The sequence below is a fragment of the Thermobia domestica genome, unplaced genomic scaffold, assembly GCF_964235325.1.
Source record: "Thermobia domestica unplaced genomic scaffold, izTheDome1.hap1.1 HAP1_SCAFFOLD_1073, whole genome shotgun sequence".
In the NCBI taxonomy this organism is placed as follows: domain Eukaryota; kingdom Metazoa; phylum Arthropoda; class Insecta; order Zygentoma; family Lepismatidae; genus Thermobia; species Thermobia domestica.
In genome coordinates, this window is record NW_027656783.1 from 1 (window position 1) to 61,641 (window position 61,641).

A 61,641-nucleotide genomic window follows, 5' to 3' on the forward strand; every position below is an offset into this window, starting at 1 on the left:
GTGGATGATCAGGATGTTCAATTTGACGACCAAAAAAACGTTTATGATATAGATGGCAGTAACTATAAGCAAGAAGAATGGAAAAGTACATTCTGGAATATACCAGATATTTTTACATCAATTTTGAAATTAATACCCCCTGCAGAACTGATTCCAGACGAAAATATGAAAGTACAAGAATATTCTAGAGTGAAAACTCCTTTATGTGACACACTGCGAAGTTTGACATTTTCCAGATACACCTGCTTCTCCGAGAAAATATTGTTGGTATTGTTGGAATTATTGCCAAACTTAGAGTACTTAGGTACATTTTTGGGACCCATGCACATGAATTCGTTCCTTAATTTCATCACACCGTGGAGTCCTCCAGAGAGCTACAGTGGAAAAACATTACGATTGAAACATGTAAAGTTAGGTGTTCTGTCAGAAAATACAGTTAAATGGATAACGTCTTTGTGCCCATTACTTGAACATCTCGAATGTGAAAACATGTATGCTGATCTTACTAGTCTAGAAGTTTTGAATCCTCTTAAGTCATTGACAATTCGTTACAGTTCAAATGTAATAAATGATGATTCATTAAATTCATTGCATAATATTATTGTACAGTATATCATTAACAAAGGACAAAATCTTCAGAAACTATTGTTAAAATATAACAGACCAATTCCGAATTCTTTGATTGATTTAAGTTTATTTTTTAAATCTTGTAAAAATTTAGAAGAAATTGAAATTTTTATTGTTGGCATTGGATCTGTGTATTTGAATGAAATCCACTGTTTGACCAGTTTAAGAAAAGTTGTATTAGTAGTCATTACAGAAGAAACTATTCTTAATATTTTAAAAAGCGCACCATCTATCGTTGAAGTAATAATATATAAGGTTGTTAATCGATCGGAAACATGTATATCTAAATTGTGTGAGATAAGTCCTAGACCAAACAATTTGAAGATTTTTTGGGTGATAGAACCTGGTCTTATGGAAAGTGAAGAAGAATTAACTTGGTTTCTTGAATGCTTTGATCAAATTGAAAAAGTAGGTTCGTTGCCAGAAGAACTGATGTCCAAGTATAAAATTGATTTTGACCATAACTTTGAGGAACATTTTTTCTGACTTTCTTTCTATGTGATTCTTTGCTTTTTTATTACTGTTAAATTATCTGCCTGAAATTTGTATTCAAAAATTATTTCATGGTTTCAATAAAAATATAAATTATTTCATGGTATCAAGTAAAGTATTTTTAATAGGATTGGGGGTTACTATTAATTTATAACTGATAAAAAAATAGATACAGTTTACAAACGATTGCGGTTCTCCAATGTAGTCACCAGCATTGGGTATATAACCCACGTGGAAGTCGTTGGATATTTGTAGCAGCCTATGTTGTGTTGAAGGTTCCAAATGGAGCAATCTATTACCTGAAAATACCTTTTGAACAGCTCTGGAACGATTGTCAAATAGATATTGCTTCATTTTAGGAATCAAGTCAAAGTCACAAAGGCTTAAGTCCTAGGAGTAGACCCAGACAACACGTACGTGTACGACACATGTGCACTATCCATGTATAAGCCGTACATTTGCACATGTGCATTTGTGTGGATGATGAACACATACATAACCCGTGCATAAGCCGTACACGTGAATTTGCGTGGATGAAGCACATATACATAACCCGTGTATGTGCACATGTTGCATTTACGTGGGGTATGCACACGTACATAACCAGTGACTAAGTCGTGCATGTGCACATGTGCATTTGCATGGATAAAGTACACATTTACATAACCCGTGCCTAAGTTGTTACATACACATGTGCATTTCCGTGGATGAAGCACAAGTACAGAACCCGTGCTTAAAGCCGCTATGTGTACATGTACATTTGCATGGATGAAGTACACATTTATGTAACCCGTGCTGTAGCCGTTATATACACATGTGCATTTGCGTGGATGCAGCGCACGTACACAACCCGCACTTAAGCCGTTATGTGCACATGTGCATTTGCATGGATCAAGCACACATTTATATAACCCGCGCTGCAGCCGTTATGTACACATGTTCTTTTGTGTGGATGCAGCGCATGTACATAACCCATGCTTGAGCTGCATGTGCACATGTGCATTTGCGTGGATGAAGCACATTTAAATTACCGGTGCTTAAGCCCTTGTGTGCACAGGGATATTTGCACGGCTATTGCACGTGTGTATGAGACGTCCATATTACCGTGCAAGTGTATAATTTTACTTTCATTCTTTTACTCTCATTCTCATCAACAGAAAGTAACCTCCATTTTTGGTAGGTGTCGTGTTTCCTCCAGGCGGTGTTATAAAGATTTTTTGACGAATAACAGCTGAATGATTGTAAAAACTCCATAACGTCCACTGAGCTAGGATACAATTTCAACAGGTGGCAGCATTGTACTGATGTAACTACAGTCAGACAGTTCATAGGTTTACAAAATTAATTTTCGTGACCTATTACAACAAAATATGTTGCGTTATTTGTTATTTGGCAAACATGTCAAAGATACTACCTAAAGCTTTGGTTGTTGCAAATAATAAACTCCAAAACTAAAATTCTCACTGACAATTATTAGTTACTTGTTGTATACTTTGAAGGTGATGTCTTTGAAGTTATAGATGGTGTTACTGCGTAAGACACTAAATATATAAACTCCTTTTTTTCGTTGCATCTCGAATTTGCTTTTACATCACCTCTGCAATACGAGGAAATCACCTGTGCACTACATGTAAATCATCGAGGTACTGCTTCAAGTTACCTCTATCGTACATGTAAATCATCTGGGTACGGCGTGTAAATCACCTGTGTGTTACGTGTAAATCATCTCTGTCCTACATGTAAATCATCTGGGTACTGCGTGTAAATCACCTATGTGCTACGTGTAAATGACCTCTGTCCTACATGTAAATCACCTGAGTACTGCGTGTAAATCACCTGTGTGTTACGTGTAAATCACCTGTGTGTTACGTGTAAATCATCTCTGTCCTACATGTAAATCACCTGGGTACTGCGTGAAAATCACCTGTGTGTTACGTGTAAATCACCTGTGTGTTACGTGTAAATCACCAGTGTTCTACATGTAAATCACCTGTGAACTACATGTAAATCAAATACGTGCTACTTGTAAATCACCTGCGCGGTAGGTGTAAATTACTTGTGCAGGACGTGTATGTGTGCATTGCACATGTTCTGTGCACGTGAAGATGTTGAATAGGACCTGGCATGTATATGTGCATCACATGTACAGGCGTGCATTTATACAGATGATGCACATGTTGCATCCGTGCAATTGTACATGTACTATACGGATAATGTACGTGCATTGCTGTCTGGGGAGTGGATGGTACAGCACTTCCCATCCCAATCGATCTAACAAATCGGTTCACACACTGCACTGTATGTGCCTGAGCGTTGTCTAGCAAAATAATGGGTGAGTTCTGCCCAAAGTGTTCACACTTCCTTGTCAAGACTGGTCGCAAGTTGTTTACCAGAAAGGAACAAATATAGTGTATATTGACGGTCTGATGTGGGAAACGATATGTGTTATTATTACACAACCCCAATTGTAGACGAGAATCACTATAACTTTCTAATTGCTGGGGTTCTGACGAACTTCGGATACTCATGGTGACCCATAATGACGCCATTCGTTTGATTGCCCTTTTAATTGTGACTCGTGAGATTTTGCTCATGTTTTATCCAGTGTAATTATACGGAGTAAGAAAATCTCTACTTCCGCCTAGTAGCGCTTCAAGTGGAAAAAAGCAGCGTCATATAGCAGCCATTTCTGCAATAGCATCAACTTGTGCGGAACCCACCATGGTGGAATTTTTCTCATGCTAAAGCGTCCTTTCAGAATGTGCAGAAGGGTCATTTGAGCTAATCTTGTCTCTTAGGCCAGCTCATGAGTAATATGGCATCTATCATTGTCTAGTAACGCCGTAACAATATTAACGTTTTCTTCACTGACACGTGGTCGTCCACCAGACCGTTGCATGCCTTTCACTTTTTGGCCTTCCTCCTTGAAGGCTTGTACTCATCTTATCACTGTCCTGTACGACCATGCAGATTCCCGGCAAGCCTCTAGAAGACCTTGATGACACACTGCTGCTGCGAGATCTCTTGCATATAACATTTTTATCCAACCACGTTGATCTTGTTTCAAAAACATCGTAACAACGAAAGCATTGCCTTACACCGCCCGTGTATGTGTGCGTGTGTAAGATAGACCACCTACTGTACTAGGCTCTCTTCCTTTTAATTTACTGCTCTTGCGTGTCACGTGAAAAGTAAATGTCCATTTGTGCTGAACTTAAGGTATGTATAAGTAACTAATATGTGGTATGAGGGACATTAATTGATTCCGTTGCGTAGCGTCTCTAAAGCAGCGTTGTCACTATTAAGATTCCAACCCTCGTATACACATGTCATTTATCTAGTTTAGATTTATCGAACCCTAGGATTGACAATCAACCTTACAAAGCCTATGAATCTGTCAAGCTTAATATTTCGAAAAGTGTGGGAAACAGTGCTCAACTGAAGAGCTGAAGCACTCAAACTCTTTACAAATTTTAACTCAGCACGTTGACAAGTGCTGATGCAGGAACGTAGGCAAGGTGGGTCCGGACTCCTTCCCTTCGAGACCAGAAACGACAAAATTAACGAAGGATGAAACGAAATGAGTAAAAGAAGGATCAGCGTTAAAAATAAAAAAAAAAAAAAACTACAGGAAGGTTTTGGTTACTCTTTCTTATGAGGAGATTTGTATTACTTGCAATACATGGTGGCGAGGTGAGCAAGATAGCCTGGAAGAGTCAGGGAATTTGAAATTTCTACAAAAGTTACGGAATTCTCAGAATTTCTGCTACTAGTCAGGGAGATTTCAAGCTTCCTAAGCATAGTGCCGTTGTGTAACAGCGTGGACATCTTTTATCATAATTTTTCGTAATCGCATCCTTGCAGTATCAAACATGTTATTTCAGAAACAATTTTCTACTACTCCTTTAACCGTCATTTACAACAGTAGTTGACGGAATAATAAAAGCCAAATTTTATGTGGAAAAAAAGTTCTGTAAACATTTGATTCAACATAGAAAGGAATGTAGGTATTGTAAAATATTTTACAAAACATTATTGAGTATGTACTTCCGATAATAGTTGAGGTCACAATGAAAGGAAAATTGTTATATTTGAATGGACAGAAGAAGGACGTAAATATTGCAAAATGTTTTTCAATACGTTTTCTTATTATTTTACTTGAGATTTCTTCATAGTTTGTTATTAAAATACTTACCAACATATCCTCATTTTATTGTCCTAACAAACCAATATATGTTGATAGTAAAGTAGTTTAGATTGATCGAGCTCCTGGGCACTCAGAATTTCATGTCACGCCACCCTCTCCCCCGCCCCGTTACGAACCAATCCAGTAAAATAGTTTAGAATGATCGAGCCCCTGGTGTTATGGCCACAGTATTTCATGTCACGAAATCCTGGCTACGTGCCTGGTTGGTGTAATTAAAATATTAAAAGTGTAAATTTGTTTTCGAACAACCTCATTGACATGGGTACTTTGTAAAGATCACATAAACAAATTTAAGTACTTAGATTAGATTTATATTCCAATTTCAAATTTTAACTTCCTCTATAAATGTCATGATTTAGGTAATAAAGAGGAAAATTCTTGAACATTTACTCGAGGCAATGATGATTTCGATGTGAATGGTAACAGAATTTGCTACCGTTCATCTTAAGAAAAGTAGAAATAACATGTGTCAGGTAGATGTGTGCACTGGATGTGGTAAACTTATGTACCCAGTTTAACTTATTATAACGACATACTACAATTTAATATTCATTCCAGTGCAGCTTGTATTGATCACGGATCTGCTTGTATAACTAGTTTTGGGCGAATTGTTTATATAGAATTGTGGATAATTGTTCACGCGGTGGTACACTTGGTTGTGTCAGTGGACTGCATCTACTCCACTGCTCTAGATCTGACCATAAATGTTTAAAAATGTTCATTTCAGGAATAGACCGACCTAAGGAGAACTTCATCCTGATGGTTCTATTTTAATACGTTTTAATAAGTGTAGCTGTGTGTATCGGTATATTATCATCTTTAGAAAGTGCGTCATTGGTGGGGCACAATATTGTAACCATAGGATGCATCTGGTTTCTTAAAATGATCACATAATTACTGGCAATAATTTGTCTTTTGAGACTAGACCAACTGAACTTAACGAAACTGCAAATGTGACATTAATACAGTGGCAGCGTCATGTTTAACAATACAGAGGAGGCAGTCTGAACCATAAGACTGTTTGAACGTCCTCCATACATCAATACCGCGCCTCTACTCCAGATCTCTTCGTTTCTCATTCAATCTCTTACTTGAAAAGGTATTGCTTCATGTGTGTATATGTGTTCTCATTTCTCTCCAAGTCTAACTTTGCAATTTCTGTCTTTTGGACGTTTCAGTCTTAAGTGCGTAAATATAAACATCTTATGCAGTAGAAGTTTAGACAAAATAAATTATTTAGTTCAACGTCCGACGATTATGTTCTTTAGGCTAAAGGAGGCGGGTGACCATTGAAAGTGAAATTAAAATTTTATGTTCTCCAAACCTGGAATAAAATCCGGGACTACATACACCTAAAAGACATGCAGTAGCCACTAAGAAATTAAGGAGGGCTTATAAGTTCTAGACTGACAAGCAAATATTATTTCCATAGATCACAATGTTAGCTTTAGACCCTTTTAACTTCTATACCTTTTGATGCTCGCCGCTCAGAATCCGCTAATCCGATGCTCGCCGCTTCTTACTAATCTCGGTTAGAACTTTACTAATCATGTCTAGGTTATTTGGTGAAAATTTTTACTTATCAGGCAGGTTGCCTTTAACCCTTACCATACAGTTTCGTGGGATCAGCCCTGTTCTCATTTGACTCATTTAATTCCAAACTTTGCGAACAGCTCCTCTGTCACAGCCACTTGCTCCGGCGATTTGAGATGTAGCTTTGTAATAAAGGACCCACAATTTTACTGCGCTGAGCTACTGTCAACTCTTGATGACAACGTAGACGCAGCATGACTTAGCTTTTAATCATGAATGTTATGGACGATACGCTGTAAGTAATATGCATGACGTTACTGCATATGCTTCTCCTCAATAATTGTGTAGTAATTACTTTTATCCCCTAAATCATGGATGGGGAATCTTTCTTATTTTTAAGGCCAAATTGACAATGAGCATTTCTCCCATATGATAATTTTGAACATACTCAGTTTTTTGTAGTTACATAACAGTTATTAGAGTTCCAATAATTTACATGAAAATATATAACTCTAAATAACACATTAAAAGGATAAAGCAAGAAAAGTTATCATTTATTTACTTTTTCAGAATTATATTTCTATTTTTTTTTCGAAATTCGGTATAAAATTAACATTTTTACAATACGACCATAATGCAGCACTTTATGACAATAAGTTAGAAGGTCTCAGGAGAACTTAAGAACGCAGATTCCCCATTAGACTACAATATTAAAACATTAGGTCCTGTGAACTTGTCCCGTCACATATAGACTTATCTATTCTATATTTATACCATGAGCCAGTGTTAGCTTACGTTAAATTTGCTAAAATTATCGTCAGTTTCGCAAAAAATACATTTTTAATAGGAAAAAATAAATGGGCGGTCCAAACTCACGGTTCCCAATCCAGAAAACGAATTTTAACATTTCTACACGTCATTCCATTGATTTATCCTTAGTTTATGTTAATTCTCTAAGTGTACATACCATACCTAATTAATGTTATTGTTTCTTCCGCTATCATAACCTTGAGACTAAGAAAACCTTGCCTACCATCATCAAGAATAAGAGACTACGAAATAATTATCTTAAACTTTATGACATGGCGTTAGAAGAGAGTCAACATATCTGGCCAACTACTCTACACACATTACGTTGCCAGGGGTGAGGCCAAATATTTTCCTTGGCTCATTGTCAATTCATTGATCGTCTATGATAAACCAGTAGACATATCGTTATTTAGGTTGAGGAAACGGAGAATATCTAACAGAATGGACCGTCATTACCAGAATATCACAGTGTTATAGGCAGATTATTTTCGGAACAGCTAAGACTTTTGGCGCGAAGCTAGTCAGCGAGCCGGAACATGGAAGGGGAGTGATGAGATGCGCACAGTGAAAACTCTGTTGTCAGTATGTGCGAGCTGTTAGCCAATTGTTATCACGCTGTTGTTGAAACATGATGCTTTGCGACTCGATTCAGAGGTGCACGTACGAAAGCTCACAGCTGTTACGAAAATAATATACCTATAAGCAATTTTCTTTACTGACATCACACAGAGTACTTCCTCTACATGCATCAATAGTGCTAATAAAAACAACGTTAAAAACCATAGGCAGCTCGGTTCAAAATTTACTTCGTAAGTTTTCACGTGCCTTATTTTCGAGCGACAAGGAGAAAGAAAAGTTTCATCATTGTACTCAGAAAACGGAGCAAAGATATAAGGATATATGAGATCTTCTCATGTAGCTGGCTACAGCTGATTTTGTTAGATAAAGTGAAACACATTACAAGAAAGATTGAACGTTTTAAATGTCATTTTAAAACACTTTGCGTATATATAGCTGCATATCGTTTAGTACCAGCACGGACATTATAAGAACACTAATTCTGAATTTATTATAATCATAAAAGAAAACGAGGGTAATCAAAAAAAAATCTGCGTTTGCACATGTGCGAGAAATGATCAGGGAGAACGACGTCAGTCCTCTGGTGCTGTATGCAGTAGTTCAGTAGCAGTGGAGGCAGAACGTTACTCATCCGCTATAACAATTCAAAATGAACGCTCAAATAGAAAATCCCGCAAAGTGTGAAGTGCGTGCGGTAATACAATTTTTGATTATTACAAAAAATTCGACAGCTGATATTCATTGCGAACTGTGTGGTGAATGGTATCACATGTTTAGAGATGGATGAACTGAAGTTCACGATGGGGCCAAAAATGGGCGCCTATCTGTAGTCAGCAATGAACTCGTGCAGGAAATAAACAAAAGTGTCCGTGAAGTTTGTACGTTCACGATATCTGAACTTTCTGTTCGATTTCACCAAATTTCTCGGACTGTTTTGTACGTAGTGACAGAAAAATTGGGATACAACACGTGTTCTGTGCTCATTGAGTTCCAAAACTCATTTCTATTGAGCACAAAAAAAGAATGTGTTCTGCTTGAGTCTTTCGCGTTATGCCAAGGAAGAAGAACAATTTCTTAACAGAATTGTAACTGGCGATGATACCTGGGTGTTGTACGTGAACTCTGAAACCAAACAGCAATCAATGGAGTGGGGTCATAAGCAGTCACGAAAGAAACCCAAAAAAGCTCGGCGAATATTGTTTGCGAGAAAGTTATGGCAACAGTTTTCTGAGATGCAAAGTGAGTACAGCTAGTGAAACCCATGGAGTGTGAATGGACCATCTCAGAAGTCTACTGTGAAGAGTTATGACAACTCAGACGAGCTATCCAGAAAAAGTGTCGGGCATGCTGACTTCCGATGTGGTGTTGGTTTGCGATAATACTCGCTCGCACACTACTAAACGTACTCAAAAACTTTTGGAGCATTTCCACTGAGATGGTTTTGATCCTCCCAGTAGCACAGATTTGGAGCCGAGCGACTAACACCCATGCAGGCACATGAAATAATAGCTTGCGTTTCACCAGTTCGACAATGACAATGCGCTTCATAATGCTGTAAGCGGGTCGTTTGATTCGCAAACGGAATTTCCTTTTGCAGAAAGAGTTGCATACCTTATAAAACGTTATGACGAGTGCCTCAATTTGACTGCTGAACACGTTGAAAAGTAATGTAATATTGTATTTTTCTAATGTGTATAATAACAGTTTTGTATCTGCGAGTGTATGTCACAGATAACCAAACGGATTTTTTTAAAAAAATGTTCTCATATTACTAAAAAAACGGCTTAATTTGCTAAATAAAGGGCGCGAGCCACCACAACAAATCTTGCTGTAAGTTCTTAAATTGAGTCATACATATCATGCGGTAGTTATTACGAAAACATTTATTTACGTAATACGAACAAAGTTTTAACCAATATTTTTTTAATATAAAGTTTTGCAAAAACTAACTCCACTAGCAAACTAGCTTTAAATGAAAAACGTTTTATACTAAATTGTAGATCGTTAGTGTAACATATACTTACGGAATATGAGCAATATTTTCTGCGTAGTTTTCCAAAAAGTGTTGTGAGAACTCACCTTCAAATCTAAACTGTCCCTTGTAAATTTTTAAATGAAATGTTATCTTTGCCACATTGTAGGCTCTTTGCCACAAGAAAATTTACATTTACAAAATATGAACAAATAATACAGACCATTCAGGTATCTGTTTCAGATGGTACGTTTTTAACCAAGTTAAAACATGATATCTCCTTGTAATATTCCATCCTTGAATATTCTATCTGAAATTTAATTTCAATATTCCATTAACGTTTTGTGTTAAGGTTTAAGCTTTGCATGAATTAACTTTAAGTTATTTTGAGTTCTATCCTACAATATTATCGAGAATTTACTATTCTTAAAACCTAATTAAAATAATTGCATAATATGCAGAGCAGAGGATCATATGATAAAGTATATAGTTTATTTTTCTTCTTCAAGAAATGTTGGTTTTAGTATGTGAATTAGATTGTTTTGTTTCAAAACACGAGAAATTTAAAGTGCAATCGTATTTATGCTGAGTGATTAAGGTAATTTACTTGTCATTCGACCAATTTCATTTGTAGGGTAAGTTATATTTCATATTCTACTTAAAGTACGATGTATAAAGCCAATATAACAATGTGTTAGAGTTCCGGATCTCCCATTTTCCTCTGTTTCTCAGCACTAAATTAAATATTGAAAATGATGGGAATTATATAGCTGTTTACTTCCAGTTTAGTAATCCCCTACATTTTATGCTGAAACTGTATCATGATGCCATATTTCAGTTGCAATATATAATAAAATAGTCAGAATGGATAATGAAACAAGCTATTATGTTTCATGGGGACTATGACAATGTTGCTGTATTCTGCATTAGCCAAGATAATACGTAAAATATAGGTATACTGTTTGGTTGGGATATATTCATGATATCTGATGATGTTTTGTGCATGGAGGTTTACTTTTGGAGCACCACTAGAAATAATTGTCGAAAAATGTAAGTCTTTTACTAATTTCCTTCTTATTGTCCCCTAAAAGATTTGCAGTGGGCGAGATGAAAATATCTCATCTGGTATAGATAAAATTCAAGGGGGCCACCAGAAGTATTTTGTTTTTAAAAATTACAATTCTTTTACGATTTGCGTATAAATACGGGTTCCGAATGTGTGGCGTTAAAACAGGGCAAAACTACAAACCAACCTTTGCTAGGTGACCAATAGAAAGCACAAATACTATCTAACCGAGTCAGGGCAGGGCGAAGTTGGTGGGCCACGCAGCACGGGGAGCAGCCCAGTCAGTGATGTTGAGTATACGTATAAACGAGGGTAGGGTAAAGAAGTGGGTTTTGGCAATGATATGAGTTTCAAAAGAAATGTCATGGTTTAATACTAGAACGCTCCCCCCTGTAAACATAAAATACAGTTTCTGTACAATATGCAGAAATACCCTACCAGTGAATAATAGTATATAATAGAGTCATTGGATTAAGTTCCAATGTTAGTCATCCATTTCTAGCGAAATTTTGAAAATTTACGGAGAGGAAATGGATAATTTGCTCGTTTGTATGCTTGATAATGTGTGATTAGAGCGGAAGTTACGTTTATTATTTTCATAAGCGATTATAAACATGGAGCTATGTGGCAAGCAAAAGAATCTATTTCACGTGAGGTTACTGAATAGTTGTATTGTGGAAAAGTAACGAGCATTTGCATTCTAAACATGGCTGCAGGTGCACAGAGACACTCTATTTGGTATCCTTACGCGGAGATGAGAAATTACAGTCTATTAACTTTAACGAAATTAGTTTAAATTTTTTTTTTAGCACTAAGCTAACCCAAACCTATTCTATTCTATTTGACCCTACCTTATTCTACCCTACTTATCAATACCTTATTCTATCCTACCCTAGAGGGGGCACGGTGGCTATGTAGTATAGCGTCACCTCCGGTGCTTGGGGTTCCTGGTTCGATCGCAAACGGTAAGCTAGATGCGAAAACAGGAAAACACGCGTTTGATCATTTTAAAAGTACAACATATCAAAGCAAAAAGTGTTATCCCAGGGCCACCTGCAGAATCCTAGGCAGGATCCAACTCAAAATTTTCAAATAACAAGAGGGATCAAGTAGCATATCGTTGGAAAGTTGTTTGCAAACGAAAGAAGACCGAAAGAAGTCTCGACTCTCTAAAATTGAACTGTGCAACATGGCAGCCGGTCAAAATGTCAGTAAAAACGTCACTGTAAAGGCTGTGGCCCAGACGGGCTCCTACTATATATTTTCAAATAGGAAATGGGGTCAAGTAGCATATCGTTCGAAAGCTGTTAGGAAATGGAAGAACATGGATCTTATTTTCATGCTTTCTTTCTTGTTCACCAAATGGTCTACGTATGAACTTCTATTATGTTCGTTAGTGTGATGCTCAAACTAAATACATGGAAGTGCGTCGGGACCGTAATACGGCAAATTGTGGAGGCGTTAAAATATTAAATAATACTTTTGATAAAGTGGATACTTTCAAATATTTAGGATCAATATTAACAGACAAAAATCATATTCACGAAGAAATTAAATGTCGACTAAAAGCAGGGAATTCGTGTTACTATTCGGTTCAAAATCTCTTGTCGTCGCGAATTCTGTCGAGGAATTTGAAGCTTAAAATATATAAAACGATAATCATGCCTGTTGTTCTGTATGGTTTCGAAACATAGTCGCTTACTCTGAGCGAAGAACATAGACTGAAAGTATTTGAGAACAGGATCCTGAGAAGAATATTCGGACCCAAGAGGAACGAGAATGGGGAATGGCGGAAGCTTCATAACGAGGAACTACATAGTTTATACGGTTTACCCAACATTGTTAGGGTCGTCAAGTCTAGGAGGCTTAGGTGGGCGGGTCATGTAGCTAGAATGGAAGAAAGTAGAAACGCTTTCAAAGTCTTGACTGGTAGACCCATAGGAAAACGACCATTAGGAAGACCTAGGCGCAGATGGGAGGATAATATTAAGATGGATCTCGCAGAGATAGGAATACAAAGTAGAAACTGGATCCAATTAGCTAAGAATAGAAGTCAGTGGAGAGCTTTTGTGAATGCGGCACTGAACCTCCGGGTTCCATAGGCCATAGAGTGAGTGAGTGTGTGAGTGTGATGCTTAAATTTTGTCTAATTCAGTTAATTATCCAGCAACTTCTGGATACAGTAATTACCGTAAACTAGGTATACTTTGGCCCTTTAAAGGCAACTTTGGTCCAAAGGAAGAGAAAGAGTTGATTGCTTTCTACATGGTTATTATGATTTCTATCAGTAAGAAAAGTTGTAGATCGAAGTATTACAACATTGAGAATACACGGATATTGGCGCAAGTGATTTGTTTCCAGAACGTGGGAAGCAAAATGTTAACAATTGTTAGGAAGTAAACATTTATTTGTATTTATTTATTTATTTAATTATAATACAAACATTGATTTACATTCACTTTCTACGCGTTACAAATATATTATCCATAAATAATCTTTGTCGAAGTGAGATTTTAAAAAAGCAGTACACATGAAATTTATTACTGTCTATAATTTTAACATTTTTGTTTGATTATGTGTTAGTTGATAACACGGAAAATGATTACACTGCAGTTGCAAAGATCGCGTGGTTCGTAATGCACTATCTTGTTTTATTTTCAAATTTATATGCAAAACTTGGGTTCTGGCTACTTTACGGTGCTAATTGAGTAGTCGTGGCTTTGTTACATTTACCATAGAGGCACAAGAAAAATGTTCGGATTAACTTTACATTAGGCACTACAGTTTGTCTTTATGTGCATCAGAAAATAGGTCTGATGTAGAAGTGTTTTGCGACAAATAACATGTCTATATCTTTATAGATAAGCCAAGCTCGGTGCGATTGCGCGAGGAACGGCCACCAACTTGTGCAATATTGTCATTATTAGCTACCATTGCTCGTGTCCGTATATAGGACACCAATTGAAGAGATAATGAAAATTGCACTGCATTGCACTCGACTCCAGCACTCTTTCAACACCAAAGTTATATCGAGACCAGAGCCCTGCAAACCCAGGCCCGAAGACGGCTCGACCCGGTCCGGCCCGAATCTCGAGCCGGGCAGAGAACGGGCCGGACCCTAAACTGGCCGGGCACAAACGGGCTGGGTGTAACCGGCCTGAGAACAACCAAGCTGATAAGTCAAGTCAATCCTTCAATATGCAATGGAAAATGAGAAATGTGTCGTCATAATATTGCAGTGTGTATTTCTCCTTCTCGAATGGGAAAATCGTGTGAAAAGTTACCCAAGGTTTGCTTTCTATATCCCTATTCTGTCTGTCTATTTGTTATCTGTGTTTGTTCTGTCCAGCCATCTTTATTATACAATAATACAGCTCATGGACGTAAAAGACTTATACTACACTCACTAGTGCATTATGAGTAACAGAGAAGATACGTAAAACTGCTACACCGTATGTGATACTAATACTACAACTACTACTGCTAATACTACTACTACTATTACGATTACGAATGCTAGTGCTAATTCCACTATTGCTGCCACTGCTACTACTTTTACCACTACTGCTACTACTCATTCCTATACTAATATGACAGCGAATACCACTACTGCTATTACTAGTAATACGAAAACAAACCAATGAAAATTAAATCTTTGAATCCCACAGTTATGCCGGCTAGGCTAAAGGAGACGGTGATGATGAGAATTAAATGAAATGGTGGAATGAATAAAGTGGGAGAAAACGGGAGAACGCCGAGAAACCTTCCAAACGGTGTTTGTCCACCACAAAGTTTACTTGGCAAGAGCTGGGATCGAACCAGGGATCCCATCCACCAGAGGTAAACGCTCAACCAGTGAGCCACCGTTCCAGGAACATCTAATCGACCCTGGTGTCTTGATGATTTATTTGATCATTATATTTCGTTATATTTGTAGGATCATACTGTAAACAATTCAGGAACATGTAACACCATTTGGTATTTGCCATGCTAATTGAACATTACTACAAATTGCACTGATCTTATGAGCATGCCAGTTCACGGTTTTGGCCTCCGTGGTCTTATGGTAGCGTACCAAATTCTACTTAGTAGATCAAGTACTTGATTTTATCATACGTTCTTTAGGTAACTACGTCTCAGGCCGTATGGATGATGATGGGATGAATTGTTGGAATGAAAACAGTGGGAGGCAGCGGGACCACCCCGGAAACTCCCACGCACACGGTGTTTGTCCACCACAAAGCTCACATAGCACAAGCAGGGAGTGATCCGACGACCTCTAGAACCAGATGTGAGTGCTTTTCCTACTGAGCCACCGTTGTCCTTCGTAGATCAAGCATCGGTTCACATTCTACGTAGACCGGCTATAATAACTAGCATTTCTCCGTTTTCTTCTGTACTTAGAAGATAAATTCTGTACCACCAGACATGTCAACTCTGATGCGAAGTTGTAGTAGTATTAGCAATGGTCGTAGTAGTAATAGTAGTAGTATTACAGTACTTTGCAGTCTTGAATAAAGAGTCCGTTTCCCAAACACATTACGATTAATATAGGCTGACAGTAAGACCGGACGAACACGGCAAAGGGAGGGGTAGTGGAGGACATTTTTTTAAAAAAAGCTGACAAGATTAGTTTCCGTCGGCCCGGAAATACATGTGCCCGGTTCGGCCCTATAACATTTGTGTACGGGCCGGTCCAGTTTGATATTACTTGAAAAGGGCAGGGCCTGGCCGGGCCGAACCGGGCGCGCCCGGCCCGTGCCGGGCTCTGATCGAGATCAGAACTTCTGCTTACCACATCCGAACTACACGAAGTTTCGCCGGAAATCAAAGGCATGTCTCCTGGGCTAGAGACGCTTATAATAACCATATGGCCACAAGGGAGCTAAACATGAAAATATGATTACCATCCTTATTATTATTATTGAAGATGTGAAATTTTAATGGTGAATATGAAATTGCAGATGGTTCAGACAAAAAACACATACGGTGTGACATTTTGAGCGAAAGGGAAGTGGGCTTGAAAAGGGTGCTAGGTAAACAAAGTTGAAAACCACTGTCTTAGACTTTAACTAAGCGAAGCAAGCTATCACAAACTTTATATAACCTCCCGTGTATCTATTCTACTCTGCTGTGTCCTGGTGTGAATTTGATAGAATATTAGTTTGTAGTGGTCACCAAACACTTCTTGATGCGGAGTTTACGTACTTGACGGCACAATTGCAACGAATAAGTATTATCGCTAAAGGCACTACAATGACATCTTTCACAAAATACTTCTATATTTCGAATGTATCCTCGTCGCCAAAAGAGCCTTTACATCGCCGTCACGGATATGTGATCGAGAAGTACTCTAAGGAAGGGATGGTTGCATAAAAATTCATAATTAATTTTGATGAGTTTTTATTTTGACTAGGGAAATAACGTAGGTATAGGGAGTAAAGGCACAGATTTGAAGCATCAGTGCACTGTCATCTCTGAAAAGATTCGTATTCTCCGTTTTTCAATTTATCGCCTTATATGTTAAATTAAACACCACAACATCTGTCACTGATAGCGTAGATCATCTTACTTTTTAAAATTGCCTCCTGTAACCTATTTGTCCAAACATTAATCTCCAGACACGATGTAGAGAGAAGAGAAAGAAAGAGATACGACATCTGTAAGATTTATGTAATTCACTAAGGGATTATAGGGACCGACTGAGCTAATTACTGCTACTAGTGCTTTTTACTCTTCAGAAATTTACAACATGTTCGCAGGCCACTTTTCAAAGTCCTAAATCTGTGTGTGAATTATTTCATTTGCCTCACTGTAATTATTTGAGAATGGAAACTGATTACGCTGAACTTGAATATGTTTCGCTGTTGTAAAGCAAGGAGCGTAAGAAGTGTAAATAAGGTTCTTACTATTATATAAAACACAGAAGTATTTATTCCGTGTATAGAAGAATATAATACAGTAACTAAGCAACATCACAATCACTAATGCCCGCAGGATTTTTCCAACGAGGGGGGGGGGCAAGTTTTACGTTTCATTCCCTATATATATATTAAGTTAAAAGTCATAACATTTATCATGCATAGTTTATATCGTCTTTCGCCGCTGTAGCCTATTAGTCAGAACATTCATCTCTAGATATGATGTCGAGAGAATAGAAAGAAATATATATATGAACTGTGGTGTAACTAATTTTACTGCGCCTTGCATCGATCGATCATCGATTTACTCATACTCCCCCTGCCCCCTGGCCCAGATATTTCAGCTGCTGCGTTATATATATGGTTCCATGCCCGAAGAGCCAGACAAAAATACAAAGACAGAAAGGCCCGAGTCAAAACGACCCTGGTCAAAAGGGCCCAATCAGAAGGGCCCGAGCTGAAAGGGGCCCCACTACAAAAGGTCCCGAGTCAAAACGGATCCACGTCAAAAGAGTCCGGGTCAAAAGGTCTCCGCAACAAAAGGTCCCGAATCAAAATGCCCCTCATAAAAAGGGCCCGAGTCGAAAGAGTCCCCGCTACAAAAGAGCCCGAGTCAAAACGGCCCCGCGACAAAAGGGCTCGGGTCAAAAGGACCCGAATCAAAAGGTCCTGAGTGAAACGGGCCCAGGACAAAACGCCCCTCACCAAGTGGGCCGGGTCAAAAGATCTTCGCAACAATAGGGTCCGAGAATTGTTTGTTCACACAACACACGAATTTGCGATTTAGGTAACGATAATGGAAATAACAATTATAACGACTGTCTGCATTTTTGCGTTACGTTACTATACTTATAATTTTTGCGAAGACTGGTACGGAATGACAACCAACGTCAGTAACAGAGGCAATTCTTGAGGGAAGTGACATTAATAAAAATAAACATTTTACTAATGCAATCCACGAGAAGTTAACTGCGCAAATGTATGATGGAATTTCATTTACGATGGAAAACATTAATAGTCTCAAAACGAAAGTTCAAACAAAACACATCAACCACTTTTTGTTCATTGTTATGCATATTTTGATTATTATTATTATTATTATTATTATTATTATTATATTACTCTTATTATTATAATTAATAACAATAATAATAATATACAAGGTCAGTGTTAGCACATGCATTCAAACCAGTATACGTCACTGCTGGAAACTATGAACTCTATATTAACATCGGTCGTCTTTCGATCATTTTATGTTACTCCCTGCCACTCTCCCAAGGTGTGCAAAGGTGTCTTACCCCTTATTCAAAGCATGAAAAGCAAACAATATTTTCACAAACACAGCCAGGGTCAGAGAGGGAGTGACAGAGAACGCACACAGCTCACTCTATAGCTGTAAGAGACCCATGGGTATTTATAGTTGTCCTCTTGTTACAATGACTCCAGTCAAGGCGTACCTATCAAGGTCAGTTCAGGCAGTTGAACACAGAGTTGACTGTTAGAAAACAACAGCAGCATACAACCAGTCCCTTCTGTTTACTAATTCACGAATATTTTTCGCCTTCATGCATACAGGTCACGTATTGCGTATATTTAAATGGCATGCTGTGTCAAGTATATAATCCCAAAAAGATATGAGTACTCAAAAGGCAAAAAACATGTACCTATTTTTGTTTTCCTTTTTCTATTAGCCAGTGGAAGTGTGTATGGTTGTTTCAACATCCTTCTTGTAGTTTGGTTAGGATTCACTTCCTCTTTTTAGTTGAGCTTTTGGCTATGAATATCACCGCGACAAGTCGTGGTTCTTATGATAGTCGCGTATTTTCGCCCGGAGAAATTACGGAAATAATAAATAATGTAGACTCCGATGCTTTTGAAACGGACGATGAATGTAGTTTGTAGGAAGATTCTAGCATCAATTTATGTGACACACATACCTCTTTTCATATAGCCTCGCTGCTGAACGGGACGTTAAACTCAAAATCAAAGATCAAAACATACCTCTTTCTATTCAAAAATATTGTGGTTTACAATATGCGGAATTCAAGATGGCTGCCATGATGTACACTAAATCATTTAACGCCGTTTCTACACCAATGCCAAACTGTAACATTTGCTTTTACTCCGTCTATGCGTCCCTTTTTTTACTGCCCGATCTATTAGATTTTTTCTATTAGATACATATGTGAAACATAGCACACTCTGTCCCAAACAGACGATGTGTCAAAAATGAGTTCACATTCTCATTTGTGGGAACATTCAAGCCTAAGATGAAGTGTAAAATCATAACCATCTTCATTTTAAACAATACTGTGTGATATGCAATGTGGCGGAATTCAAGATTCCTTCCATGGGGACCACACTCCAAATCAATGCAGTTTTTGCAATAATGTCATTTGTAACATTTATTTTTCCTCGGTCCACGCATGTCGTATTATTGCTCTGTCTCAATACTTTTTACTAACCCTGTATATAGATCCACATGTGTCTTCTCACAGCAAAATTAAACTAATCTTTTCCACAGGATATTTTTCATACTATACTTTGATTCAGGGGTAGAAATGAAATTTTAGGAGAAAGTCAATAATAGATAAAGTTTGATTGGGCTATGTCACGAGAAAGACGGGAGTAAGGGGCGGACTGACCAGGGCCGTCAGGCCACAATCGCGGCCTAGGCCCTCTCAGAAAAAATAATGAAACATTAAAGAAAGAAAGAGAAAGAGAGAAAAGCTAAAACAGAGGAAAGCTAAATAATTCGGTAGATCACTGTCATTATGCTGCCAACATACACTCTTCTTCCATCGTTTCATCAATCTGTAAGTTATCATTTTCAATAGGCTCCTTTTGTTACTGGATTTGTGGCTAGGTCCACCTTTCACTATGGTCTTTCATTATCAGAAACTGTGATTTAGTTTGTACCTATGGCCTTGAACTCTTCTTTCAATATATTGAACAGTTGGGGCCTTCTTTCATTAAATTGAGCGGTTGGGGCCCTAGGCCCTTTATTCATTATATTGGGCAGTTGGGGCCTTCTTTCATTTCATTGAACAGTTAAGGTCCTAGGCACTTTTTTCATCATGTTGAGCTGTTGGGACCTTGGACCTTTTTTTCATTATACTGGACAGTTGGAGCCCTTCCATCGTTGAAGACTGGAGTCTGGTTTGTAGCAGGGTCCATATTTAACCACAGGCTGACTGGTTCTTTATGGATGTTAATACATCTTGTAGGTCTATATTTGATAATTCAAAAATGGAAAAACAGCGCATTTTTAAACAGAATTGCAGGAGAAAAAAGTGGAAGACGCCAAGAAAGCGGGCATTTTCAGCATAATGGTTGATTCTATCCAAGATGTTTCAGTGCTTAATCAGCTGGCTATAGTAATTCTCTACGTTATAAACGTTCAAGTATTTGAGTGGCTGTTAGCAGTTGTCGTAAACAGTGACACTGCAAGACAAGTAACTTATAATGAAATCAAAAGAGTACTTTGTGCCAACAATGTTTTGGATATCTGGTATTGTAAACTGCTCTTTTGATGGAGCTGCTAACTTGAGTGGATGCTATAAAGGAGTTAAAGCATTACTGGAGAAGAAGAATCCTGAAGTCATTTACACCCAATGCATGGGTCATGCTCTTAATTTCGTTATGACAAATACGATTGAGTAGATCCCTGAAGCTGCAAACTTATTTGGTGTGGTTGAAACCAGTGCCGTGTTCTGTCTGAATACTACAAAAGAAAGGATGTTTGGAAGAAAATGATTGATGCAAGCCACGAGGGACATGACAGACTACGAAAAGTTCAACAAGTTGGTGCAACACGATGGTGGAGCAAAAACAAGGCACTGAATGCGGTAGTCGACAGTAACGAGTTTCGCTACGAAACATGAAGCCAAGACGAGGATGACTGTCTATCATTATCAAGATTTCTTTCATTTTTATTGTTCCTTAATGATTATGTACAAGGCAGGAGTTTTAATGTAAAATCAAAATTTCAAGCTAAAATTTGTTGCATAAATGGACAGAATTTAACACTGTAATGATGTGCTCTGAACTGAGCCTGTTTCAAAATACCTGCAGTCTCACGGTATTTTGTCTACAAGTCGATTTTATCACACGGTATTTTCTACAAATTGTCTACAAATCTCCAGGTTGTAAGATAGTCTATATCTTACAACCTGGAAACTTGTAGACAATTTGCAGCAGCAGTTTCAGAAGAAAATAGAGGCAAAAGATGTCTGTTTAATGCTTTACGAAAATACAAAAAATATTTTGTGTGAAAATAAATCAACAGCTTGCGCAATCTGGTGTAGAGATAGCAATGGAAAAAGACTTTCCGCCGAGAAGAATCTTAAAGAAGAAGAAAATGTCAGGAAAGCTTGTGGCAGATGAACTAGGAAAGAACTTAAATATAAGTTAAATTGATTTATTCAGAATAAGAAACTTCAACGAAAATTATGAATACAGCTATTACATGTGTCAGTGATAGATTTCAGCAGCCACAAGAATTGAATATGCTGGATCTCAAGCACTTTTCGGAAATCAAGAAGAATGGTGTGTCTGCAGGAGCTTTCAGAGTTCTTGCGAAAAAAACTAAATATAAAACAGGAGGAAATATACAAAGAGCTCCAGCAGTTCTCTGTCGTGTATTACACTCTGTCACAAAACGTTCTGGTTTTTGATGATCCTGAAGAGAATGATGCCTCTGAATCCGTAGAAGAAGATGATGATTATGCATCTGTGCATGCTATGGAAGATGGAACATCTTTGGACAGGATTCACGACAAGAGTGATAATGATGCTGTAAACACCTTGTGTGAAAATTGTTTGTCATATGCAGGGAAAATTTTGTACCAATTTCTGTCAGTCTAGTTGTTTTAATAATTTATACATTGTATACAAACATGCGTTGTCTCTACCATGCACGCAAGTGACATGTGAAAGGTGCTTCTCAAAGTTAAAGTTAGAGAGTAAACAAATCTCAGAGCTAGTTTATGTGAAGAGATTTTGGATACATTTTTACTACTATGAACGAAGTTATTTAGGAACTCTGCAATTCATAATCTGAACTGAAAACAATCTTAACTTTTTAAAAATTATTAGTTGTTTAGTGGTTCAGCAGTGTTTTTCATTTTCAGTAAAACTGACGTGTTCATTGCACAGTCAAAAGTTATTATTAGTTGTTTAGCTGTCCTGTTCATTCCATAATAAAAATTTATTGGCTATTATTTGTTTAATGTTTCAGCTACCATACAGAGTGTCTCAAAAGTCCCATGATATACGGTAACTCTTATTATCAGAGTTACAACAAAATGTAGGAGGGGAAACCGTCTCTCAATATGATATTTTCAATCTAAAGTGAAAGAACTTTTCAAATCGGACAAGCCGCTTGGACTGTACACTCTATAAGCGCCCAATGTTACATGAAAACGCAACGTTACCATTTACCTGGACCCACAACATAAATTAATGAAGTTACTGTCTATTAAAAATATTATATTTGGAGACGGTTTCTCCTCTTACATTTTGTTGTAACTCTGATAATAATAGTTATCCTAAGTAAATATCCAGAGTTAAATGTCGTACCTCGGTACTATTAAAAAAACGATGAGCAAGATGTACAATTACGGGACAAAGAATCAAAACCATGAAATGATACTTCTACAACGAATGCTATTTATAAGGATGACAACCCTGAGTATGTATAGAGCTACCAAAAGTGCAGTTGAAGTTAAGAAATCATGCTAATGTTAATAGCGATTGTGTGGCTAATACAGTCTCAACGTCGTGTCTCAACAAGCTTTTACGTTTTGAGGTTTGCTTATTAGATACACAACAAACTATGGAACTCATTGAACATACTTCAGAAGAGTAACGATGACACGCAGAATGAAACAACAGCAGACGTTCTTGATACAAAGAAGGAATTACGTTCACAGGAGAAGCATAGTACATGTGGTTTCTTCTCTCATCCAGTGAATGTCATAATACGGAAAAAGGAAGAGGCATTTCGCTTCCATAACTGAATACTTATGTCAAGACGATACTCTAACATGTGGAATCACTGACCTTCAGAATTCTGTAATTACTTTGTTCTCGTGTTTATCAAGTGAATCCATTGACGTTCTTGTCTTCTGTTCGCAATAATACTTTGTTATGTCAAAATATTACACTGTTTTCTTTACTTTTTATAACGCTGTACAATAAATGTGTTATTTTACTCAACGTCAATTGTATCACACCAGTTTGGCGCTATTCGGCGTTGGTGGTAGGCGTAACTAGTTACGTCAATATCACACATTTCCTATTGTGCACAAAAGAAAATGGAAACAATTTGCGAACTATTTATCTGTTGTAGATGACAAATTAAAAGTAATGTATTCATATTTATTTGCACACCACTTTCGTGGGTGCTATAATGTTATCTGATTAATTTGCTCTGCTGTTTGTTATATAATTCATGTTTAATTATTTATCATACATGCTGTTCATAGTTGAACAATATTGTTACGCATTGTAATGTTTACTAGTTTAACTGGTAATAAGAAAGTAAAACTTAAAAAGTACTAGAGCGCTTACTTTTACTGTGTGAGGTCCCTGGTTCGATCCCAGCTCGCACCAAGTGGTTTTCCTTAGCTCATTAACACCATGTGTGTGTTTCTTCTCGATGTTTTCTCCCACTTCTGTTACCCATCATTTCGTTCACCGTCTTCTTTAGTCTCAGTACATAATCATGCGAGTTAAACTAAACATAGAAGAATATTAATGCAAACCTTACATTTCTTCTGTTATTGAGCTCCTCCGTAGCTAAGCGGTTAGCGTGAGCTCCTCCACATCTTTGGCGTGGGAGACTCGGGTTCGATTCCTGGCCGGAGCTCATGTGGTTCGGATTCCACGTTAATCAGTAGGTCCACGTCTCATATAGCCTCGCTGCTGAAAGGGACGTTAAACTGAAAATCAACTTAATTTTCTGTTGTTATTATGAATTCAATGAGTATTTTATTTCTTTTCAACGAAAATGTGATTCAACATAACATTTAAGTAAGATATTTCAGATGTTTACTAAGAGGTTTTCGTCTGCAGGCATTCTATATTGTGCATTTATCAACAGGTTATAAATATGTACCAAATAGTTAGTGCACGTCTTTGTTATACGTGATATGGTTCCCGATTCCCGATAGGAGAAGAGATTTCGTAGTATTTACCTTGTATTATAAAGCAATTGTGGAAGATGTATTTGAACTAAGAAGAAAACTCCATGCTGAAATGTAGAAAACAATAGCTCTGTTGCGCACAAATCACCAAATACAATAAGCCCATACCTGTAATGACAGGGTTTCTAAATATAGAAGTCAAGTCCAAGAATATTTGCAGTTAATAAACGATTCTGTAAATTCCGTTAGAAATGAAACCTTAATACTTCTTTCTATGCCAACTCGAGCTTCTATTAAGTTTAGTTCTTTTTTGAAAGATGTATATCAGGTATTAGAAACAAAGTAAGCACGTGAGGCATATGGCAAATACTTAGGTAAACCTTTCAACGTTATATTATAAGACGTATATGGTACTGAAATAAAATGAAATCTTTCAGTTGTACGTTTCAGAGTACTAGCGTGTAGGTTAAAGGAGACAGTGATAATGACAGTTGATAAAATGATGGAATCACGAATGTGGGAGGAAACGGGAGAACCCCGAGAAAAGCCTTTCGCAGGATGTTCGTCCACCACAATGCCAACTTAATTTGAGCTTGGATATCTACTGGTATTGTTGGGATGAACTGGTACAATGTTAATCCAAACAAATGTTCTTTCAGTTCCATGAAAAACATTTTGTAACAGAGACATGATGTAGAAAAGATACAAAGCTTTGAGCGAAACTGGTACAAAGTTTGCTATTTGTTCTCCATGTATTTATATTCTTTTTGCGAAGTCCACTATTTGTTCTCCATACATTTATATTCTTTTTGCGAAGTTCGCTATTTGTTCTCCATACATTTATATTCCTTTTGCAAAGAAAGCTATTTGTTCTCCATACATTTATATTCATTTTACAAAGTTAGCTATTTTTTCTCCATACATTTATTTTCCTTTGAGTGTTACTTGGAAACAAAGGCAAAACGATTTGAGAACCAAACATTAATCTATAATCTACTGTTGTTAACAGTAGGGACGATCCTAAACATAGGATAATTTACATATTTTTGCTTAGCGCTAGGGATTTACGGACGAATTTAATAACTTTCTTGGTTCAGTAAAGCTTCATACAAGAAGAAAACCGACGATAGCTTTCAGAATACAAGACATTCACGATTTCATCACAAGAATTCAAACAAATAATGTTATATTTTAGGAGCTAGCCCGAAGAAGTTTTCCACAAAGGAAAACGGATTACCATCCGTAAAAGTTACCTGAGAGACTCATACATAATGCCGGAGTTTCATCCGTTTGCTTTATAAAGATATCCCGAATCCTATTTGAGCTTAGGATTGAAAGTGTAAAATGCATCATTACTCCCGAACACCCATACGGGTGAACACTCGTGTAGTAGCCGAAAGTGAAGAATCGCCAACCTTCCTAATATCGATCTTCCTCATACCATCCTGCTCATATTATATTCACCTTGACCTATAAGAAAAAGTTTTCCTGATCTTTCCTACAGTTTTGCCATTTATAACTCTAAATATTTCCTGCATATTTTTATTAAGATTTATATATCTTTCGCATCTCAAGGTTATCCATACTATTATTATTATGCTAAGTCACAATTCCCCACTAGTACTTCAAATAAGGATAGATAATAATGAACGAAAAGTGAAAATAAAGTGTTTTCTACAAATTTACTCTAACGGGGTTTAATTCGATAGACATCGGACATATATAACCGTTATCCACTAAGCTGTTAGCGTTTTGATATCACCTAGGTCTAATTACGACCTAATGGACTAGAAAGTTCAATATCTCAGAAACAAAAGCCTGCCAGTAAATCATAATCTTTATGTAAAACAATTCAAACTCAATTTTATTGCAATCAACCAAGCATTACGTGAATTCTATTTTTATATAATTGAACAATGAAATGTATGATTCTTAGTAATAACAAAATACAAAAACTATGTTGTCTTGATTTGAAAGACACTGTCTCAATGTGTCATACAGGCTACTGATAATACAATATTCCATGTATTTGGTAATATATACATATTGATTTGCAATAGATGCTCTGCGGTTTATCCAACTCGTGATCACACTCACGTAAGAACATAAAAAATAACTCTAATGATTATATGTAGTTTCAGTTGATGGAAATTCTTGAGCTGCAAATACCACCCAACACATTAACGTATCAACTTCAATTACTGCAATTACTTTGAACTTTCACCCAAAATAAATACATTTTGCAGCATAAAAAATTTGTCCTCTGTTCAAATTGCGTAGCAAATTAATATATCGTTCGTATTCATGAATCTAAATCCATTATTATTTACAAACATTGAAGATTTAAGGTTTAATCTGAATGCAATGAACAATCGTACATAGGCTAGTAAGATAGTTTGATGACATTTTACATACGTTTTTGTGAAATTACTCGAGAATATTACGTACTCCACAGACTATAAAATATCATTTTCTTTCAGATTTGGTATGTCGTGGTCAAAACGCCTTCCATCACTTCAGTCACTAACATCCGATCAAGTAGTGGAGAGGATTCTGGAAAACAAACCCAAAACATTTGAAGATCATGTTAAATTTTATAGACAAAGGCAGTCAACACGAGATTACTTCCAACGGCTACCTACTGCAGTATTTAATTTGCTTTGGACTAAGTTTGAGAGAAGAATACTTAACAATCAAATACGGGAGAGATTCAATACTAACTACTCTGATTCGTCTTGTCCTTCTTGGTTGCTAGTTCTAGAAATTTTTGGTTCAACAGAATTACAAACACTAAAAATTCGTCTGGATAAAACGTTTGGAAAGAAGCACATGACAAGATTTATGGAATTGGTGCACGAATTCTCAAGCTCTTTGGAAGCTCTTGAACTATGTGGGGGAATTTTCTACAGTTTCATGGATTACCGTCTACTAAAAGAAACTTTACAGTCTGCTAGAGAATTGGTAAATTTAAGTCTTATTGGAATGTGCAATGATGAAATTTTGGAATTCATAGGACAAGTTTGTTATAAGCTTCAGAAACTTGATGTTTCTCGTTCTGAAATATCGGATATTGGCCTTAACCTACTGACACAAAAGATAGTAAGAAAACAAAGTTTGCAGGTACTGGATAGTCAGGATGGCCAAAGAACCTTTTATCATGTAGATAGTGGTAACAGTAAGCAAGAAGAATGGAAAAGTACATTCTGGAATATACCCGATATTTTTACATCAATTTTGAAATTGATACCCCCTGCAGAACTTATTCCAGACGAAAATTCAAAAGTAAAAGAATTTTATAGAGTGAGAACACCTTTATGTAACACACTGCGAAGTTTGTCATTTTCCACATACAACTGCTTCTCCGAGAAAATGTTGCTGATATTGTTGGAATTATTGCCAAACTTGGAGTATATAGGTACATGTTTGGGACCCATGCCCATGACTTCCTTCTTTAATTCCAGTCCCACACAGTGGAGTCCTCCCGAGAGCTACAAGGGAAGAACACTACGATTAAAACACGTAAAGTTGGGCATTCTCTCGGAAAATACAGTCAAATGGATATCGTCTCTGTGTCCATTACTTGAACATCTCGAATGTGAAGACATTTCTGCTGATCTTACTAGCCTAGAAGTTTTGAATCCTCTTAAGTCACTGAAAATACGTCACAAGCCAGATATAATGAATGAGGATTCATTAAATTCATTGCAAAATGTTATTACACAGTATATCATAAACAAAGGTCAAAACCTTCAGAAATTATTGTTAAAATACAACAGACCAATTCCGGATTCTTTTATTGATTTAAGTTTATTTTTGAAATGTTGTAAAAATTTAGAAGAAATTGAAATTTTTACTTGTGATTCAGGATCTATATATTTGAATGAAATTCACTCTTTACCCAGTTTAAAAAAAGTCGTATTAGTAGTTATTACAGAAGAAACTATTCTTAATATTTTCAAAAGCGCACCATCTGTCGTTGAAGTAATAATCTATGAGGTTGTTAATCGATCGGAAACATTTATATCTAAATTGTGTGAGGTAAGTCCTAGACCGAAAGATTTGAAGATCTTTTGGGTGCCACAAGGATTCACAGATAGTGAAGAAGAGCTAAGTTTGTTCCTAGAATGCTTTGGTAGTATTGAAAAAGTGGGTTCTTTGCCGGACGAACTGATGTCCAAGTATAAAATTGATTTTTACCATAACTTTGAGGAAGACATTTTCTAAATTTCATTCTTCCTGATTAATATTTGCTTTTGTGTTACGGCTAAATTATCTATCTAAAATTTGTGTTGAAAATATTTTTTGTTTCAATAAAAGTAATATTGGTATAAAAGTTTTACGCTTGGGAAGTTTCAAATTTTCTCTCTCTCCTTATATATATATATATATATATATATATATATATATATATATATATATATATATATATATATATATGCCAATGTAGGAACTTCAATAGTAGTAACTATTTATTTACAATTGATATGATACAACATATATAAGTCCTTCAATGTGGTCAAGAGCATTGGGTATAACCCGTTGCAGCGATGTGGAAGTCATTAAATACCTGTAGCAACACCTGTCGTGTGGGTAGTTTTAATGGTCCAGTCTACTGCTTGAAGAATCTCCTGAACAGCTCTGAAACGAATACTACGTAAAGGTTTCTTCGTCTTAGGAATCAAGGCAAAGTCCAAGAGTAGAGTGGATGATATAGCAGTTCCCACCTCAATCAATCGAACAAATCAGTCACATCTTGCGCTGAATGCAGCCGAGCCTTGTCAAGCAAAATGATATAAGGATTCTACCAGAAATGTCGCCCCTTCTTTCTCAAGAATGGTCGCAAGTTGTGTCCCAGAAAGGAACAAAAATAATGCGTATTAACAGTCTGATGGTATGCATTAGGATTACACCATCCTAGTCATAGAAAAGAATCGCCTTAACTTTCATATTGGTGGGGTTCCGAAAACTTTGGATTTTCATTGTCACCCACAATGACACCATTTGTTTGATTGGCGTTATAATTGTGACTCGCACGATTTTGCCCATATTTCATCGAGTGTAATGATACAGCGTAAGAAAGCCTTCATGTTCGCTAGTAGCGCTACAAGTGAGTACGAGTTGTGTCGTATCATAGTCATTTTTGCATTTCCTTAAATTCATGTATCCGCATCAGCGTGATACAATTTTTCTTATGACTAAACGTTCCTAGAAAATGTGCAGAACAGTTATGTGCACTAATCCTGTCTCTTCGGCCAACTCACGAATAGTATGGCATATCTCAATGTCCAGTAATGTGGTAACAACATTTACGTTTTCTGCACTGGCACGGAAACGACCAGACCATTCACGTCTTCCACATATTGCCGTTCTTCCTTGTAGGATCATACCTATTTTGTCACTGTTCTGTAAGACAGGGCAGATTCCATGCAAGCCTCTTGAAGACCATGATGACACTATGTTGCTATACGGTCTCTTACATATACAATTTTTATCCAACTACGTCCTTCTTGTTTCGAAAACATCATGATAACGATAATCTTGTCCATCGCCCCATACATGTTTGTATGTATAACATAGACTGCCCACTACATGAGGCTCAGTCCTTGTACTTTACTGACCTTGAGCGTGAGTGAAAAAAGAAAGTTAATTTGCGCAAAGATAGGGTAGGAATATAACTAACACGTGGCACGAGGGACATCAGTTGATTTCGTAGCGTAGCATCTCTAAAGCACTGTATCACTATTAAAAATTCAACCCTCGTATATATATTCGCTGTAAGATGTTAATATTGCTTATTTTATACGAGAGCTCCTGGAAATGTTTTTGAAAATTATACTGTAAAGATAACCAAAAAAGGTTCTGTCACTTTTTGTCGAGGTCTGTGTTTAATTCACTCTGACACTCTGAGTTGAATGCGAATGGAGATAAGGCGAAGATCAGTTGTTGGTGTGGCTATATCCAACATACAACCTGGTTGTTGCAATTCAATTCAACCGTGAACTTGCATAAGGACAGAGTGAACGCGGGACCTCCACAGAGCGTCATAAGGAAGTGTATGCTGTTCCAGTTGAAACTCGGGTCAAACGCCACTGCAGCATGGTGGAAGATATGACAGCCCTTTGGTGAGGGTGTCGTGACTACGCGGACAGTGCAGCGGTGGTTTAACAAGTTTAACGATGGTAACAAAACACTCGAAGACGCACCACGTGCTAGAAGACCAACACATGTACAAAATGAAGATCTTCAAACAACAATTGAGGCGAACAGTGGCCAGATATGTGAGGAACTGGGACTACAATTCCGTGTGAGTGGAGAAACCATTCGAAAGCACCTCCACCAACTTGGGAAGCGCTACAAGTTGGGTCGATGGGTCCCACATGATTTGACTCCGGGCCAGAAAGGAACGTGAGCAGACACCTGTGTTTCTTTGCTGTCTCGTCTGAGGAAGATTCAATTTCTTGACGGGGTGTTCACATGTGATGAGAAGTGGGTCCTGTACGAAGCTCCACGGCGCCATCATTGGTTAGCATCCAATGAACCGATTCCAAAACAGCCGAAACCAGCACTGCACCAGAAGAAGGTTTTCCCGTGTGATTGGTGGATTGCTCGCGGCATCATGCATCTGGATGTGCTTCCAGCTGGTCAGAGCATTAATGCAACTGTGTACTGTCAGCAGTTGAGCCGTGTTCAAGAATAACTCAAAACTCTGGAGCCAGGACTTCTGAATCACAAAGGGGTCTTACTGTTACAAAACAGCCCTAAGCCCCACGTGCCTCAAACGACCCGGGACACCTTTCTACGCCTTGGATGGGAAACTCTGTTGCAACCGCCATACTCCCCGGACATTTCGTATCAGCTGTTCCATTCCTTGGACAATCATCTTAGAGGACGCCAGTTCAAATCCCTAGTAAAAGTGAAAAATGCACTTGAAACCTTAACTTCACGGCCCACCAAGTTCTACCGCGAGGAAATCCATGACCTTCCAGAACGTTGGCAGAAGGTCTTCTGTGCTGACGGGGAGTGGTGAGTGAAAAGCGATAGAACTTTCTTGGTTATCTTTATAACAGTGGCGCTAGTATTCGAGTATTGTAAAACTCGAAAAAATAAATGTTTCTACATTTATATCGTGTTTGATTGTACGTTTAAACCAATTCGTTTATTTTTCACAGTAGTTTGAAGAAGTAGTTTCGTTTGAGAAATGAAAATTTCTCATAAAGACTTTTGGCAATGGTTTTTATTATTCCAAATTTAATTTAACACTGACTAATATATCCAACGACTTCATTTGGCTTTTGGTGATAAATCATTATCCAAGAAGACTGTATGCAGTTAGGTTTCCGAATTCCAACGTGGTCGCACATTTCTTAGATGTAAATTTTGTGAAGATTGTCATCTACTTCTGCTTTTGAGAATACTGTTGATACTGTGAGTGAAATGATTGAGAGTTTGTCATGTGATATAAATACCATGAGATTCAGGTTCCCTTGAACATTGTCATGAAAGTAATACATAGATTTTGTATGGTTACCAGAACATATGGAAACTTGTAAGCTGTTGGATCCCACATAACTTGACCGAAGCTCAAAAACAGGCTCGTGTCAATTGGTGTAAAGAAGTACTCAAACCGAGGAAACTCACATTTGGTGTACAAGGTTGTTATAAGGAACGAAGTTGCGTCTGTTGATACGAATCTGAAACTAAACATGAATCCACTAGTTGGGTGTTTCAAGCTTTGCCAAACCAACGAAAGTTGTTCGTTTTACGAATGCTGAAAAGCAAATGATTGTCTGTTTCTTTGGTTATACTGGAGATGAGGTAACTGTAGCTCTAAAAGATCGAAATACTGTAAATGTTGAGTAGTATACAAAAGTTTGTTTTCCAGAAATACAAGTTTCTCACTCAGAAAACCAAGCTGTCCACTGTTTTTAGTGTAGCACTGTTTTTAACCAGCATTACAGTTCAATTATTTAGGAAGTTCATACGGTACTAATCAAAGACAGGTAAATAGTAACAAGGTCAGGTCACAGAAGACGCTGCAGAAAGCCTTATTTACAAGGAATGTGACCTTAAAATACTTTGCGATGTGCTGTGTAATTACATCCAACATGACAAATTTCATTATGATGATATCTACATTATGTTATTTTTGTCATATTACTTTAATTAAAGTTACGGCGCTACATCTGTAAATAAATTCTTTAGATGTTGCTCTTTCTTTGATCAGTAGACTTGAACCATATATATATGCCACTCTAAAATACTGTTCCCATATTCTTAAACTGCAAAAAAAATATATTCACATATTAACTAACAAGCACAACAAAAAGTGGAGTAGTGGAATGAACAATATAGGAACCAAGATTTGCAAAATTTACGAGTAAAATATGTCACTATGAAAATGAATGTACTTTATAAGGGGCAGGACAGGCATGTGTTAATTGGTGTGAAGATATGCTAAAAAAATTCAACCAAGGTAAGTTAAATTTGGTGTACTTTAGCGAAATTAGGTCACAACGAAACTTTGTGCTTATTTTGGATTCTTCCTGCACGCAATCTTTATGAATTGAATCGTCATTATGTGTTTGTAACTAAAATAAAAATATTTCAGACTTTTTATTTTTCCACCTTTTCGAAACTGATAAGTAGTATTCTTTCTTTTTCCTAGTTTCTGTCTGCTTTCTGAAAATAATCTCAGCCATTATTATCTCAGCATAACTCATCACTTTCATTTCATCAATTCTTACAACTTTATGTTGAGGTGGACAACACAGAAGAAACAGGAAATAAGCATAGAACTGACTACGAGTCATCACCTTGACTAGGGGTCATAACCTTTCTGGAGGAACATAGCTCTTTCATGATCTCGTAAGAAAAGGATAAATCGACGCCCATACTAGAGGATTCGAGCATCTGTCAACTGAACCTGAAACACATAAGCACTGTTCCAAAATTGTGTTTCACCCCTTTCCAGCTTATTTAAGGATTCTTTAACTGCATCATGGCTGAGGAACAGTAAATCATTTCTATTATGTTACTTGCACCTCATACATTTTGATTAATGAATTTAGCGTGTCTAATCCAATTTAATTTGTATAATTGCAGTTTTAATTCCATCACAGATTAACACTGCAGTGGTCGCGCTTTTCAGATTACGTATTTGGTCGCGCGGATCACTATTGTGATCCACAGCTTAATTTATTGAATGATTGATTGATTTTGAGTTTTACGTCCCGTTCAGCATCGAGGCTATATGAGACGTGGACCTACTAATTAACGTGGAATCCGAACCACATGAGCTCCCGCCGGGAACAGCTTAATTTATTTTACACACAGTTATATTTATAGTACTGTTATCGTATGGTGGGTGCAGAGTATAAAGCAAAGTATAACGCACATTTTATTAATATTTTTTTATTATTTAAAGAAAAACACACTTATTTATACGACTTTTTGCAATTTTAACAACACATATAACAAACGTATAACAAAACTTGTTCATTTTATTGTCAATGAGGCAAGCAAACGCTCCAATAGGTGTAAGAGCATTTTTAGCAGCACCATGAGGGCCAGGTGCCTGAAAGGGAGGTATTAAATTGACATATGGAGCTCCAGAAGTACATGGCAGTTGAGGATTCAAATACCAGTGGGTTGGCTCTCTTTTCTTACCTTTTTCCCTACCTATGTAAAACTCACGTAAATGAAGAGTAGGTAGTTGAGGTTCTCCTGTAGGTCTTGCTTCTACTGGAATATCTTCTGCTACTTCTGCAGGTAGTGGGGGTACTGCTGCAGCCTCTGATTCTTCGTTTTGTTGATCTCCATTACTTTCGAATTTATAAGAAGCTTCAGTATCAATCAAGAAGCCTTCCTCTACTTCGTCTGGATCTTCTATACCAACAATGCTGTCACAGTCACTCTCTGTTTCATTTAACCACTTACGTATCTGTTCACGGTCTCGTTCTGACATTTTAAACACTAAATATACGCACCATGTAGAAGATAAACCCAATTATATCAAAAACCAAAATGGGCCAAGTTTAAAAAATGTAGTCCGTTTAAGTACAAAATCGACCACCCGGTAAACGCACTTTTGCAAACAGGAAGGTTGTGACATCACTGGTCTGTTCCACATGATGTGGGGGGAAGGTACATGGCTGCCTAAGGTCAAGCGTTCTATCAACTCGTAGCGGCAACGCAAGATATACCCCTGGATCACAATAGTGATCCGCGCGACCACTGTAGTGTTAAATCTCTTACTAAGCACTATCTCTACTTTCTCTTAGGGGATTTTCCTTCAAATTTAGTATTGATAAAGTTGTACATCGTTACAGGATACGAAACTTGAGTCTATTCATACTTGTAACTAGAAAGCAATCCATTGGTTGCGTGTTTCAAACTGAGTCAGAATCGACAATAACTGTTCGTTCGAAGAAGGCTGAGAAACAAATGATTTCTTGTTTCTTTGGCTATACCAGATATGTGTCAACCTAATTTTAGAAGATCAAAGGATTGTAAGTGCTGAGTGCTATCCAACAATTCGATTTTGACATTGCATAAAATAAATCAATTTTCGAATAATTCTTTGTCACGATTACGCAAGTTCCCATTCAGCACAGCAAACTGTTTATTTCTTGTTTCGTAAAAGCACTGAATTAATGATTCATTCTTTGTTCTTACTTGACATTCCACCAAATGACTTAGTTTTGTTCCTCTATATTAAAAGTAAGGTGCGTGTTACGCGATTTGCGTCGCTTGAAGCAGTTTCAATTCCGAACAGCCTCAGAGTAGGAAAAAAAATTAACATTTGTTTGAGCATATACAAAAGTGAATCTATCTAGAAAATACTTTAAAACAAAAAAAGCCATTTCCAGAATTTCACCTGTCTTTTTTTCATAGTGGAGTTTAAAAAGAAACCTTCATCTCAGCGATAAACTTTTACCAGTTTAATTTAGTCTAATACAACTTGTTTTAACGACTAATTAAAATAGAGAATCGTTATTATACTTCAACAATATATAAGATCTGGTCAATAATAATGTTTTCAAGAATTGACCTGCTTTAAGTTCATTACCTAGTCACTGAACAATAAAGTATAAAACAATGAAAAGTAGAACACATCATACCTCAATTCAAGAAAAAGTAAGTATTTTATGTAATTTCTTGTAATAGGAAATTCCCATCTCTTGTCCCTCATATAGCTAGTTTGCTGCTTTCAAAACTTTGTATTATGTGTACAATTTGTGTAAAGACGGGCAACGAAGGATGGAAACGTTGTGAAGTTAATATTACTTCCTCCATGTACTACTATTAATAATGGTTTAACACATTATTACTAGTATGATACGTACATCTAAAACGTAAAACATTTGTCTGAAGTATTTCTTAATGTTGTACGATCGTTTCTCCCAGATTCTTCATTTCGCCATTTTATTTATCTCAATCAATGTTCGTAGGTTTCTTTAAGAAAATTTCTCTCGACTGTCACAAAAGTTTCCCTTTCTTAATAAATTATCCCTACTTTGTTGAGTGCGCAATTCCTTTCGCAGAAGTTACGTGATAAGATTAAAGGAAGTGTCAACAACATTAGTACATGGCTTCTATTTTTTTACTTTCTCCTTCACTTTTTTCACAAAAATACATACAAATATACTCAGTCAACAATAAGTGCAAATTATGCTTTTTTGAACACAAAAAAAAAAAAAAATACACTACTGTATTGTATTGGTTAATTTTTGAAGAACAACGAAAAATTTAAGCATTTGTATTGGTCAATCTGTCAGAGCGAGAATTTCCCTGGATTCTCACGTTTTATTGAAAAATCCCTTCTTTTCATTTTTGCTAAATTTACCTTTCCTAGATTAGGGAAATTCCCTAAAATTACGAACAGTGGTCTCAATTGGCCTAGTTGCAAAATGGGCTCTTTCGTGACTAAGTGGTTATCGTATGCGCCTTTGGCGTGGGAGACCCGGGTTCAATTCCAGGCTGGAGGTCATGTGGTTCGGATTCCATGTTAATTAGTAGGTCCCGTCTCAGATAGCCTCGCTGCTGAAAGTGACGTTAAACTCAAAATCAACTCAATCAAAAGTCAATCGATGCAAACCAACACTTTATTTCTTTTAAACGAAAGTGTTGCTTACATAAACTTTATAATATTTCCTATATTTACTGAAGTTTTTCCGTTTGTATGCGTTTATTTGGCTTTATTTGATTTGAAGTTTACCGTTCTTGTTTCAACATGGAAGCTGAACTAGAAAAGAGTAAAGTTCATATTAATCTCACCATATAGCCCACTATAGTTAAGAATTTCAAATAGTATAATTATAGGCTACAAATAATAATAAATTTTACAATTTACCTTTAAACGCCTAAGGAATCAACTGCTGCGTCAAGGCTTTAAACCTTAATAACTCAGCCCCTAATTAAGCTAGGAAAATAATTTTGGTATCAATGTATTTTTGAAGAGCGAAGCTTGCTGCCGATATACATTTTATGTATGTGGAAGGTACCACGGCGGAGACAGGGGAGGGTAAAGTTCGTGTTCTTTTTTTGCATCAGTTTTCTTAGAGGGTCCATTTCCCCCATATTAGGAGCACAGTCATAACAATTGGTATGTAAAGTAATAATATAGTCCACCACACGCTAATACTCTATAAAAGTACTTGTTGTTTACATGAAGGGAGTAGGGGAGGGACAAATTTGACCAATTTTTTGAATCTGTTTTTATGTAAATTATATTTATTTTCTGGACGGTTCCATATAAGACAAGATATCTTTTCACTGAATTGATCTAGAAGCATAATTACCTAGTTGGAATCTGTGATCCACAAGCTTTCCAACGATGTATGAATTATGACTCTGTGATAATTAGGGAGGTCAAAGGGACAACAATGTGCAAGCCTGCAACAGCTCTTCGAAAATAATATACAGGGCTTTTTTTTTTAAATAAGAATTTTGTTCTGAATTTTTATCTCACTTTGTATTACAGCCATGGCTACCATTTTGAAATATTATTCTCATAAGTGCATTTCCTACACATTAGCTTCAATTTGTCCGCGTAAACTGACTGTAAGGGTTGCTAGGGACCCCCAAATTCTATTTTTTCATATTTTTAAGAATTTTTGTTTCTTCTTCTTTTTCTTCTACGAATAGGCGAAAATTGCACACGTGTTATCTCCTTGGAATCAGTGTTTTATAAGCTTTCCAACGACGTATGAATCGTTACTATGTGATAATTAGGGGTCAACAGGGCCCCCCAACGTGAGAGCCTAGGAATTCATTCAAATCCCTGCCCGGGGTATAAAGAATATACAAATTCTAAGAGATATAAATGTATTATCTTTAATTATCTATACTATAATAATAAAGAGTAGGCATAGGTGACTCATCACCACCCAGACCGTATTACAGAGGGTAATAAAGGAATGCATTAGAAAAAGTGAGAGATCTGCATTACACTTTCCGTAGCTCAGGTGAATAAGCAGATAACTCGCGAAAACAAAATGTTACACACGAGGAAAGAAACCCGTGTTTCTAATTCTGTAAACTGCTTTTCCAGATTGGGAGCCGCGGTCCTAAGTGGTAAAGCGTTTACCTCTGGTGCTTGGGGCCCCGGGTTCGATCCCAGCCCCCACCAAGTGAACCTTGTGATGGACAAACATCGTGTGCGTTGGTTTCCTCGGGGTTCTCCCGTTTCCTCCCACGTTCTTCATTCCACCATTTCATTCATTACTCATCATCACCGTCTCCTTTAGCCTAACCGGCAAAAACGTGGGATGTAAAACTCAAAGATTTCATTTCATTTTTTTCTTGCTTTTCCAGAGTACCTAATCCAGATTTCATTGAGTACTTTCTTGGTTTATGTCTTTCGTCGTAAGTGACATAATCTTTTACTTCCTCTTCTACACATCATATGATCATGTTACTGTACACTATAATATTACCATATTCACATTAGAAATATAATTATTCTATTACTACCTCATTTCGTTTTTAATCGGCAGAGATAGCCGTGTGGTCTAGAAGGTTAGGCCATCGACTTATTAGAAATCGCGGATTCCAAATCAGCCTCGGACATAGAGGTTTTTGTTGTACATTTCACCTTGCATTTCATTGTCATCTTTCGTCTTTCATAGTGGTTCGGATCCTTCTTTACACTGTAGATCCCGTCCTATATAGCTTCGGTACTGACACAGTGCGTAAAAATGGCAACACTCAATTTCGCTTTCCAAATGCAATAATCTTTGTGGCACTGCGCTCACATTTTGCTATGTTATACTATCGGCGTTATTCTGCATTTGAATTAAATTCATAATATGAGATCCAGATTCCTTTATTACTCTTTGTTTCCACATATCAGACATCTCCATTGTACATTTTCAGTACATGAAGCTCCAATAGTGTGCAACACTGTAAAACTTCACTTCACTGTTACGTTTAGTGATATTAGTGCATTTTAAATCTGTGCACATTTGTATATGGTGCTATTCAAACAAAATACTTTATGCTGAGTTGGCAACACTGACTCATTTATGGCAACTATGGTTTTCGATACGGCATTTTGTTTTCATTATAATGTGCACCTTTTGTTTTGATTGCTCTAACTGTTTGAAGATCTTTACTTAAAACTTATATATTTCCATTATATAATTTTTTAGATATTCAAATATTGAAGCCCCGTAGGTTGTATCCTTCTGGTCTACAGCACCTTAAGGGTCTTCACTACAGCGAAATTAAACTACCGCTAATTTTAGATTTTTTCTGTAATATCTTCAAAACAAATAAAAATATTCGAAAAATAGAAACGTAGTGAATTAGACAATACGATTTTGCATGTGATACCTTTACCACAACTCACCTATCCGCTTTTAGTATCCCGCTATTTACAGAACCCGCAAAAAATGCTAAATCTTTCTACAGTTACAAATCGAAAGCAGACAGATGAGTTGTGATAACGGTATCACATGCAAAATCGTATTATCTAGTTCACTACGTTTCTGTTTTTCGAGTATTTTTATTTGTTTTGAAGATATTACAGAAAAATTCTAAAATTAGCGGTAGTTTAATTTCGCTGTAGTGAAGACCCTTAAATTTTGCTCATTTTTATTTCTCGCAATGTTCTATCAGATATACTATGTGGCAATCAGATTTTAGTGAGAACTTGTGGGACCTTCCCTTGTAAGATGGTAAAGGGGTCTCAAAATTTCTTCCAAGAATAGTATCTAACCCATCGCTGGCATTGGAAATATAACTTGCTACATGAACTCTTTATTAAAAATATGGGGATATTTATGTGTTTTATCGTTTTCGAAAATTCTACTCTAAAGGAGAAAAGAAGGACATTTATAAAATATTCAAATTTCCCTTTGTTTAATCAGAAAATGCCGAATGTAAGTTGACACTTAAGTTGGAAATTTGTAATTCGGCATATAAAGTTTTTATTTAAAAAAACATGTATTTCAGCGTTTCTGATTATTCCGCTACAGAGCAAAGAGAAAACGAAATTTCAACCGCATTGAAATTTCCCTTTATTTATTTACAAAGTACCGAATTTGTGGATTCGCTTAAGTCGCAAATGTAAAATTTGATGTATAAGCTCTTAAATAAAAATGAAGGGATACGTGCTTCGGCAGGTTTGATAACTCCGCTTCTAAAGGAAAAAAGTTGGCTTATTTCTATAACTTCGTAATTTCTCATTCTTTATTGGGAAAGTGCTGAATGTTGGAATTCGCTTAAGTTGGATATATGAAATTCGGTATATAAACTTAACTAAAACTATACAAATATGTGTTTCAGCAGTTTCGAAAATTCTCTTTCTAAGGAAAAAAGGGGGATATTTCTATAATATTGAAGTTTCCTTTTATTCATTTGCAAAGTGCCATAAGCGGGAAACATAAAATTCGAAATAATGGGACATGCATTAAAACATTCAGAAAAGAATTCCGCTAAATAGGTGATAAAAAATTCAAATTTTCCTGTTTTATTTTATTATAAGGATTTGCTTAAGTTGGAAATGTAAAAATCGGCATATAAACTTTTGAATAAGAATACTTAAATAAGTATTTCATGTCTGCGAAAATTCCGCTTCTAAATAAAGTAAGGGAGACACTTTCTATAATATTAAGAGTTCCCACTATTTATTCAGAAAACGAATAATATAATGATTTGTTTAGGTTGCACATGGGCCACATGCAAAATCAGACTGGAAAAAACAGTATTCCGCCTATACATACAATATATAGTCTCTATACCAGTAAAATTATTACTCGGTGCCATAGGTCACCACAATATATTCAAAACAACTGAAAAACGATGCGTAAGAGAGAAGTAATAAACTTAAAGCTAAAAGGCAAAAACAAATTTGCCAAATAGAACAATAATGCACACTCATGTCCAAAATTATTGTCGCATGTCAATAAATACATTGTTCTAGGAACATAATTTGATAACGAATTCGCTCGGTATTTTATAATGTTAGTATGTGTATAATCGACAAAGACAGGTATGTGGCAATTTCATGTCAAAAGAGCAGTAAGTAAGAACAATAGAACGAAAATAAAACTTTCTTGTCCCTTTAGCAACATTTTATTTTACTCATAATTTTCGTATTAGTAATTCTTTTCCTATGAAATTTACCACAAATATACATTTCCTGATTGTACGCATAGTATCAATATTAAAAGTACCCTGCAAAATCATTATCAAATTATATTCTTGCAAGAAGACAGTTATAGATATGCGACAATAATTTTGGACATGAGTGTACTTTACCTAAATCCTGAGTTCTGCTTTAAAAATTGAAATGAAATCTTTGAGTTTTACGTCCCACGGTTATGCCGGTTAGGCTAAAGGAGACGGTGATGATGAGTAATGAATGAAATGGTGGAATGAAGAAAGTGGGAGGAAACGGGAGAACCCCGAGTAAACCCACGCACACGGTGTTTGTCCACCACAAAGAGTTCTGCTTTAAATACAGCTATAATGCCATCCTGTACGAGGTGTAATTCGAAAATTAGCCGTTATGATGATGTATTACAATGCTCAAATAAGACTTGTAATGAATTGTTTCACATATCATGCTATAATATTTCGGTGGAAATGTATATTGATATGAAACAAACAGGTAATATAAAAGAATGGATTTGTAATGAGTGTAAACGCTGTTATGTAAGTGAAAATTCTATGAGAACTGAAGCAATATCCGCGAGTACCGCAGCTTTAACGGGTGTTAATGATTCTACTACTTGTAACACGATTGGTAATCCTATTAGTAATACAGATATTGGAACAAAGCTTGAAGAGTTGTGTGTTCAGATTGCTCAACTAACATCAAGTGTCCAATTCATGTCCAATCAATATGATGAGTTACTTAAAAAGTTTGAAGTAGAGATTAGGGAGAACGTTAGACGGGATAAAGAAATCACGAAATTAAAAGCGGAAAATGAAGAGTTGAAAACTCAACTAAAACATTAGGCTATAGAATTAAATGATCTTAACCAATACGGGCGTAATAAAAACATAGAAATTCATGGAATCCAAGAGCGTGTTGGTAAGAATTTAATAGAAATTGTAATTGGCATGACAGGAAATTTGCGATTAAATTGCGTAGAACAAGATATAGATGTAGTACACCGAATTCTAAATGGTATTAATAAAAGCAAGAGAAAAGCAATAATTGTGCAGTTCAAGACACGATTGGTAAGGGGGTTAAGTAAAGGAAATACAGGGTTGGTTAGCAATAACTTAGTTTCTGTGAGTGATGATCAAAAATTTTTGTGAATGTAAATTTGTCTCCTAAAAATAAGCAGCTTTTTGGGAAGGCAAGAAACGCTGCGAGAAATACTCACCACAAATTTTGTTGGGTTAGTGCTAGTGGCCAAATCTTAATTAGAAAACATGAAAGTAGTCCGGAAATGATTATAAAAACTGAAGATGATTTGACAGGTTTTCCTAATTCCATCAATGAAGGAGACAGCACTTTGCCCATTAATTGAGTAATATACTTTGATGATAGTAAGTAAACGAAAATTATGTCTAAAGAGCGTATTAAATATACATATTCAATTAAATATATTATGTGGAGTGAGTTGAAAGGTGTAATGTTTAGAATAATAAGCAGATTAGTAATTTCAATATCTTTAATGATATTATGCTATTTAAATCTATTTAAGTATGACGACTGATACATTGTATTTTTAATGAATCTATGTAGCATTATGGGAAAATATTTACTATTCTTCCGTGTAAGAAGAGCTCGAATACTTGTTCAAAAATAATTTGCAACACTATTTATTTATCGATATTAAAAATTATTCTAGTAGTACTGTATGTCAGTAGTTAATAGCACATTTGATATATTCTACCAAAATGTTAACGGTTTAAAAACAAAAGTTAATGATTTTTATCTTAACTCAACTATGTATGATTTTGACTTGTGGCTATTACTGAGTCATGGTCACAAGCTGAAATATTTAGTACTGAACTGTTTGATGACAAGTTGTAACGACCTGCTATCGTTACAGTTTGTTTTCAGTAATTTTATGTCCGAGTTAGTCAAATGGTGTTATAATTTATAATTTTACAATATTAAACAATTTACATAATGTTTCTAATTTGTCGATTGTTTCTCTATATGCACCTTACAATAAGAACTGGACGTTATATACTTTGAATTTAGTGCCAATTCTGTTCTTTTTCTTTTCATTAGATTTGATGTAAAGTGAACACAACTATAATAAAAAGAGTAAGTTTTTCTTTAAATATTTTCCCAGAATAATTAGTTGTTAATTTAGATTATTTAGCACACAGAACATTGTAAAATAGTTATCAAGTGTGCTTAGATCATTATTTATTAGAGGATAGGATTCAGTATAGCCCGCTCCCCCCAGTGATTTTTAATGAATCACAGTGATTCTAACGATTCATATTAGTTCATAATGAATTGAAATCTCATGTTATAATGATTTAAGATGTAAATTTTGTGGTAAGAAAGTTTTAATATAGTAGTAGTAGTAGTAGTAGTAGTAGTAGTAGTAGTAGTGGTAGTTAGTAGCAATAGTAGTAGTAGTAGTACGAACGGGTTAGAAGCCCCGTAGGGCTTGGTTGGGTTCTGTTCTCGATATAAGTAGTAGTAGTAGTAGTAGTAGTAGTAGTAGTAGTAGTAGTAGTAGTAGTAGTAGTAATAGTAGTAGTAGTAGTAGTAGTAGTAGTAGTAGTGACTCTTTCAGTTCCGGTGACAAAGAACTGGGGAGAGCGGACTATACACAAGCCAGAGGATATACAAGCAAAGTTTCTTTTGTCTGATTAATTGACATGTATAGCAACATGAAAAGTTCTAGCTAAGCTTCTTGGGTCTGTTCCCTTGATAAACTAAAAATTGTAAATACCTTTAAAAAATCATGCTCAACTGAATATTCGAATCCCGGATTAAAGTTATGGATACTCAAGTTGATAAACTGTGTACAATAGTGAACATGAAAGTTTATATAATAAGTATAAGTATTATAATAATTGAACTAAAGATTTTGAAATCTGGTTTCGTTTAAGTATTCGAACGCTAAACAAATAACATCGATTACTGTCAGTTGTAGCTTGAACATCTCTCTCCTCATGTATGAATTCTTTGTCACCTCAATAATCTCCTTATATGTGTCTTCGATCTGGTGCCTTGTTCTACTGCGACGTAGCTGTAGATGCGTACCAGTGTGACAACATAGTAACAATGTACAGTTTGATGTTGGATTGGCACATGACAAAGTATCAAGTTTTTAGGAAGGATAGAGATCTGGAACGTTGCGGAATGCGTGCTGGGGGTGGTGTGCTCTTAGCTGTTAACAATAATTATACTTCAGAGAGATCAAATGAATTTGAATTACCAAACTAGAAAGATTTGTGGGTCAGGATTGAGTTATCTAATTCAACTTATATATATGTTTGTGTAACATATTTCCCTCCCTATACCAAAGAAGAGTATTATTTAGATTTTTTTAGAAATATTGAAAGGTTCAAAGAATTATCATTGTCCCATAATGTTCTCATTATCGGTGATTTCAATCTTGGGCTCTTAACAGAATATATGAATGGTAACTATTTCGTAACTTTGTCTAATTTGGAAACTAATGTTTTACACAAATTGAACTTTTTGAATTTTTCGTAATTAAATACTGTTAGAAACGTAAACAATAGAATTTTAGATGTAATATTAACTAACATACCTAATATTGAAATTGCCAAATCCCACGTTTGCTTTGTCTAAGAAGACAGACATCACCCGAGTTTGAGTATTAGTATTCAGTTTCTAAAGCACTGTCAAATCTATAACGAACTTGGTGACGCAGTTTATAATTTTGACAAATGTGATTTTCTGAAGCTGTATCAGTTTATTAAAGAAAAAAATTGGGATTCCCAGTACATAATTAATGATGTAGATGAAGGTGTTAATTATTTTTATTTTGAATTGTATAAGATACTTGATGAATGCGCACCAAAAAAGGTTAAGAGTAAACGTTCCTACCCTCTTGGTTCACTGTTGAAATAATAAAAAAAAAGAAAGAAAGAAAGAAAAAGGATCGCATAAGACGTTAATTTTAAAAATCTAACAAGTAAACCTTACGTTTGGGTGAATAGAGTTGCTGACTGAGACACATATGGGCAAGTAGTACTAAATGTGGGCAGTATTTCAGTGAAGTTGTAGGTGCGAAGCTTCAGGGGTTTAGGAGATGCAGCTACCAGAACATCATATTGAAGTACAGAATAGTCTTCATACAGTTGGAGGTAAAAACCCAGTAAGACCTCTTGTAACGACAAAAGGTGAATAACAAATATATGGGTACATATTAGGACTAGGGGAAGTCATATAGTAGGGGTATACCTGACGGCGGCCATCTTGAAATCCGCCATTTTGAATTAAGGTTAAGTTTTTAAAATAGGAATAGGGTCATGTGATACATGATTTAAGGCGCAAATTTAATCAGAAGAACAATGGTGGCGTTAATTTTGATTTACGCGCAATTGGTAAAAAGTTACAGGGGAATTAAATATTGTTGCAGCATATGTATTAGTCCTTTACCCCACTTTGTAAATTTTGTGTTAATGATAATAATTAAATAAAAAGCAGGTGGATAAATATTAGGCCTATGGTAAGAGTTGCCCTGATGGTGGCCATGTTCAAATCCGCCATTTTGAATCAGACAAAAGTTTTAAACAAAACGCGTAACAGTGACACCTTATTAATAGCAAATTTTACCATAAATCCAACTGTATAACCATTTTTACTTTATCATTAACCAGCATTTGTTACGCCACCATTGTATTTCTTATTAACTTCTAGCCCGAAGTCATATATTGCATTGTCCTATTCCCATTTAATTTTGTGCTGGTTAATGATAAAGCAAAAATGGTTATACTGGTGGATTTATGGTAAAATTTGCTATTATAAGGTGTCACTGTTATACGTTTTCTTTAAAACTTCTGTCTGATTCAAAATGGCGGATATGAACATGGCCGCCATCAAGGCAACTCTTACCATAGACCTAATATGTATCCACCTGCTTTTTATTTAATTATTATCATTAACACAAAATTTACAAGGTGGGGTAAAGTACTAATACATATGCTGCAACAATATTTAATTCCCCTTTAAGTTTTTACCAATTGCGCGTAAATCAAAATTAATGTCACCATTGTTCTTCTGATTAAATTTGCGCCTTAAATCATGTATCACATGACCCTATTCCTATTTTAAAAATTTAACCTTAATTCAAAATGGCGGATTTCAAGATGGCCGCCGTCAGGTATACCCTTATTATATAACTTCCCCCTAGTCCTAATATGTACCCATATATTTGTTATTCACCTTTTGTCGTTACAAGAGGTCCTACAGGCTTTTATCTCAAACTGTATGAAGACTATTCTGTACTTCCATATGGTGTTTCGGTAGCTATATCTCCTAAACCCCTGGAGCTTCGCACCTACAACTTCACTGAAATACTGCCCACATTTAGTACGTCTTGCTCATATGTGTCTCAGTCAGCAACTCGATTCACCGAAACGTAAAGTTTACTTGTAAGCGTTACTCTGATTACATGCACTTTGTAGATATTAGGAACAAATTAAGTGTAGCATTGGGTTAGCTTTTCAAAATTATAATCGTCAGGTAGAAGCGAATATTGCTAATGAACCTAAGGAAGTTTGGAATTACATAAATAATAGAAGATGCTCAAAAGTTAATATGAAGCAATCTGTCCTTGAGTATAACGACGAAAAAATTATTGATACTAAGTTAAAATGTGAAGCTTTTGCTACACATTTTCAATCTGTTTATAGTTGTAAACCATTTAATATAGATCTAAATGAAATATGTTCTATTGAAATTCCTTCAACTGTAGATATAATGGTTTTAGACAAGATCTGCGAAGTTGAAGTTGAGAAACAATAGACAAAATGAAAAGTAAAAGATCGTTTGGCCATGATAGTATTCCGTCCTATATTTTGAAGGGTTGTAAAGAATATTTTATTAAACCATTGACTTATTTGTTTAACTTGTCTTTGACTCAATGTAAATTTACTACGAAATTTAAAATATTAGCGGTTTGCCCGGTTTCTAAGGTTAATCTAGTAAGATCACAGACCAATAAATCTAATATCATCTTCTGCTAATTTTTTTTCGAAGCAATCACTTATAAACATATGTTTAATCATCTATCTACGTATTTATCGGATTCTCAATATGGCTTCAGACGCAATAGATCAACTATTTCAAATTTGCTGACTATAAATCAAGTAATTAATGATTCTTTTAATAAAAGGTATCAAGTAGGTGTAGTATATGCAGATTTCAAACGTGTTTTTGATTTGATTGATCATGGGGTACTACTTAGTAAACTGAGAACGTTTGGTATATCGCAAGAACTGGTCAAATTGTTTCATTCATATTTGAATGAAAGAATTCAATATGTTATTTTTAATAATATTAAATCTAAGGAATTCACAGTGCATGCTGGAGCACCTCAAGGATCGAATTTGGGTCCTTTCTTTTTATTATTATGATAAAAGATCTATCCAAAATGTTTCAATATAGTTCATGCTTAATATTTGTAGATGATACCAAATTATACAAAGAAATTCGCACGGAAAGTAATTCATGAAATTACAAACATAAGTTAATAGGCTTAAAGAGTGGTGTAGGAAAAATAAATTTCAGTTTAATATTTCAAAATGTTATGTAATGACTTTTACTCTTAATAAAAAAACACCCAATATTTGAATATACTATTGGAAATCAGACGTTAGAAAGAAGGGGTATTATAAGAGATTTAGGTGTTCGGTTTGATATTAATTTGAAATTTAAACATCATATAAATATAATAACTAGCCAACCTTTTAAAATGCTGGTTTTTATTAAGGGGTCAAGTCGTTATTGTCGTTATTTTAAAAATCAAGGCACTATTTTATCGTTGTATAATGCATTTGTTCGATCGAAACTAGAATATGCATCTATTGTTTGGGATCCATTTTATCAGTGTTGGAAACGCAAATAGAGAAAGTTCAGAATAAGTTATTGAGATATACTGCGTGTAAAATACATGGTATTCAAACTCGTTATAGTCCTTATGATAAACTTTTTAAAAAAGTTCAAATTATTGTCAATTGGAAATAGGAGATTTATACAGAGAGTACTATATCTTTAAAAAAATAATTATAATAAGGAAAATAACATATTCTTATTAAGAATAGATTACCATTTTATTGTTCTCGGCAAAATCTAAGAGGTAGACAGGTTTTTTATATGCCTGAAAACAGAATAAATGTGAACAGGAATTCACCACTGTGTAAATTATGTGATGCAGGTAACAAAATTGAGTCTATGGGATTGGATTTATTTCAGTATAAATTTAAGACTTTTAAGCGAAAGTGTTTCCAATTACTAAATGATAAATTGTACAATATTTTTGTATAGCATATGTAAAGAGAAAAAGATTTATAGCACTTCTTCGTGTTACCAATGCTAGTTCCATATTTGGAGTTGGATTGCATATCCTTTGATAATGATGTATAAACTTTGTACTTTGTAATTGCCTTTGGGTGTAAAGAACAAATAAACATATTATTATTAAGATTGGAGAGAAAAATCATCCAATCTTCTTCCAGAGGCCTAGAACTCATCATTGCAGTCTTCGTTGTCGCCGTCTGTATCGTTATTATGATTATTATCGACATCATCGTCACCATCATCATCACAGGTATCACTATCGCGATCTTGGCCATGTCCAACTTTACATTCCTGTAGAAATCTGCACGGGCTGGAATTTTTAGCCCGGGCCCGGACCGGCTCAGCCCGAACCGAGTCTAAAATATGTTTTAGCATTTAGGCCCAAGCCTGGCCCGAGCACGTGTTATAATCAACTGAGCCCGAATTACAGAAACTTAATAATTAACGCAAAATTGTACTTACAGTAATTAGGAGGTTTAATTTTGCAGTTGTGCATTCCAGAAAGAACGATCCAATAAATATCGTTGTACAGTATATTTACAAAGTTAGACACAAAAAGGCCCGAGAAATATGGTTGTATATTTAAAACTTTACTGCCCGAAGTGATATATGCTTTGTAGGCCGGAGATCGGCCCGCGGGCCGGGTCAGGCTTAGGCACGCGGGCTCGAACTGAGCACGTGCAAACCTCTACCTTCCTGAGATGCTGCACATTTAATAGCAGATTCAGCAACTAACTTATCGAAGAGGAATGAGTTTTTGTTCCGAAAAGGAGATTGATTTGAAATGATAGGACCAGACCTCAAGAGGAGCATGTGCAATACATTGCGAATGTTCTCTTTTCGAGAAGTTTTTCTTGCATGAGCTGCCCTATCTACTCTAATGTATTTGTGTTTCCTGTTGAGCTTCCTCGGAGAGCACTCCGATAGGCAAAATGACTGACTCAATAATTCTTCCTCTATGAATAAGAATTTTATGAACAGAAACCGGCATGAAGAATCATAGATATACACTAACCGTTAAGATACAGTTTTCTGGTTTCTAATGTGAATGCATCAAACCTGTCTACATTACTTGGAAAACCACATGAGATAATTCGCAATATAATACCATATCGCCGAATCATTTCTTCATTAATTCCTGTAATCTCTGCGAATTGTGGTGGATCCTGGAAGAAACGCCGCGCCTTGTTTCCATCATTGGAATTTCCTACTCCTCCAGGTTTAGGCTGCTCTACAATTAGTCCCATTCTTATTCGGAACTCTTGAATAATTTTCTCCTTCCGCGCACAGAATTTGACTTTGTCTCCGTAATCTTCGGAATCCCTAATCTGCCATTTTTGAATTTCCAACCGATAAACTATGTGAATTAGGCATTCAAAAAATCGAATCCGAGGATGGTAAGGGGGAAATTTCAAATCAATATCTGCTAATATCTATTGGTTTTGTTCGTAATTCAATATTGTTCATAGTCTTAGGAGTAGATCCACTTATATAGGGGAACGTGGGGCATAATGGGGAAGCTAAGATATTTGCCTTTCTAAATTGGTAACCAATATCTCAATTGCAGTAATTTTTCTGCGGTAGACACGTTGGACATTTATTGTGATATTTCAACCAGCAAATCCTTTCAAAAATATTGTTTTGCACCTTTTTGCTTAGCTTATTCCAAAAATGGCTCTTTTCCCCATTATGCCCCCTACGTGGGGCATAATGGAACATTGGATTCAGTCAACCCCATTATGCCCCTACCCCATACTGCCCCGTACACTATTACATCTATAATATCCAGATCTAATATAGACTTATCATAAAACAACAATATATGATTACTATTATACAACACAATTTGAATTTTATGAAATATTTATTAGACTCAATAATCAAATATAACAAAAGATGAGTACTCTTTTTTTTTTTTTAAAAAAAAATGTTGATAATTACTTCAAAAGGTACATTCTGAATTAGGCATTATTAAGAAAAAGAAAAAATGTGATCATTGGGAATTGTACTACAAAGTTTATGCAGATTACATCGAATTATTGTCAGTTAAATCTTAATATTTCCTTGTATCAAATCAACATAACCAAATTTTGAAAATTCAGTATGAAGAACTTAAACAAAACTGCGCAAATGCAATCCCAGCATTAACAAGAAATGTTTCGAGCTGGATAGTAAACTACACAATCGATACTCTTACGGGGCATAATGGGGTAATGGGGCAATATGGGGTGATTGCAATACCGTTTTGCCCCACCCCGTTTTGCCCCAGATGAGTTGTAGTGTTAAATCAACGAGTATCTCTGTTATAACTTACAATCCGTAGACCTCAAAAACACACAACAAACACAGAAGAAATATTCTTTCAACATATCAATAGTTTAAAAGTGTGTAATAAATAACTTGCCTTACCTTGACCGAAGTAAAATCCCAATCGTTATATGCCATAGAGCGAAAACAAAGAACTGACACACAGCACTGTTCCTTTTCAACTTATAAGAACGCTGCTCAAACGCAACAGCCCTTCGTCCTTGAGAATTTTGTTTAGGTACTTATCGCTAGATTTCAGTTAATTACAGTTCAAAAAATACCGATACCCCGTTATGCCCCCCTACCCCGTTATGCCCCACGTTCCCCTAGGGCGTTTGAGGAAAGTTTTTGTAACAGAGATGCACATCTTCCCATCCACCATTGTGAACACAAGTTCAGGAATAACATTTACTTCTTTCTCCTGAATTAGTACATTAGTAGACTATAAATTACGTATTTGCGTTTCATTGAATGTACCTTCTTTCTCGACAGTTCAGTTGTCTTTTTCTGGTACAACAATTTAATGGGTCGACAAAATGTAGGAGACGATTATCTGGGATTGTGCCACTAAATTGATTTGTCAACCTCCCTAACTAATGTTGAATGCAACTGTAAGGCTACAAAAGAGATAGCAAAAATATCTGAATCGCTATATACACTGTTCAATTCATCTTCTGTTTGAACTTTCTGCTTATATACACTATGACAACTGCTTCCATCGCAACCCCACTTACACACCAGTTTGATTATGCCTCCGTCTCTGATGCAATGTTTAATAACATTTTGCTGTAAAGTCACGATACACTCAATCGTCTGATCTATTATTGCTTGTAAATGAACTTCGGCTGACACACAAGTCACTATAATATTCTTTTCTCTGGATAAACTTTAATTTTGCTTCCCGCAGCACGTTATATACGAAGGATATAGGTCACAATGGTTTACCTTTACGCTTAGTCTCAAATTGGTATATTGTATTTTCTTTCTTTTTTCTTTCTTTTTTTTTGATAAGTTATTATCTAGAATAAGTGCCACGGATTCATCCGGAGAATAATGGTTTGGATACAGTTTTGGCGAATGATAAGCCTTTTTGTATTTCTTTGCTCTCTTAGGTGTCGTTTGAGTGATTTAATACAACTGCGGCATCATTTTTTTCCAACAGCTCTCAATGACCTTTGGGTAGCTAACACTAGCTCTTTCCGCAGTTTTAATTAGTTAAATTTCTAATAAGCGGACATGTTTCTCAACGGTTTTCAAAAATCCCGTTTCAAGAGGAAAGAGATTTTCTGCTCTTTTTCTCCTCCGCATTGCAGGTGTTGTTTTCTGTTGTTTGTAATCGTACCACGAGAAAATTGCTGAAAAGTTTGAAATGTATTTCGGAACACACTGAGTATCTACTCCGAGCTAGGATTCAATCACCACTTTGATTGAATGGCGCATCGTAAAGAAGCATGACGTTCAAAATTGATGGGAAAAGTAGAGCCTCTCAAGTTAGTTCAAAATTGATGAGGTAAATGGAGTATCTCATGAGCCCCTCAAGTTAGTTCAAAATTAATGAGGTAAATAGAGTATCTCATGAGCTCCTCAAGTTAGTTCAAATTAATGAGGTAAATAGAATATCTCATCAGTCTATTAAATTAGTTCAAAATTAAGGAAGTAAATAGAGTATCTCATGAGTCCTTCAAGTTAGTTCAAAATTAATGAGGTAAACAGATTAGCTCATGAGCATCTCAAGTTAGTTTAAAATTAATGAGGTAAATAGAGTATCTCATTAGCCTCTCAAGTTATTTCGAATTTAATGAGGTAAATAGAGTATCTCATGAGTCTCTCAAATTAGTTCAAACTTAATGAGGTAAATAGAGTATCTCATGAGCTTCTCAAGTTAGTTCAAAATTAATGAGGTAAATAAAATATCTCATCAGTCTATTAAATTAGTTCAAAATTAATGAAGTAAATAGAGTATCTCATGAGTCCCTCAAGTTAGTTCAAAATTCATGAGGTAAATAAAGTATCTTATGAGCCCCTCAAGTCAGTTCATAATTAATGAGGTAAATAGAGCATCTCATGAGCCTCCCAAGTTGGCTCAAAATTAATGCGAAAAACAGAGTATCTCATGAGCCCCTCAAGTTAGGAAGATGAAAATCTGTATACAAGCTTCTCATTACAAATAAGTTCGTATGTGACCCCTCGTTTTCAAAATTCTAGTTTTAAGGGGAGGAAGATGCATTTTCCATACTTTTTCACCATATTAGAATTGACATCGTGTGTTGTTTGTGATTGCATCATGGAAAATGGCTTAGCTGTTTGAAATGAATCTTGCAACATAGTTAATTCCTGACTCAAAGTTTTTATCATGACTCATTGACAAACAGACGTATTCTAAGTGGGCAAAGGATATTAAAATTTATGCCAAAATATAGTTTCTTATGGCTTCCTGTAATTACACTTTCATTGAAATGCATATCGTAAGATGGGAAGGGTATTCAAGTACTTTTCATAAATCTGTTCTCTTCGTGCAAAGAACGGACATTTTAGCTAATAATACACACACGAGGAGTGCTTAAAAAATACGGTGAATAATTTATGCTTACATGGAATTTGAATTATTATCCTTCAAAGTACTGTCCTCGGCTAGCAATACACTTATCCCAACGTTGATTCCATGACTGGAAGCATTTTTAGAAGGCTTCATTTGGAAGGGCATTCAGATGCTCTATCTGGCCTTCTCAATGTCACGAATGGTGTCAAAATGTTTTCTTTTAAGCACGGTTTTAATTTTTGCGAAAAGTCAGAAGTCGCATGGTGCTATATTTGGAGAAGACAGCAAATGTGGACAAACATGAATATTTCTTCGGCCAAAAACTCGCGGATCAAACACAAGGTTTAGCACGGCACGTTTTCGTGGTGAAGAAGAAAAGCATTTTCCCATTCAATAGGCGATTTAAATGCTTTTCACGGACCCATACGTAAGCTTTATTTCTTCGGAAAGCTCTCGAATAGTCATTCGCCTGTTTGAACAAATCATTTGTGACACTTTTTGTATGTTTTCATCTGTTTTTGAAGTCCAAGGGCGTCAAGGCCATTGCTCATTTTCAACCGACTCCTTGCCGCTTTTGAATCGCTCATATTCACTTGGAAACAGTCTTCAATGCCACCGCTTCATGTCCATACACTGATTTTGACATTTGGTGAGCTTCTTTGGTACGTTTAGGGAGCTTAGAACAAAACTTAGTGTTGGCGCGCGACAGATATTCTTACCCGTCTTTGCCTCTGGAAGCCAACTAACATGTCACAACTCGTTCGAACTTGACACTGACAGTCCCAAAGGTTTAGGCTACCGGTCTTTTTTATCTGAAATAGATACACCGTCAATAGATGGCGCTGTGCAACTACATTCACAGTGCTTCTTGATTACACCTTGTACACCTGCAGCAACAAAATTGCTTATCTGTATTATGGAGGTGTCTGCTATTAAGACCTGCCCGTTAAGGGTGGTTTTACACTATTTTAAAAGCAAATGTATATATATATATACTGGTGTATTGGTATACACTCAAACTAAACAAACATACATTTGCTTTCAAAAGACACTAAATACGATGGTTGTTAAATATTCTGCTAATAAGAAAGGACCCAACTTGAGAAAAGTTTGAAAAACGCTATCTTCCACTTTTAAACAATCTAACTTCAAAACATTCGATAACTCAAATGTGGAGAGATATAATGCAAATTTCGGTCAATGAATTGCATACAAACTTTTAGGCAATTTCTTAATATTATGCACTCGTAATTTTGTTCAGAAAGACAGTGGTGCAGAAAACAAAAATATGTCGCTATTAGATTCTACATTAAATTATTGCCAACTTCCTTAATATCAACTTCCTCATATTATATTCATTTTGGTCTATAAAAGCACAGCCTTCCTACATATTTCCCACTGACACCTCTCTCTCTCTCTCTTATATATATATATATATATATATATATATATATATATATATATATATATATATATATATATATTTTATATATATCCTTTCCATATTTATATCGCGATTTAAACATCGTTCCCATCTTATTAAACGGATCCATATTGTTATCCGTATAGCACTTTGTGACAATTTTCCCTTAGTCCCGGAAACAAGATTAGATAATTGTAAACTGAAACTGAAATCCGTGGTAAGTGCCCAAAATGGAAAAGTTAGGTTTAAGGTCAAAATATAGCCTATGTACTTAACACAGCTCAGTGAAAAACGGGCTATCTAGTATTCACTGTGGAAGTAGTTCAAATAATTGCCAGAACAATGCGCGTGGGTCCATGTCCCACTATTCACTGTTCAGCGTAAGCTCTAAACTCCAATAAACAAAATATTTGTATCCTTCCACTTTGTCACAAATACGATTGGTTAGTGATGTATCACTCCCACTCCCCAAGGGGAGGAGCAAATTATCCAAGTGCATTTTGACAATACTGTCTCGTGTTGTCCAGATACTTACAGTAACAGCAGAAAAGAAGGGGGGAACTCGAAAGATTAAAACAAAATTATTTGAATTTTGCTGGTAAACAATTGTTGCTTAGTGAGTGAAGATTTATCTTGTTAGTGTTTCACTACAACACTCGCGGAACCGAGATTTATGACAGCCGTCTTTCAAGCTTTAAAGCGGAACACGCGTCCACAGTTAAATTGGCGCCATAATTACTGCGCATGCTTAGTGTTTATTTCTATTGTTTCATTAATCACACTCGATTGCAGTATTATTAGATAATATTCATTAAATTTTTGTCATTTATAATAATGTAGCAGTTTTATATGGAGCTTCATAGTAAAAGTAATAATCAAACCATAAGAACTATTTTGCGGAGGAGTACAAGCGTCGGTAGGCCAACAGCAAATCAGGGAGATTTATTTTCACGTGGCTTTGTTTATCGCAGTTTACAGCTTAGGCCGAACAGAGTTTAGTTCTGAAGTAAAATCTGGGCGTTTTACTCACCATTTTCATTTTGGCGCTTAGCACGGATATTATATTCAGTCTACAATTTTTGAACCATAAGCGAAAATGAAAGATTTCTCCAAATTCACACTATTGAGTTCAGTACGACAGAAGTGCATGTAACAATTGAGCCTGGTATACATAACTTAGTAAACCCAACTACAGCTTAAGGGACTACAAGAATCAACGCCACAGAAATTAAAAAAAAAAAAAAGAAACCTGGCAATGACCAATATTCCTTGAGCAAACAATTCAATTAAGATTCTTATTATCAACTAACCGTTGTGTGATTTAAAGCTTTGTGTATCTAAATTAGTTACGAGAAAAGGAACTAAGTTGTTTTAATTTGAAGGGAGACACAGGGTCTCAATGTCTCGTAGGATCCATCGGTACCGCAATTTTCCGTCTCTTTGGTATCAAAATCAATTACTTTTCAATAAATACAGTAGAGTGACGAAAACTCGGCACTTGATAATCCATCAGTCTGGATACATTGGTCACACCCTAGCAGGGTGAAAAAATTTCCGCGTGCAGACCCGTTCAATTATTTTTCTGAGGTCTGTCTTATCAGTTAAATTACTATACAGTGTGTATTCATTAAATTTCATTTTCATGTATAGTAAAGATTCAATGCTTTCATAAAGTACTTACTTTTACTTTGTTTGAGGATAATTGAGCAGTTTATTCTCTATTGTATTCTCAAGCAACCAATACATGCAAGTGCAGTACTGGATTTCCTGAGAAAGCATTCGTATTAATTCTTTTTTAACCCCATTCATGATAACCCGAAATCTTCCCAAACTAGGCTATCCTTGGATACACAGTAGGCCGAGTTTTCTAGACTCCACTGAATCTTTCTGTTAACGGAACTCGAGTTCGATGTCGATTTCAAGGACAGCAGTTAACGTCTTGTAGAAAACTGCTCTAATATAATGTCGAAAATTAATAGTTGACTGAACTACAGAAAAACAAGCATAATGTTTCAAAGTGTTCTCAATAGCTGGAAATTCTAAAACTCGATACATTAAAGTACCAGCCTAGGCCGTTCCAAAAACTATGATATAAATGTAACCAAGAAAGTTATTCGCTTTTTCACAAACTACCTTCGAACTTCGATATGTCACCTAACACGTACCTGGAAGATCAAAAATAGTCCCCATAAGCATAGACGACATTCTGCTAATTTTCTGGAAGGCTGTGGATTCCATCGCGGTAGAATTTGGTGGGCCATGAAGCGAAGAAGGTATCAAGTGCATTATGCACCTCTACTAGGGATTTGAGCTGGCATCATCTAAGATTATTGTCTAAGGGATGAAACAGGCGATAATCGGACGGTGCAATGCCCGGGCAGTATGGCAGATACAAAATTGTTTCCCATCCAAGGTGTAGAATGGTGTCCTGGGTCATCCTAGCCACGTGGGGCTTAGCGTTGCCCTGTAACAGGAGGACTCCTTTGCGATTCAGAAGTGCTTGGCTCCGGAGTTTTTCTTGAACACGGCTCAACTGCTGACAGTACGCAGTTGCATTGGCGCTCTGACCAGCTGGTAGCAGTTCCCGATGCACGATGCCGCAAGCAGTCCACCAAACACACGGGAAAACCTTCTGGTGCAGTGCTGGTTTCGGCTGTTTTGGAATCGGTTCATGGGATGCTAACCAATGATGACGGCAAAGAAATGCAGGTGTCAGTTCGCGTTTCCTTGTGGTCTGGAGTCAAATCATGTGGGACCAATCGACCCAACTTGTAGTGCTTCCCAAGTTGATACACATGATGCCGAATAATTTCCCCACTCAAACTAATATGTAGTCCCAGTTCCTTACATGTCTGGCCACTGTTCGCCTCAATTGCTGCCTGATGATCTTAATTTTGTACATTTGTTGGTCTTCCGGCACGTGGTGCGTCTTCGAGTGTTTCGTCACCGTCCTTAAACTTGTTAAACCAACGCTACACTGTCCGCGTAGCAATGATACTCTCACGAAAGGCCTGGCATATCTTCCGCCCCGCTGCAGCGGGGTTTGACCCCAGTTTTAACTCGTACAGCATGCGCGTCCTTATGAAGCTCTGTGCAGGTCCCATGTTCACTCTCTACTTACGCAAGTGCACGGTGGAACTGAACTGCTAACCAGGTAGTATGTTGGATATACCCACACGAACAACTGACGTCCGCCTTATCTCCATTCCCATTCAACTCACGGTATGATGGCCAATGGAATACAAATCTTCACAAAATGCGACAGATTTTTCTTGCTTACCATTATCAAACATTGTCAAAAAAAAAAAAAAAAAAAAGTTTAGAGAATAAAATGATGAGTATTATCTTCAGACTGTCCAACAAGTTAAGGTAGCATTTCTATTAATTATAAACATTGTAGAATTAAGTATTGATTTGAACATAAGCAATTAGAAATATGCGCGGAAGGTAGTCCGGTGAACTTTTATACATGTTTAGTTAAAATCGCTCGAGAATATTACACAGTTCATATATCATAATTATTTTAATTTTGTTTATTTATTTATTTTAGATTTGGAATGCCGTGGTCAAAACGTGTTCCGTCACTTCAGTCACTAACATCCGATCAAGTAGTGGAGAGGATTCTGAAGAACAAACCAAAAACATTTCAAGATCATGTTAAATTTTATAGACAAAGGCAGTCAACACGAGATTACTTCCAACGGCTATCTACTACAGCATTTCATTTGCTTTGGACTAAGTTTGAGACAATAATACTTAATCAGAGATTCAATACTAACTACTCTGATTCTTCTTACCCTTACTGGTTGCTAGTTCTAGAGATTTTTGGGTCAACCGAATTAAAAAACGCTAAGAGTTCGTTTGGATAGGACGTTTGGAAAGAAGCACATAACGAGATTTATGGGATTAGTGAACGAATTCTCAAGATCATTGGTAACTCTTGAACTATGTGGGGGATCTTTCTACAGTTTCATGGATTACCGTCTACTAAAAGAAACTTTGAAGTCTGCTAAAGGATTAGTTAATTTAAGTCTCATTGAAATTTGCAATGACGAAATTCTGGAGTTCATAGGGCAAGTTTGTGATAAGCTTGAGAAACTAGATGTTTCCTCTTCTGAAATATCGGATGTTGGCCTTAATCTACTGACACAAAAGATAGTAAGAAATCAAAATTTGCAACTGGGGGATGGCCAGCATGTTCAACTTCACGACCAAAGAATCGTTTATGATGATGATAGTAATAACAGCAAGCACGAAGAATGGAAACGTACGTTCGGGAATATATCAGATATTCTTACACCAACTTGTAAATTGATACCTCCTGCAGAACTTATTCCAGATGAAAATATAAAAATAAAAGAATATTCTAGAGTGAAAACTCCTTTATGTAAGACACTGCGAAGTTTGACATTTTCCAGATGCACGTACGTCTCCGAGAATATGTTGTTGATATTGCTGGAATTACTACCAAACTTGGAGCATTTTGGTACTTGTTTGGGACCCAGGCCTACATCCTCTTCCACTAATTCCAGTTCCACACAGTGGAGTCCTCCCGAGAGCTACAAGGGAAGAACATTACAATTAAAACATGTAAAGGTGGACATTCTCTCGGAATATACAGTTAAATGGATATCGCCTTTGTGTCCATACCTTGAACATCTCGACTGTGAAGAAATTTCTGCTGATCTTACTAGTCTAGAATATTTGAATCCTCTTAAGTCATTAAACATTGGTTACTTGTCAAATAGAATGAATAATGATTCATTAATTTCTCTGCAAAATGTCATTACACACTATATCATAAACAAGGGGCAAAACCTACAGAAATTAATTTTAAAATACGGCACAAGAACTCCGAATTCTTTTATTGATTTAAGTTTATTTTTGAAATGTTGTAAAAATTTAGAAGAAATTGAAATTTGCTGTTATGGCATAGGATCTGTATATTTGAATGATATCCACTCTTTACCCAGTTTAAGAAAAGTTGTGTTAGGATTTGTTACAGAAGAAACTGTACTGAATATTTTAAAAAGCGCAACATTCATCGTTGAAGTATGTATGAATGGTATTGTTGATCGATCGGAAACATTTATACCTAAATTGTGTGATGTAAGTCCTAGACCAAACAATTTGAAGATCTTTTGGGTGTCGGAATACAGTTTCATTGACAGTGAAGAAGAATTAATTTTGTTTCTAGAATGCTTTGATCAAATTGAAAAAGTGGGTTGTTTGACAAAAGAACTCTACTCCAAGTATAAAATTGATTATCATAACTTTGAGGACTTCTAATTTTCTTTCTTGGTGATTTTTATTTGTTTTTGTATTACTGCTAAATTATCTGCCTGAAATCTGTATTCAAAATTATTTCATTGTTTCAAATAAAGTAATATTGATATCAAGTAAATGTTTCAGAAGATTCAAGCTTATCTTTCTCTCTCTCTCTCTCTTATATATATATATACGAGTTGATTAGTTGATTTTGAGTTTAACGTCTCGTTCAGCAGCGAGGCTATATGAGACGTGGACCTACTGATTAACGTGGAGTCCGAACCACATGAGCTCCCGCCGGGAATCGAACCCGGGTCTCCCACGCCAAAGGGGCGTACGCTAACCGCTTAGCCACGGAGGAGCGCCTATATATATACGAGGGTTGATCAATAAAGAATGATCATAAGTGAGTAAAACATAATTACTACCTGTACTAATCCTCGAAATGTTTTTTTTTTCTTTTTCAAAAATTTCCCCATTACATACAATGTACTTGTCCCAACATTTTGCCGGTCATCAAAGACATGCTGGAAGCCATTTTTGGACAGATGCTACAAAATCATCTCCGCATCTTTCACCAGTGGCCCTGAAGATGCGAAACGCCGTCCCCGGAGGTGTTCCTTCAAAGTTGGAAAAAGAAACATATCACAGTAAGCTAAATCAGGGCTATATGGAGGATGGGCTACATATGGAATGTTGATCTTTGCAAGATAGTCAACGGAATTTCTGTCCTGTCCTTCGCGTGTCACCTCCATGTTGCCTTATGCGAAACTGAAATTATGCGTGCTCGAACGACTGACAAAGTCACATTCCTGACGACATGGACTTTAAACTTGCTCGATCTGTTCGTCACTTCTCCCACTACACAGACAGTCTTTATTCATCAGCCCCCCCACACACATATATATATATACGGGAGGTAAATCCTCTCATACGAAGAAACAAAAAAGCTCAGTAAAAATGGGCCCGGAAACGCGTTGTGTCGGAGATATAAGGCGCCGAAACCGTGGGAAATGAATCTTCAAATGCGTATATTTCAGAAATTATTCAACGTAGATGGTGCGGTTTGAAAACTCACCAGCGAAGTCATACCTGCTCTGGTTAAACATGCATGTTTCATAATCTTGCAATGCCTGCGGAAGGGATTCCCCAAAGGAGCATAGGGATTCCAGGATAATCTGCCGAGTGAAAATGGTTCGAAAGGGGTATGAATGGACGACTTCCTCACCTGTTAACAGTACTTCCTTTTACCAAGACGATAACTCAAACGGATACAAAACGGTGGACACTTGTATACCTGCTGTGTGTGGTTGCATAACCGCCACATACGGATGGTGCCCAATAATGAAGTTCGGAATATGAAGTACTGTGAATATGCAGTCGAAGGTTCGTAGCGAGGCACGTGCGGTGTTGCTACAGCATAACACACGAAGCAGAGTGATTAAGAGCTGTTGAAACTAGATGCAAACCCGCTATCAAAATGTACATAAATTATCGTGGACAAATGTATGTTAACATATGCAGCATTGTGGAGTATAGTATTAACATACGTAAGAAGCAGCTTACAAGTGACCTCCTGGGAACAGCGATAATATGATTCGCATATTAGTGGCATAGTTGGTGGCGTGCAATGCTGTAAAGCATAACCTCCAGGCATACAAATAAAATAAACAAAGAAGAAGACGAGTCAATACAGGAAATGGTGTTTGTAATTCACTTGTACCTTACAACGTCACGAAATCTACTAAAATGTGAACCATTGACTT

At 36.3% G+C, this 61,641-nt stretch overlaps 2 protein-coding genes across 4 annotated transcripts; both read left to right on the forward strand.

The window, feature by feature from the left end:
• The first annotated feature begins 10,638 nt into the window (after positions 1–10,638).
• LOC145677594 (uncharacterized) lies at positions 10,639–28,682 on the forward strand. Of its 2 annotated transcripts, none has more exons than XM_081748049.1 (2): positions 10,639–10,818; positions 26,836–28,682. In XM_081748049.1, exon 2 carries the CDS (start codon positions 26,843–26,845, stop codon positions 28,577–28,579), a length of 1,737 nt encoding a protein of 578 aa, XP_081604175.1. In that variant the 5' UTR covers positions 10,639–10,818; positions 26,836–26,842; the 3' UTR covers positions 28,580–28,682. The 2 variants fall into 2 exon arrangements, with proteins under 2 accessions (XP_081604175.1, XP_081604174.1); XM_081748048.1 differs by having other exon boundaries at positions 10,640–10,855.
• A 6,748-nt stretch (positions 28,683–35,430) lies between these two features.
• LOC145677595 (uncharacterized) lies at positions 35,431–59,996 on the forward strand. Of its 2 annotated transcripts, XM_081748050.1 has the most exons (3): positions 35,431–35,491; positions 43,056–43,091; positions 58,158–59,996. In XM_081748050.1, exon 3 carries the CDS (start codon positions 58,508–58,510, stop codon positions 59,894–59,896), a length of 1,389 nt encoding a protein of 462 aa, XP_081604176.1. In that variant the 5' UTR covers positions 35,431–35,491; positions 43,056–43,091; positions 58,158–58,507; the 3' UTR covers positions 59,897–59,996. The 2 variants fall into 2 exon arrangements, with proteins under 2 accessions (XP_081604176.1, XP_081604177.1); XM_081748051.1 differs by lacking the exon at positions 43,056–43,091 and having other exon boundaries at positions 35,438–35,491.
• Positions 59,997–61,641: the final 1,645 nt, after the last annotated feature.

Coding starts and splice junctions, on each gene's coding strand:
- LOC145677594 (XM_081748049.1), top strand. CDS start 26,843: ATGTCGTGGTCAAAACGCCTTCCATCACTTCAGTCACTAACATCCGAT.
- LOC145677595 (XM_081748050.1), top strand. CDS start 58,508: ATGGGATTAGTGAACGAATTCTCAAGATCATTGGTAACTCTTGAACTA.